This window comes from Alosa sapidissima, chromosome 3 (genome assembly GCF_018492685.1).
Source record: "Alosa sapidissima isolate fAloSap1 chromosome 3, fAloSap1.pri, whole genome shotgun sequence".
NCBI lineage: Eukaryota > Metazoa > Chordata > Actinopteri > Clupeiformes > Clupeidae > Alosa > Alosa sapidissima.
In genome coordinates this window covers 35,985,178-36,056,811 of record NC_055959.1, presented here as the reverse complement: position 1 = coordinate 36,056,811, position 71,634 = coordinate 35,985,178, and the positions used below count along the sequence as shown (strand labels likewise).

The window sequence follows — 71,634 nt, the reverse complement described above, 5'->3', positions numbered from 1 at the left end:
CACTCCCCTCCCTGAAGGACATTTACACCACCCACCTCACCCGCAAGGCGACCAAAATTGTGAGTGATGCAAGTCACCCCGCTCACAATCTGTTTGATCTACTGCCCTCTGGGAAGAGGTACAGAAGCCTGCGCTCCCGCACTACCAGACTCACCAACAGCTTCATACACCAAGCTGTAAGGATGCTGAACTCTCTCCCTCCTCTCCCCCCTCCACCCTCAGCTACATAACATCCTGGACATTGGACCCAAAATGGCCGCCTGCACTACTCCACTTGCACACTTGCACACTTTTACACTTTACAACTTGGTGTTGTTGTCCTGAAAACACAACACTTCTGCTGCTCTTACATAACTTGCACCACTATGCCACTTTCTTTCTTACTTAGGTCAAACAGAACTACCCAAGCCTTTTATTGGCCTGACTTTGCACTAGTATTTTATTGACTGTCTATGCACAATTTCAACCAAATTTTGCTGCTCTTATTTTTTTCATTATTATATGTGCCCTCTTATTTACTTACTTTTTTGTTTACTTGAATGTTATGTTTGTCTGTGGACTTAAATTGGTCAAATATGTCTTGTCTTCACCGTGGGATAGTGAGAAACGTAATTTCGATCTCTTTGTATGTCTGGAACATGTGAAGAAATTGACAATAAAGCTGACTTTGACTTTGACTTTGACTTTAGTTGTCCCACACAGATACACAACTCCTTAACTATGACCGATACTTCACAAACCTATTAAGGAACAAACCTCCTCATCTGCTGTATGAGGTGTGTTGTTGTAGTTGTAGTTGTTGTTGTTGTTGCTGCTTTTGTTTTTCTATGACATTTGTCACCTACCTGCTAACTTGACTGTCCAGCAGTCTGCTGTACTCTGCGATCTCCAGCTCCAGCCTGGTCTTGATGTCCAGGAGCATCTTGTACTCGGAGCTCTGGGTTTCCAGGTCAATACGCAGCTGTGCCAGCTGGGCCTCCAGGCTGCTCACCTGAGACTGGAATCCAGATAGCATGCCTGCGTAGCGGATCTTTGTCTCAGAGAGTGTGTTCTCCAGAGAGGCTTTCTGTAAACACACACACACACACACACACACACACACAGACAAAATATGAGGGAAATGAATACATGCACACACACACACACACACACATTCAGACAAAATATGAGGGAAATGAACATACACACACACACACACACAATTTTGCTTTGTATCACCCCATTTGACTAGACTAAGATGCGTGGACCTACCATATTGGTCAGAGACATGAGTTCAATCTGCAGAGCCTGAATGGTGCTCTTCATGGAGGTCACTTCAGAGCTGCTGACCTGCAGGGTGGCCGTGCTGGTGGTGACCTCTTTCTTCAAGCTCTCCGTCTGCAGCAGGACATTGTGACATCATTGTGACATCAATAATCGGTTAGAAGCAGTCTAATGCCGTAACGTTGCCTGTCAGTTTCATCTTAGGGTCAAAAATACCGCCCTGTTAGAAACAGCATAACTGAGCAATATGGCATGGGTGAGAGTGGTGCTGGTGGCACATATATCCATGGCTGTGATACGGCTGGAGGCCCAGCTCCTCGGAATGACTCATGGAATAGCCCTCGACCAATCAGAAATGAATAAATACTTACTTGTTGTATAGTGTACTGTACATGGTATGTTTGGCACGCTACTACATTCAAGTAGAAATGATTTTATGTACTGTAACCGCCATACCGGCATACTGAGTGAGTTGATGTTTAAAAACACGTCTCAGACCTTGGCCTGGAACCACGCCTCAAGCTCCGTCTTGTTCTTGACGGCCACAGCTTCGAAGTGTTCGCGGACTCCCGTCAGGACAGCAGAGAGGTCTTCTTGGGGTGCAGCGTCCACGTCCACATTGACCTGGTGGCGGACTTGGGTGAGCAGAGCGAGCAGGTCCTTTCAGAGTGGACAAATGAAATTACCATAAGCTGGCACTTAGTCGCAGAGATCAAAGCAACCTAAAGGCTTTATCTTGTAAGATCCATTGGATGCTCTATCCACTACAAAAAGCAACAGCTACTGCTAACATGTACAATTTTACAACTATACTACTATAATTACAGTTATACAATTGTAACTACTGCCATCACTACTGCTGCTGCTGCTGGTTCTACTACTAGGCCTACTATTGATACACTTGAGTTTTCATACTATGGACCCTTTCAAGAGAGTTCCATTATCAGCATCATAGTGGACCCTTTCAAGAGAGTCCCATTATCAGCATCATAGTGGACCCTTTCAAGAGAGTTCCATTACAGCATCATAGTGGACCCTTTCAAGAGAGTTCCATTATCAGCATCATAGTGGACCCTTTCAAGAGAGTTCCATTACAGCATCATAGTGGACCCTTTCAAGAGAGTTCCATTATCAGCATCATAGTTGGCCCCACAAGACTTCCTTTTTAACATTCCATATGTTATCTTAATGCAGAGGAAGTAGATTGGGGCCCAAATAGAACGTTCAAGCATTGTTTTTGTTTACCTTGTTGAAAGGGTCTATACACTGATCATCAGCACTGGAGGTTCCCAGGGTTGTGTTATTTCTTCCCTGTTATTCACATTGTATACAAACGAATGCAGAAATCATCACACAAATAATTACATAATCAAGTTCTCAGATGACACAGCCATCCTTAGTCTGATGATGCAGGATTTTTTACAGTCTATGGTCTATATACACTAAAATCAGCCATTCCAGCAGAGTATGGCAGTAACACTATGGCGGTAGTGACATCATTTCCTTTTCTCTATTATCAAAAAAGCAAAAGTGGATGTGTATTTGCGCATGTTAGATGTCTGCATAGATGAAGTCGAGGCCTATCAAGTATAGTACCTCTGTGTGGTTCTTCTGCAGCACGGACAGGTCTTCCGTCAGGCCAGTCAAGCGGGCAGTGAGGTCTGTCTTGGCGAAAGTGATGTCTGCCAGTACAGTTTTCAAGCCAGCGACATCAGCCTCCATAGTCTGGCGTATGGCGGCCTCACTCTCATACCCGCAATGCAGATAAGCATTCATCACACTCCTATCAGACAGTACTGGACAGTTTGATTCAAATTCAAATTCAAAGTCCACTGATTAACTAGCGTGGCGACTGTTAGTGAAACAAGAGGAATGGGCTCCATAGTGAAACAGGACACGTACTACATCCTCAAATGGGCTCCATAGTGGAACAGGTGGACAGGACAAAGCAGTACACTCACTGCAATTTGCAATGAGTTTCAACCCAGATAGCAAGAGGCTGGCGGACCATTGTCGGTCCATTGGGGTGCGTTGACGGGTTGCAGACAAATTGCCCAATATTTTGCCACTATTGGTCTAAAATCTTTTCATTTGTTCAGTTATACTCCATATATCACTTTATTAACTTTTCTTAATATTCATGACAAGTTAAATTTAAAGAGATGGTGGTCCAGTGGCGGCTATCTGGGAATCAGCTTCAATCTTCAAATGTTTTTGATATGAGGAACAAAAAGACTACTCTGTTTCTCACTGATTCCAGAGCAAACAGAAGTAAATATAACATGGTCTTACATTACTCTTTATACTAATGAGCAGTCAAAAGGCTTGTATTTTCTTTTAAAACCCAATACGTTTTTTAATATAAAAAAGACAACAACTTAGGGGTACATACTGTAACGTCGGCGCACAAGACATTGTATAGCGTTCTCCCACATAGGGCATGCTGGGATACGAGAGCGAACATTTAGGGGGTTTATGTCTGTATTTCTCCTTAGTTTTGAGTGTAATGTTAGCATCTTTATTGTAACATGTTTCCCTTTTAGTTCTCCCTCGTGTGTGATCATTTTTGTGTGGGGGGCTGCGTCCTCCCCTGTATGTGTAGTGTGTGTGTCTACTTGACATGCCCTGTGTGTATTATGATCTGTGTTGGAGTCCCTGCTCTGGTTTCAGCTAATACACGTTTTGATTGGAGAACTATGTGTATCGCTATCAAATCGTTACAATACTGTAAGCATGCTGGCTGGATATTGATATATCCTGCTTTTTACCTATCCTCCACATCACACAGCAGTGAAATGAGCACATAAACATCTCCAGTGGGGGCAAAAAACTTCTGAAGACCCAGCTTTTCAGAGCGCCTCTCCTAGCACTACCAGTACCAACAACTGGACATGGTTTAATGTAGCACTTGCTACATCCTATGCAAATAGTATTTGGTGCTGCACTAACATGTCCTTGCAGCACTGTAGAAACTGACGTTCCCTTTTTGTAAGTGGCTTGGATAAAAGTGTCCGCTAAATGACTAAATGTAACGTAATTGGCAAAACAATGTCTGAAAACTCACTTCAGTTTGTAGTCGTCCAGAGCCAAGTTAGCATTATCAATGCTCAGGTGGATGCTTCCTTTGGCGCTGATAAAGCCGTGGATCTAAATAAACAATAAACAACAACCATCGTAACATGCAGTAGTCACTAAACAGTCAAAAGAACACATTGAGTCTGTTACTATGGCTTGTGGTTCAATCACAAAGGCTGTGTGTGTTCTGTATAATGTAGGCTACCTTTGCCTGCAGGTCGGCAATGACAGGCCCTGTAGTCGTGGGCCTCAGGTCCAGCCCTTCAGCTCCAGCTCAGCGTTGGCCTTCTCCAGGGTCCGCACCTTAGCCATGTAGCCAGCCAGACGATCGTTGAGGTTCTGCATGGTGAATTTCCCATTGCTGCCGACGACCCCTCCCTCCAAAGCTGCCAGGCTGAAGCTTCCCCCAGCTCCTCCGGCGGCAGCAAGGCCGAAGCCGGCACCGAAACCGCCACCACCACCCATGGACAGCACGCGGGACGCACCGGAGATTCACACCCCGGCACCACCGGCGCCGCCATACACGCTACCGGCCATCATGATGCTCATACGGGCACCACCCCCGAGGGAGAGGCGAGAAGATCCCACACTGATGGACACTCCGCTGGTGGATCCAGCAGCTCCGAAGGATGCTTTGGAGAGTGACATGGATAGAGTAGCCATGGTGATGTTAAAGGGAAGTGAGAAGCTTCTGTCAAGGCTGTCCGCGCCAGAGAGCTGTGAGAGGAGACAGTCGGATCCACCAATATTTAAACAGGTTCACAATCAGCCCAGCAGCAATTGTCTCAAAATTTGAATATTTGACGATGCTAATCCTCTAAGATATTTTTGAGAGATAACTGTCAAAAAGTTTACATTTAATGTGATTGCTTTAACAGTCCTGGCTAAAGAGGATGCCCTCAAAAAGCCCTTATGGCTAATCTCTAAATCACTTTATTAGATCACCATCATGACATGCAGATAGGGTAAAAGCAAAAGTTATTTGACATTTCTGATCTATCTGAAAACAAGATGCGTAAGGATGTTGCATGATGTTTTATTACCAGGCAATATAAAATAGCGGTATTTTGGAAATGGAAAGGTTTTATGTAAAATTATGTACAGAGTGTACGTCAGTTTGTAAGCACTACCCTAGTTCAACTTGTACTACCTACTAAGCACTATCCTTCTTGACAGACAGACAGGCAGACAGACCCCGATTGCTTGGTTGCGTTACTGGATTGCTACACATACAGAAGAAATGCCTGTGTGTGTGTCTGTGAGAAGCCATAATTGCCTGAGGGAATTTCATGACTTATCTTGACATTTGCCACTTTCATAATGCTTGGAAAAAAGTTGTCAGAGTTACAGTGCTTATCCAGGTCCAACGTAAAGGGCAGGGTAAAGGGCATTACCATGACAGTTTCCTGAAGCAAAATATATTTGGATGGTGCAGACAAAGGTTTCTTAACAGACCTCACATGGTCTGTTAAGAAAGTGATGCGATCTTAAATGTCTCTCTCTCTCTCTCTCACACACACACACACACACACACACACACACACACACACACACACAAACACTCAAACAGAAAACTGGGTGAGGTTTTTTGGCAAAGTGTCGTATGCTTCCTGTTAATGACTTTAACCAGACATGCCTTTGACCTTTACATGTAATTTCCTGACCTTCATAACTGAGATGAAAGAAAGTCTGAGAAAGAGACACACAACTGCTCAGAGTCAACTTAGGATGGCTTAATATAGTAGCCTATTGACAACCCAGCAGCCGAATGTTATTGTGAAGAGTAGCAAATTGAATGTGTTCTTTAAGGCGTTATTCTAGACAAATGATTCCATCATGATTCAACACTAACTTAATATCCTCACTTTATGCCATGGGCTTTTGGATAGTTATGTAGAGTGTATGTCAGTTTGTAGTAACTACTAAGTACTACCCTATTTAAGTTTGTAGTAGCTACTAAGTACTACCCTAGTTCAGTTTGTAGTACAGTAGCTACTAAGCACTACCCTAGTTCAGTTTGTAGCTATTAAGCTCTACCCTAGTTCAGTTTGTAGTAGCTACTAAGTACTACTAGCCTGGCGGGCCATCCTATATCATTGAAATGTATAGTCTGGAATCGAATCATTCACCTGCTTAATCCAAGGGGCGGGCAGAGAATTGTCTTTCAAACTGCCTAGGCATGCAATAGGCCAGCGCTACGACCATATCCGTATCCGGTCGGCAAAACGGCAAATACATCCTTCTTCGAAAGGAATGACTTAAGTGCATTGTGTTGCTCTACTTTCAAAGAAAAGTCCAAAAAAAAGTCCAACTCCTCCAAAGTTGACGCCAACGCCGAACAACCGCTCTTTGTTCGCCATAGCCACCTTCCTTGTTGTTCACCGTCGCAGGATGTCGTTATCCTGTTAAGCCCGCCTTAAGACTCTCTAACGAAATAGAGCGCTGTGATTGGAGAACATCCACGGTGTTAAGCCAATAGAAATTCCTATGGTTCGATACTAGACGTACAGGCTGAGCAAATTAATTTGCCGCCGCTAGGGTGCGTCTAGATTTCTAGGCTAAAGTACTACCCTAGTTCACTAGTTCAGTTTGTAGCTAGCTACTAGGCACTACCCTATTCAAGTTTGTATTAGCTACTAAGCACTACCCTATTTAAGTTTGTATTAGCTACTAAGCACTACCCTTGTTCAGTTTGTAGTAGCTACTAAGCATTACCCTTGTTCAGTTTGTAGCTACTAAGCACTACCTTTGTTCAGTTGGGAGCAAGCCTATGTTCCCACAGCCCTACAGTATGTTCCCTAACTCTAACCCACCCACACCTCAGGCCTAACCCTAACCCCAACCCTAACCTTAGAAATGTGGGAACATAGGGTTTTGGGAACATAGGGCTGACCCTGTTCAAGTTTGTAGTGCTACAGGAGACGAAGGGTGGAGAGAGATGGCAGTGTGGAATTTCGCACTTCCACTTTTTTTCATTAGGTATTTCATGCTTCTGTGGTATTCTTCACACACAGTACAGTAAGCCATGGTTCAAGAGAGGATTACTGTGCAAGGCAAGCCAGTGTTTTCCTGGCACTTCTCTGTAATCAGGGTTTTCTCTTAACTGAGATCATCTCACCCATGCACTCCCTTATTCATTTGGCATTCCATTTTCCAGTTTGTTATTAGAAGCTTTTTTGTGTAGACACTTAGGTGCATAACTGTAAACTCAGCATTCAGTCCTCGACACTGGGCAACAGGTGAGCCCTTGTCAACAACAGACATTCAAGGCAATAGAACTGGGAGGAAGAGGAGGAAGAAGAGACACTGTCTTGCAAAATGTATTTTATGAAATTGAAAACTGAGTCAAGGTTGATAATTAGTGTGTGGTTTTGCAGATTTGGTGTGGAGTTGTGGTGTTATGTGGGGTTATGGTGTTTGAGTGACATTGTGTGATATGCAAGATTGTGGGCCCTATTATCATGGTTTAAAACGCATAGTCACTAGTCAAAAGCTTATTTAAATTTAGTCCACATTGGGGGTGTTTTCGTTATCAAACGTCAGGCGGATGGCGCAACAACGCATTCCTATAATTCTTAATCAGTCATGGGTGTGTTTTGGCCGTAACATAATTTAAACCAATGAGAATGACATCTGTCATTCCCTTTAACAGCAAACAGTGCATCGGTATTTTGATAGTCAGTGGCGCATTTGAAGGACTCTGCTTGCATGTGAGACTGTATGGAATAGTTATTCTACCAAAACATGCTTTACTAAAACCTATAGTATAGCCTACACACATTTGCACTCTATTATTTGAACTCATTGGCAAAGTGAAACTTCACTGTGGTGTCAGTCAAAGACAAAACAGTTATACACAGTTAATTACTTTATTGACTGACAATGGGTTACCATCGAAAACATAGCCTGGAAAAAGCAACACTTACCCCAATAATGTTCGAATGACTGAATAAAAAACTATAAACCCTGCAGAGGAAATGCTGCTTACATCTCGTGACAGGGCATCTTCAACTGTGCTTCATATTTGCCTCTCGCCTAATTACTTTTATCCGTCATGACCAATGTGCAAATGATGATGAATAACTACTCATTGTGAGATGTTTTTAATCTTTTGTTATATCTTTATTATAGTGGATGGAATCCACCATCTTGAAATCTCCTGGCTTCTTATTATTATAACCTTTTCTTTTTACCTTTTCAAAAATGAATGCAGCTCTAATCGCTTAATGTACAGACATGTTGAAATAACCGTTGTGTAGGTCTGGAGTTGGACAAGAGAGTTATCATTTCAGATATTTTAAAAAGTTTATACTTTTTGAGAAATAGGAGATTAAAAATATAAAAAAAAATATTTTTCTCTATGACATCACAACGGGGGCTCATTTAGAAGGGTCGTAAAGTAATCAGGTGCGGGTCCACCTGCATACAATCAGGCGCTCCCTAAACTAGTCCTACACATCCTGTAATTAATCGCTTTTGAACCACACTGCTCAATTCTCTTCAAGACAGTTTACGTTCTTGGGGCTCTATCTTGCACTCCAGCGCAATTGACTTTGTATACTCAAGCTTTTGTCTTTCCTATTTTGCAGTCAGCGCATATTGGAATTTTCCCTCCACAGGTACATGTGCGCCCACGGGGGCGTTTCAGCGAAAAGAGGGGGCGTGTTCCGGCGCAAACGTTCCCTGTTGATATTTTGCAGTTTCAGAAAACAATTCCGCCACAGACCAGGAACCTCCTGGTCTAAAGTCAGTGGCGCAAATTCAGATGCTATTTTAAGGGCGCATGCATGGCCACAGGCCTGCAGGAATGAATGCTATGCACACCGATCTACAGACACCCTGTGCACAGATGGAAACATTCAAAGCCTTGATAATATTTGTCCGTTTCCCGGTTTTGTTCGTGCATTGGTCAACTAAAAATTTAGTAGCCTATTAGTCCATCTACATGCAATATCTTTACAACAACAACGCCTAATTACGACCTATTAATTTGGACAACTTTATACAGCCCTATAAAGGCTAAAGTTACTTTTAGTTTTGTTCCAATTTAATTGTGTATGGCTTTAAACATTGTGTGCGCTTTAACACCAGCCTATAAGCATTATTCCAGCTGCGCTAAGGTTTTGACAAGCACCACAATTTTGCCTACCTTGTTGTAGCCCATCTGAAATAACTCCAAGCTTTGCTATGTTCCCTCCATCCTTTCGTTGTTTTCAAAAACACGTTTTATATCCGTGATGGCCTTGGAGTCTTGAGTTTGTGAATTAGCTTTAATCCTCTTATTATGTGCTGTTAACCAGCAACCATAGATAGTAAAAGAAAGCAGCAAGTAGCCTTGGCTACAATTTCTGTAGTTGCTTATTCATTGTTATTCTCTCTCCTGCTCAAACAAAAGTTGTGCGTGCATTAAGTTGATGATAACGTGTTTACAAACTCTACTTTACATAAAATATTGTGAATAGCCCACTGTCATGCAGTTAATGGGATACTGTGCAGAGTTGGAAAGATAGGTCAACTTGGAAACTGTTTCTCGTTGTTGAGTTGCCTGATGGTAAGGTACAGCCGTAGCTTACACCTGCAGGAGCGCTTGCTTGGGCGCTTGTGTTGCGCAATGCACTTTGCTCCTCTCATCTATACGACACAATTCCCATTTCTCCAAACCATACATAATTACAAATAAGGACAAATATTGCTACACGAGGGAAATCAGTGTGGTGTCCGATGTGAAAAAATAGGTATAAATCTAGCGTACACATTTCCACGAATCACGGATGTGTTGATGACATAAATTAGGAAATATTAGAGGACTTAATGAGACGTGATGTTGAACTGCATGCTGATGCCATTTAACCCAAATGCCCCAGCAGCAGCACGGAAGAGGAGAGCAAAGTCAATTGCGCTGGAGTGGAAGATAGAGCTTCGTCCAGCAAACTACGACGAAATGGACGTTTTCCTACCACACCCAATGTAAGTTACAAGTCATTTGTATTTTCTATTCGAATGGTGTATGGAATATGTGAAGTCTGTTTTTAACGACTCGGCTAGACAAGTAAGCAAGCAAGCTGGCGTTAGCTGCCATCAATTAGCAACACACTCGTAGCTGCTACGTCTAGAGAGGACGTTACGTTGAACTCTTAACGTTAACGTTTAAGTTAGTTTGATAATATTGGTATTACGTTGAGTAAGTTCATAACTTGATTAAGCAATAACCGAGGATTCAGTAGGTAAGTTATATTATGTTAGCTAGATCTCGGGAATATTTCTAGGTTTGCGGTTGTGTGCAGTGGCGGCGATAGTGCTTAGCCTTCACACTCAAATTGTCAGCCACCTTTCCTAGAGATACAGTAGTTGGCCTGACAAGGGAAATGGCCTTCTATGGCAAACAGTCACTGGCTGAAACTTAGCCTTCGTTTTGAACTACGTTTGTATGAGTGGCAGGTTGTGGCGTAAAATGACTTGATTGTAAGCTTAGCTGGTAGTTTGTTGAACATATTTATCTAACAACTGTCTCTTTTCCCCCCCTTCTATTTCTGTTAGGTGCCGCTTCACTCTGCTACTGGAGGATCAGGCTGACTGCAACTGCTATGGATGGCAGGAAAGCACAGCACACGTGAATTTCTAGATGAAGAGGGAATAAATGCACTTGCTTAACTGATAACAAGTTGTCAATGGTTATTTATGCAAGCTTGTGTAGCCTAAACCAGACAAAGCCTACCTAGGCCTAACCAAATTTATCCTGGCTCTAGATAAAGCAGAATATGAATTTCCCAATATTTTGCCAGATTAGGCTAATAGTGGTTTACTGAGGTTTAATATCAATTGAAATACCACATGAAATCACGTCGATCTTTAGTTTGGTTGTAATTTCAACGTTGTTTCAATATTCATTTTAGTGGAAATACCATTGAAATCCTGTTGATCTGTAGTTAGAATTTCAACGTTGCTTCAATATTAATGAAGGGTGCAAAAGTGATGTAGAATCAATGTTGCAGTGTGACGTTGATTCAATGATTTTAACGTTGACAAAGTAATGTTGATTAACATAGATTCAATGACTAATTGTTATCTGGGTGCAGAATGAGCAGTCATCAACACCAACTGAAAGCCCCGTTTTGCAGGTAGCCTATTGCATTGCATAGGCTACAATTAGGCTTTCTCTGAACTACATTTTCCGAAGGCCAGCTTTCGTGCTTGTGCCACAACTTCAGAACGGCTTGACATAGGCTACTTGCTTCAAATTTGGTGTGAACATTTGTATGGACTCAATGATGAAGTCAAATGTCAAGGTCAAACCCACCTTGAGTTTGATATCTCAAGAATGCCAGACACACAAGGTTTTTTGGTAAGAGGGTTTGTATGAACTCAAAGATTATGAAAGATTATGTGATTCAATGGGTTTTTTTTCAGGAATCTCCCCACCAACCTTAAGCCAGCAGCTTTCCATCCACTATTGTAATTCCTTTGGCATTACATTTCTAGTTCGAATTATGTTTCCCATTGTAATTGTGTAAGTTGTAATGTTTTGCATGGATGTGCGCTGGTGCGCGTTTGTGGATGACAGAAGCAGAGTGCGTTGTGGCCCGCCCATATCACTGTTGATAATGTGCTCTTAGAATAACATAAACAACTCGCCATGGATTTCTCACCAGGTTTCTCTTGGTCAATGGCGTAATGCATTTTAGGTAGTGTACAATAGCAATTTTTAGAAAACGCAGACCCCTCCTTACTGTAGGTCGTTAACCAGTGCTGGTTCAGACCTCCATGGTGCCCTAAGCAAAATCCTGCTAAGGGGCCCTCCAATCTGAACTCTGAGGGCCAAATTCTAACCAATTTTTTAACGGTCGTATCTTACACCTCAGTGCTCCCAATACAATCATCGCGCCCCATTTTGGATTTCTTCGGAAATACCAAATATTGTGTTTTTCCCCTTAAAGAACTAGGAGAAAGAAAAATAATTGTGTGTGAATCACCTTCACAGCTATAAATGCCCAGCTTTAGGGTCTGGGCTGCTTGCTTTTGATGCTTGCTGTACATATCCCATTACAAAAAATAACTGCAGTTTTTTCGAAGTACAGTTCAGTTATACTACAGTAGGCAGTAGCCTAGTATTTTCATGTACACAATACTGCATTTCTGCAGTAAAGTACAGTACTATGCAGTACAATGGCGTTTCGTTGTGTCCAAAATACTGCATTTTCTGCATAAGATCTGCAAATATTTCCTCCATAACAACGGTTTTGACACTTGAAGTAATGCAGTTATTTTTTGTAAGGGTCTGGTTGTGCTTGTAGCCTACTGGCTGAAGCTGACTGTTCTTCACCTGTGTCTGTAGTAGGCTACTTACCAAAGACATAGGCTAGGCTACTGAAATGGCTCCCCCTGATTCCCTTTAATATTTTTTCAAACATAATTTTAAACAATCATTTTAATACTTCATGTAGGCCTAATTTACGTTGTGCATCTATTGTACAGTATGCACAGCAAATTAAAGTTATTATACTTTCCATTTTGCATACATTCAGTTGTTGGCTATATAAACCAAAGCTTGACTGAAATTATTGTAAAACCATTTACTTCTTTTAAAAATATAAAAGTGAATCACCAATTAGTTTCGACGGGTCCTGTGTTTCTGCTGAAAAACTGCTAGTTTCATGCCCAGCAGCACGTTACTATGAACGCATTTAAAGACGCGGTTACATATAAATGTAGCCAGTAGCCCGCATATAAAAAACGGAATATGTGATTATATTTCACAACTTTGCAATGTACTGTACTGTGACTGGGAAAGGCTGGCAAGCAAGCCGCAGACAGATCAGGGGATTCACTGCCATGTTAGGTAGGACTAGGCTAGGACAGCAACACGCGCTGGAGAGATATAGGCTACTGTGTGTTGACATCAAACCATGGAACGAACACAAGTTTACCCGACTGTTGTTACCCGACTGTGTGCGCTTTCACTGAAGGGGAGACGGGGAGGGGGCCTTCATTTACTTGCGGGGCCCTACGCAACTTGTGTAGTGTGCGTATAGGGAGAACTGGCCCTGCCGTTAACTGCCGCACCCCTTGGCGCGTTGCTCAATAAAAGAGATGTGCAAGATAAGAATACATTTTGTGCTGAGATAATAATCTGCTTTCCGCCAGGTTTTGCGTCATGAAAATAGGGCCCTGTGTGTGTAAGCAGTTTAAAAGAAACTGTATTGTATTTCACAATGTGGAGAGAAAAAAGTCCTCAATGGTCTTATGTTTTGTGTTTGGTCAATGTATTTGTGTACTCAAAATTGTCCTTTAATCCTTCTTGAACAAGCATGCACTATATCCTAGGAAAACATGTTTTGTCAAATGTGTTTTGCATTGAGTACATTAGTGTGTAACTAATTCAAACATTATCAGATCATGTGATGAATGTGTTGTGATATGACAAAAAATAGAGTTTCAATAAATAATTGTAAAGTTTTGACTGAAGTGTTTAATTTTGATTCTGCTTCTTGGGTATGGTGTTGTGTTAATAGTGTGTAGTGTTTCAAAAAACGCAGGCCCTGTTTTCAATGTCTTGTTTTCAATGGCATGTCTTGATATAGTTGACACATAAATTGGCATGTTATCACACAATCATTTTTGTAGGTGTAACAGGAGAAACACAACAGTAGACCTTTGTTGGTTTGATGCAACTTTTCACTTTATTGTTTTGTTTGATAGGAAACGATTCGATTGGAGGAGTTTCCGAGGCCCACAGAAGCAGGTTCATTAGTACCTGCGGATTGCGGAGGACGAGGTCGAACTGCTGGACGAGGACATTACCCGTCCGTCCACCACTTCCTCCACCACTGTGATATATTTGGTCCTGGAACTGGAGCTGGAGGATGACGAGCTGTGGGGTGCAAACAAGGGTCAGATTATACTGTGGCATAATGGACAAAGGCTAAAAGAATGAAGGATGGAGGATGGAGAACTCTTTTGTGCCATCTAGTGGTGAACAGAGGGTATGAGAAGCACAGCTGCACACTGAACAGGATGGAGCTGGTTAAGATGGATAATTCTCTTATTTTTTTCTGAGGAGAGAGCTCCAGATAGAAATGTTTACTATGAAATGGACGCAAGAAAAAAATCAGACTTAAAGTTTAATAGAGATAATAAAGTTTTATCTATCTATCTATCTATCTATAGATAAATAAAGCAAGTATTTCATTTCAGAGAAGGAAATTATAGAGGAAAACTGTGATATCACAGTAGGCCCACCTGACTGCTTCTCCGTCCATCAGCCTCTTGTACTCTGCGATCTCCAGCTCCAGCCTGGTCTTGATGTCCAGGAGCATCTTGTACTCGGAGCTCTGGCTCTCCAGGTCTGCACGCAGCTGGGTGAGCTGGGCCTCCAGGCTGCTCACCTGAGACTGGTACCCAGCCATGATGCCACCGTAGCGGTTCTTAGTCTCCGCCAGCGTGCCTTCCATGGACGCTTTCTGTTCAGGAGGGGGAGGAGGGGGGGTGGAGAGGGGGGGCAGAGAGAGATAGAGAAAGAGGAAAAGAGGGAGAGGGACAGAAAGAAAAAATAGAGAGAGAGAAAGAGGGAGAAGAGTGAGTGGCCATTTGAAACTATGAGTTTTAGGAATAACCTGGCCTTAATCTTTCACACAAAGATACAGCATTTGTGGAATAACCTGGCCTTATTCTTTCACACAAACATATGGAATTTGTGGAATAACCTGGCCTTAATCTTTCACACAAACATACAGCATTTGTGGAATAACCTGGCCTTATTCTTTCACACAAACATACGGAATTTGTGGAATAACCTGGCCTTATTCTTTCACACAAACATTTGGGCGTTTGAGGATGTTTTTGGGCGGTAACCAGGCAGTAACTAGGTACGCCTTGCTGTTGGAGGTACAAACAGCCATTAAGATCACATAGTAAGGAGCTGGCTCAAGGGTTATAAGTAGTATAAGTATAAGTATTTTAGTTGTATAATGCACAGTTGTTATAGCCATCCATGTGTGTTCACTTCTGGCTCCTTGGCTATGAATGTGGTGACTATAGCGGACCATTTGACATCTTTAGAACACTATCTCACATATCGGAGGTGCCACATGTTGAGTTACTGGGCAATTCCACGGAAAATTGACTTTTTGTCACATCCATAACGCCAGTGAAATGTCTTGGCATTTGTATGATGTGAATGATGACATTCATTTTTTGTGCATTTTTTCTCATTTACATTCATCAGCCAAAAATAGCAAATGCTCATTTCATGTAATCATTCACATCATACCATACCATCACATTTGATTGGCGTTATGGATGTTACCAAAAATGTAATTTTCCATGGAATTGCCCTACTCCAGTCTAGATTTTTTGGCGTTAATCACTCCTACAGTATGATGTACAGTGTATTGCTATTGTCTATCCAAAATAAAATGGCAGTTTCGATGTTAACTGATGGTCAAATCAACCAAAACTCGGATATTGTTTGCACCTCTAAGTGGTCTGTGATGTATGTTTGTATGAAAGAATTGTACAGGTCATACTCGACACTGAGCTGCTAATTTGTTGCATGTGTCAAATTCAGATTCAACTCGTTTCAACCAGAGACTTTCTAATGTGGAGACACAGCACTCAAAAAATACTCCATAGAAATGCATGGGGCTAGTTTGTCACGCCAATATGGCCGTTGTCTACACATATCCCACCCCTTCCTCGGCAAAACATCAACATGTGAATACATTGAGCCAATCATGTGTTGTGATCTCGCCGCTGGAGCAAGATTGGTGTTGTGAAGCCTTGCACACGCGCATTTCTGCCGAAATGGATGCCCGACGAGTGCCCAAAAAGCGTTGACAAATGGCCGCTGAGTGGAGGGACTTGCCTAAAAGGACTTTGTTTCAACTCAATTCTACAGAAGGAAGACACATTTAAATCTTGGATCCTGAACAAGTGCTTTTGTCAGTGAAAAAGAACACATTTCTTTATGAATGTACAAGGTAATTCATGAAGAGCTGATGGAAAGTTTACTTTTTGAGTAATGTTGCTGGGCAACGTTCCTGGGTATTCTGGAGTACAATCATCAGCAGGCAATTTTTTATGATACTCAATCAGAACACATCCAACCGCTTATAAAGTTAGAGCAATATAGCTCAAAATACTGCTGTCCTGATCCATCATCACATTACCTAAGTAATGACTTATCATCTATCAACAGCTCATTTATCATGATTCAGTATGGAGGGTTACCATGCTCAGTAGGGACTGCAGCTCAATCTGCAGCGCCTGGTATGTGCTTTTGACAGTGCTGATTTCTGTTCTGGATGTCTGCAGGACTTCTGTGCTTGTCTTCACCTCTTTCTGTAGAGATTCTGTCTGTATGAGAAAAAAAAAACCATAATGCTCATAAAATCACAATTCTATTTGATTGGCTATCTCTTTTGTATGTGAAACATATCTACAATCTGATAGCGAATCATATCTGTCAGTAGTTACGACATAATGAGAGGGAATGCTATCTGTCTGTAGTTCACAACACAATAATGGACTCGCCTTGGCCTGGAACCACGTCTCAAGCTCTTTCCTGTTCTTGACGGCAACCGCTTCGTAGTGTTCGCGGATTTCTGTCATGATCTTAGTCAGGTCCTCCTGAGGTGCCGCGTCCACCTCCACATGCACCTGTCCGCTCACCTGACCGCGTATGGTCAGCAGGTCCTGAAACAGCATGGCAAGAACGGCATCAGTTATATGACAACAGACCCTAAGACGCTCCACAATCACAATCTGCAATCTGCAACCTGCAATCACAATCTTCAACCTTGACAATCTTCAAATCTGAATTCAAAGGCATTTCTGTCATCACAGACATATTAGAATGCAATTAAACTTGAGGTGCCTTGATATGCCAATTTTGTCAGATGCATGCAATACAAAACTCAGACATGTCAAGCATAAATGTTCTTTACCCCATATGCATGCATAAATAAACAAAGCGTATAGGCCTCAGACAGTAAGTCATTGTAGATATAGCTGGAGCAGAAAGACTTCATCCCAGAGGTAACTGCTATCATGTTTCCCAGTGATAAGCAGTGATAAACAGTATTCGAATGCAGGATTTGAATCATAGAATAGGTGTGTGATTTGCACAGATTAGCATGTGACTCCAGCTTACCTCCTGGTGGGTCTTTTGCATGTATGCCAGCTCGTCCTGTAGGCCAGAGATTTGCATGTTCAGGTCGGATTTGGACAGGGTGAGGTCATCCAGCACTCTCCTCAGTCCACCGATGTCTGCCTCCACAGACTGACGCATGTTCAGCTCAGCTTCATACCTGAATCAATCAATCAGTCAGTCAGTGAAGAACATGCAGATCACACCCATCATTATTGTAAGGTTAATGTTATAATGCCAAAACAGGTCATTTGATGATTGTTGATTACTGTAGTGTCTGTACATGCTTTACATTGTCATTCAGCATCCGAATAGCAATACTTATTATCGTGCAAAAAATAAAAGAAATGTTTTGGAACCGTCAGGAGATGTATGGGAATGCGCTTACTTGACCCTGAAGTCATCCACTGCCAGAGTTGCGTTGTCGATGTTGAGGTGCACACTGCCCTTAAGCAGAAGAGCTGCCTGAATCTAGAGCCATCAACATGAACACATCAGGTCACTTCAACAGAGTTCCAATCCCTGATCATTCAAGGTCATTCAAACTTTTCAATTATCATAGTATACTGAAGTTCTCTCTCTACAATTATGACACTTTCCTGACATGGCACATAAAAAAAATAAATATTTTGCTTTAATATTAGAATTTTAAATATATAATACAAGTTAATATAGAGTCACTAGACTGACCTTGCCCCTGAGGTCATTGATGACTCCAAAGTGACCCTTGAAATCATGGGCAGCAGGTCCAGTCTTGCTCTCCATGTACTGTCTGATCTTCAGCTCCAGCTCGGCGTTGGCCTTCTCCAGGGTGCGCACCTTGACCAGGTAGGAGGCCAGGCGGTCGTTGAGGTTCTGCATGGTGAACTTCTCGTTGCCGATGACGCCTCCTTCCATGCTGCTGGACATGCTGTAGCCTCCTCCGTACCCTCCGCCGGAGGAGAAGCCGTAGCCACCGCCGCCACCGCCGCCCATGGAGAGGGTCCGGGAGGCGCCAGAGATGCGCACGCCAGCGCCACCTGCCCCTCCGTACACGCTCCCGGCCCTCATGACGCTCATGCGGGCACTACCTCCAGACAGGGAGAGTCCGGAAGAGCCCATGGACATCCCTCCGCCCATGGAGAGCCCTCCGCCCATGGAGGACCCCCCACGCATGGAGCCAGATGAGGACATGGAGACACGGCTGTAAGTGCTGGCCATCGCGAAGGCAAGGTGGTGCAGTAGCTGGCAGAACCTGGGCAGTGCAGAGAGAGAACAGAGTGCAGACGGAGCGTCTGGAGGTTCTTTATATCAGAACGCGTCGCCTGCGTGGAGATTACACGCCCAGTTCCACCAGTTGAATGCAGACGCTGGGTTGACGTCAAAAATGTATCAAAATGCAGACGCCGGGTTGATGTCAAAAATGTAAGTGCTTATAAAGTGATAATTTAGTCACTGCAAAACAAAGCAAAAAGAAAAAAAAAAAAAAACTAGACCAACGAGTCATAACAAGTTCGGGTGTTATTGCAACCAAGCTTTGTTACAGAATTACTCTGACATTTACTTTAATTTCAAAGAGTAATACCATGAAGGTCAACCAAGCAGTGCCATTTTGCTTGCACCTGAATAGTTGAGGTAAACGCTTGGCACACAAACCACTCTCACTCATCTGTCTGCACTTTGCATATAATTAACAATTATTAGTTCGGATGGAAGATAGTTCACTAAATATAGCAAGTATGTGTCTTGTCTGGCTTTGATGTTGTAAAAGATATGTGTCTGAGAGGTGTGCAAATGTTGCATGCATCGCATTCATACGAGTTGCCATTTGCATGTTTGTTTGCTCTTTACATTGAAATTTTTTTTTTTTTCATTTTACTGAATAAATAAATAAAATGTATAAATGAATAATCAATTCATCAATGTAAAACACTCATGCAATGAATCAGACAGCTTGCAGTCCACAACATAGTAATAGTAAAATAGAAATGTGGGGCATTGGTTAGAATACGACTGTTGTATTAAACTGACATTACAGTAAACTGCTTTTGCAGTTAGTGTGTTGGTGTGTTGCTGTGTTGCTGTGTTGGTGTGTTGGTGTGTTGGTTTTTGTGGTTATCTGCACTGTAACACATGGGCTGGTATAACTTCAGTATAGTACAGTAATACTGTAGTGCAATGGTACCCCTCCAACTATGTCAGGCTATTTCAACACTAAAGGCATTCATGTCAATCTGATTTATTATTAACTAGGATAACTAACAATCATCCAATGTATAACCGTGGCGATAAAAAGGCAGCATGGTGTTCTCTGGTAAGCTTATGTACAGCATCTTCAAGCTAATCATTGCAAAAGGCAGAGGTTTGAGTTTTTATAAACAAAAAAACTCATGGTTATGGAAACACTATGGACATTATGGAAACACTGTGAATTGGAAGCCCACAAGTAGGGCTGTTAGTTTTAATGGACAGGCCTCTAATTACATCACTGACCTCATCCATCTTCACCAAGTCCCCAGGTCTCTCAGATTTGCTGGCACAGCTCTCCTCCTCGTGCCCCGGTCAAGGCTCAAACAAAAAGGTGGCAGAGCCTTTGCAGTTGCAGCAAACTGACAACATGGTCTGCATCCTGTCCCCAGCATCTCCTCGTCCTCCTCCACCAGGACCAAGTACGTCACTGTTATGGAAGAGGTGGTTGATGGGAAGGTTGTGTCATCCTCATCGTCCAGTTCCAATTACCTGGCCCGTCTCTCCTAAGTTTTTTAGAAGAAAAAAGATCCGATTTTTGAGTGATCACTAGTTCATGTCTTATCAAACTGAAATAGGGTAGTGCTTAGTGGCTACTATAAACCGAACAAAGGTAGAGCTTAGTAGCTACTACAAACTGAACTAGGATAGTGCTTAGTATACTACAAACTGAACTAGGGTAGTGCTTAGTAGCTACTACAAACTGAACTAGGGTAGTACTTAGTAGCTACTACAAACTGAACTAGGGTAGTGCTTAGTATACTACAAACTGAACTAGGGTAGTGCTTAGTAGCTACTACAAACTGAACTAGGGTAGTACTTAGTAGCTAGTACAAACTGAACATGGGTAGAGCTTAGTAGCTACTACAAACTGAACAAGGGTAGTGCTTATAGCTAGTACAAACTGAACTAGGGTAGAGCTTAGTAGCTACTACAAACTGAACAAGGGTAGTGCTTAGTGGCTACTATAAACCGAACAAAGGTAGAGCTTAGTAGCTACTACAAACTGAACTAGGGTAGTGCTTAGTAGCTAGTACAAACTGAACAAGGGTAGAGCTTAGTAGCTATTACAAACTGAGCAAGGGTAGTGCTTAGTAGCTACTACAAACTGAACTAGGGTAGAGCTTAGTAGCTAATACAAACTGAACTAGGGTAGTACTTAGTAGCTAGTACAAACTGAACAAGGGTAGAGCTTAGTAGCCAGTACAAACTGAACAAGGGTAGTGCTTAGTAGCCAGCACAAACTGAACAAGGGTAGAGCTTAGTAGCTACTACAAACTGAACTAGGGTAGTACTTAGTAGCTACTTGAAACTGAACTAGGGTAGTGCTTAGTAGCTACTACAAACTGAACTAGGGTAGTACTTAGTAGCTAGTACAAACTAAACAAGGGTAGTGCTTAGGGTTGCCACCTGTGTCTGACAAAAATCCTGGACATTTTGACCATCCAATCGACCTTTTTGTTTGTAAGCAACGGCGCCTTTCGCACATCTAACCCAAGATAAAAACCGTCATTCTAAGCGACAATTGTATAGCTAAAATGAGTAAGAACGACAATTTCTAGTTATTTGTTTAGTTAATTGCTTTATTTAATAGCAGACCTTTATTATTTTGTTATATTTTCAACAGTTTTTAGTTGTGGACACCTGGGGGCAGTATTGAGAAAAAAGGGGGAATACATAATTAGGTTTTGCTTTTTTGCTTATGTGGAATAAACTTTCCTTTCTCTGTCTCTCCTTGTCCCACACACTCTCCATCTCCACCTTACCATTTCTAATGAACCTCCACGGTGCGTGCCCCCACCACCACCACCCATGTTATGCTACGTCATTTTTGTAGAGCCAATAAGGCTGTGTATCAAGTAGTACGTGTTGGCAACAATACCTCAAGCAGCATCACACTGAGCACAGGGGCCCCCCAAGGCTGCGTGCTCAGTCCGCTGCTCTTCACCCTGCTGACGCATGACTGCACTGCAACCTACAGCAACAATCACATAGTGAAATTTGCTGACGACACAACTCTGGTGGGTCTCATCACCAAGGGCGACGAGACCCAATACAGGTTGGAGGTCGACCATCTGACCACGTGGTGCAGGGACAACAACCTCCTGCTGAACGTCAGCAAGACCAAAGAGATTGTTGTTGACTTCCGGAGAGGTCACACCCAACACCTGCCACTGACCATCGACGGTGCTGTGGTGGAGAGAGCGAGCAGCACCAAATTCTTGGGGGTGCACATCAGCGAAGACCTCTCCTGGACCACCAACACTGCATCACTGGCGAAGAGAGCTCAGCGCCGCCTGTACTTCCTGCGGAAACTCAGGCGAGCAAGTGCTCCACCAGCCATCATGACCACATTCTACCGAGGCACCATTGAGAGCATCCTCTCCAGCTGTATCGCTGTGTGGGGCGGAAGCTGCACTGAATACAACAGGAAAGCCCTGCAGCGCATAGTGAACACAGCTGGAAGGATTATTGGTGCTTCACTCCCCTCCCTGAAGGACATTTACACCACCCACCTCACCCGCAAGGCGACCAAAATTGTGAGTGATGCAAGTCACCCCGCTCACAATCTGTTCGATCTACTGCCCTCTGGGAAGAGGTACAGAAGCCTGCACTCCCGCACTACCAGACTCACCAACAGCTTCATACACCAAGCTGTAAGGATGCTGAACTCTCTCCCTCCTCTCCCCCCTCCACCCTCAGCTACATAACATCCTGGACATTGGACCCACAATGGCCGCGTGCACTACTCCACTTGCACACTTGCACACTTGTACACTTTACAACTTGTTGTTGTCCTGAAAACACAACACATCTGCTGCTCTTACATAACTTGCACCACTATGTCACTTTCTTTCTTACTTAGGTCAAACAGAACTACACAAGCCTTTTATTGGCCTGACTTTGCACTAGTATTTTATTGACTGTCTATGCACAATTTCAACCAAATTTTGCTGCTCTTATTTTTTTCATTATTATATGTGCCCTCTTATTTACTTACTTTTTTGTTTACTTGAATGTTATGTTTGTCTGTGGACTTAAATTGGTAAAATATGTCTTGTCTTCACCGTGGGATAGTGAGAAACGTAATTTCGATCTCTTTGTATGTCTGGAACATGTGAAGAAATTGACAATAAAGCTGACTTTGACTTTGACTTTGATACGTTTATGGACGTAGGCACGCTTCAATTAAACTGAAATACACATTTTGCGCATCATGTACAAAAATCCAGGACATTCAGTGTCCAGGATTTTTATTTTTATTTTCCTGGACAGACCATGAAAATCCTGGACAATCAGGAAAATCCTGGACAGGTGGCAACCCTAGTAGTGCTTAGTAGCTACTACAAACTGAACTAGGGTAGTAGCTACTGATGTACACTCTGTACACAACTATCCAAAAGCCTATCGCATAAAGTTAGGATTTTAAGTTAGTGCTTAACTACTAGGTTCTACAAGCTGAACTGATGTTGGATTGACACACAAAAACTAGACAAGCAATAATATTAGAGTGCTGAGTATAAGTGAGTTATGAGTTTTAACATGAGAGCATGACATCACAATTACCTTGTTTTTCTTATGTATTTCTTTTTAATATGCATTGAAAAATACTGCAGAGCAGAGGGCATCTATTTTCTCTGTAGTCATTTGCCCGGATGACTCATTAGTCAGGTGACTCTGAGCAATTGTTTGTTTCTTTCTCAGACTTTCTGTCATCCCAGTTATGAAGGTCAGGACAATGCAGGCACATGTCTGGATGCCTTTACCTGTCATTAACAGGAAGGATATAAAATCTGGCCAAAAATCCTCACCCAGTTTTATGTCAGACTATCACATAGAATGTATTGTTATTTAACTTAAGTCATCTGTTGAAAACTATTGTTGTGAATAGAAAAGGTACATTTACATTTAATAATTTAGCAGATGATTTTTATCCAAAGCAACTTACATTATGTCAATTAGGCCTACTGTATATTACAAAGGGCCATTGAGAGCAACTCAGGGTTGCAACAGTGGAAGCCAGGAATTGAGCCCAGAACTTTTCAGCCTACTGCATGCTAGCCCAGCTCCTTAACCTTATGCTACCACCAGGTATCACATTATGCCAAGTAAATGATTTACAATGTCAAGTGAATGAGTTGTCTTGAATGTCTGGAAATCTGCACAATTTGGGAATTCAGATTTCACTATGAATTGATCATTAATGTTTACTGCAGAATAAGTCTTACGTGTATTCATTTGGCAGACATTTTAATCCATGTGACAGGGATAAATGCCAAAGAGGCTTGTGTGGATGGACCAGCTCAGTTCCACACCTAAGGCTTTGTTTGACAGGAATTATCTGAGATTGAGTGTGTAATGGTCCCATGAATTACTTTTTTCTACAGTGTGACCTTCTCAGAAATGTGTGGCAGAATATGACCTTCCAACATTTAATTATCCTGCTCGAGGGTTTTTTGGTGCTATATGCAAATTCTTTTACGGCTTCAAAAGCGTCAGGCCGCTGATATGGTGCACCGCCTTCTCCAGTACAGCCCATCTAGACAGAAGGCTTCTCTTCCCTCTCTCTGCTCTCCTCGTGTCTGCCACAGCATGGTGTCGTACTCTAGTCGCATGCCACTCCCTGGAGCTTCCCTTAGTGGGGGATCCATCAGTGTGGGATCTTCTCGCCTCTCCCTCTCGGGGGCGGTGCCCGTACGAGCATCGTGAGGGCCGGTAGCGTGTATGGCGGCGCCGGGGTGCGCATCTCCGGTTCTTCCCGTATGCTGGCCATGGGTGGTGGTCGTGGATTCGGTGGCGGTGCAGAACAGTGGCGCTGATGTGCTATATGCAGCGCATAGGGACGCAGCACCAAAGGGGCGCCAAAGCGATGGTAAAAAAAAAAAAAAAAAAAAAAAAAAAAAAAAAAAAAAAAATTGTGTGTGTGTGTGTATATATATTTTATTGTATTTTCTCAATGTTATGCTTGAGTAGGCGCCCTCTCTCATAAGATTCCATCATAGCATTTTGACATAGAAGAGGGAGTGGGCGCTGAGCGAGCAGGTAGGCCTACGAGTAGTGATTTGCTGTCTATGGAAAAAGATGGATACAGCAAAAAAAAAGCTGTCGCCGGCTAAAAACAGAAAAAGAGAGGGAAAAGGAGATGGCAGGTCAAGGGATGCGACAGCAGTTAAATAAGTGGATGGTGAAAGGCAACAGATTTAAAGTGTGACGTCTGTGCTTGGAGGCTTGGAAATATCCATGTTAACAGACTAAGTAGCGTTTAAACATAGCCTATTCCATTCAGATAGCTAGGTGGCTACTATGCTCATACTGCACTTTTAATGGAAAACTGCAAACAGAAATGTCACGCTAGCAACAACTCATTACATGTTTCCTTATCCTAACAATGAAGGCTCCTTGTAATAACTTAATATTGTGTTGTCAATGTGGCGCAAACAAACAAGGCTAGAGTTGGATCAGCAATGCACCATTTATCAATACTTCAAGTTAAACATCAAATTGGCAGCATTTTTAAAAAAAAAATATTACACACTATACACTAATAGTGTAAATTCTGTGCAACTGTTACACTAATAGTGTAAACTGCTGTGCAAATGTTAATCATGAATCGAGAAATGCACCAACAAACACACAAACAACATATTATCAATTCATGGTTGTTCCTTGTTATGATGTATAGGTGCAGGGATGGATTACTGCACGGGCCCAGGCCCAGGGGCCCAAGGGGTCAGGGGGCCCTGAAGCCCAAGCTTGGAATCATTGCCTCAATATCAACAAATCAGGATGTAGGCTATGAATCTGACTGAATTTAGTATTGGCCATCCCCAAAATGCACCAGAATACAGGAAATCACATCAAACAAATTAAAAATGTTTTGGGGGAAGACCCACAAACTCCCCCTACCACATATGTGACAATTAGTGGGGGGTCCTTAATACATCTGGGCCCAGGGCCCCGAATGTCCATAATCCGTCCATGTATAGGTGACTCATGATAGTCTCTGACTTTGAGGTGATTTCTGGTTCATGACAATTACTGTAAACAAAAGGTGGTGTAAGTGTTTGTTTTTAATATTGACAGCTCTGTCAGGCAGTCCCATTTTCCAGAGCCATAACAGCTCTGATGGAGACCATTGTGAATATGAAAATGATATCTCCATTTATGCCTCTGGCCTCTACCAGAACCATATGTATCCAGCTCTGGTGTCTACTTGGTTAGTGAGCCACCTAGTGGCAGGTTGTGTATATTACACAGACACAAGTCAGAGTGCAGTTCTTCATCTAGAGGTTCTGGCCTTGCAGTGCACCTAGGCACAGGGACAAACCATTCCAACCAATCATGCCTCAATGTTTATATTTTAAAATCAACACAAAATAGCATATTCTACTTACACCATTACCATCATAAGTTGATGATCAGTTTTATTCACGAGCTTGTCACCTGAGTTAGCTGTATTTTTGTGTCTGTGGAGGGTTGTTTGTGTTGAACAGGAGTGAAGAAAACATGTGATTCAAATACAAACCAGAATCTGTGACACAAACAACTATTGACCTATCACACAAAATAATGGATACAACATTTACTTTTTTAAATGTAGCAATGCAAATATACAGTATAGCTGCTGCCTGCAGACACTTTTGACCCCTATTGACCTTAGCCTGAGGACTTCTCTATTCTACACTGTAAGTGCATACAGACAACTTCCTTCAGTAAATTATGCTTACACGTAAATTGCAGAATCAAAGCACTTTAAAGTAATTAGCAATATGTTGCAATACAACTTTTGCAGTTTATAGGCTTGGAGTACTTGTCTATTTGCAGTCTTATCACTGCTCTATTGCAGAAGATTGACTTGGAATTGCATGAAGAGCACATTATGTTTTTAACACTCTCACCCAATAGATATAGATACAATCTGAACAAAAACTGCATAGCCACTGCCATGGGTTAATATCTAAGGTGCAAAACCATTGGTTATGAAGACAATGGACCATTCTTTTAACAGAATGTTCTTTAAACAAAAAACGTTTGTTTTATCATTGATGGTTCTCAGTATCCACACTCAAATCAGCTTGTATAAACAGTTTGTGCGCCATCTAGTGGTGGTTTATGTCCATTACCACAAGCTAGGAAATTCCTCCACCCAGTGGATCCAGTGTTAAGTGCAGCTAGGAACAAGCACAACTGAATCAAAAGTCTGCCACTGCTGAAACACCCCGGCAGCCGTGGCCTACTGGTTAGCGCTTCAGACTTGTAACCGGAGGGTTGCTGTTTCGAACCCCGACCAGTAGGCACAGCTGAAGTGCCCTTGAGCAAGGCACCTAACCCCTCACTGCTCCCCGAGCGCCGCTGTTGTTGCAGGCAACTCACTGCGCCAAGATTAGTGTGTGCTTCACCTCACTGTGTGCTGAGTGAGTTTTGCAGAGGTTGTCAGAGGTTTTGTGAATGTAGTCTGAGATTTGGGGTTTGTGTTTACAGTTCTCGGAAAAGGGTGGAAGGTTTCAAAAAACGTGTGTTAGCAATTGTTAAATACTGTATAAAATTAGCGTTAGTTAGACTTTTAATAGTGCTGTAGAGTGGATGACATTCATTGTCCAAGATGTTGATCAGTTTGTTCAGGGTCCTTTTATCTGATATTGAAGTGATTCACTCCAGTTCGGTTCCTACGACAGAGCCAGCTTTCTTAACTAGCCTGTCTAGTCGCCCAGCATCCTTCTTCGTTGTGCTTCTTACCCAGCATACCACAGCATAGAAGAGGACGCTGGCAACAACAGACTGGTAAAACATCCTGAGGAGCTTGCTGCACACATTGAAGGACCGCGGCCTCCTCAGGAAGTATAGCCTGCTCTGCCCTTTCTTGTAGAGTGCTTCAGTATTTGCTGACCAGTCCAGTTTATTGTCCAGTTGTAAGCCCAGATACTTGTAGGTATTTACCACCTCCACATTGACCCCATCAATGGAGACTGGTAGCAGAGCGGGCTTAGACCTGCGGAAATCCAGGGACTTGAGGCCAATGCTTCTAGGTCAGTAGGTTTGTCACTAGATACCTCTGCCAAAGGGAGCTCAATGGCAGAAGTTCCTCAAGGACAGTCAAAATAAAGGTGAGCTGTTTCAGTACATCAGTGAGGAACTTCAGAAGACCACAGCTGGCTCAAAGTACCACCTCCTCACAACAAAGACTAACTTGGTCCTGAGCAACAAACCTACTGAACTAGAAGCATTGTCACCATGTCAAGAAGAGGAAGCAGACACACGAATGATGCTACATTTACGTCATACTGCCGAACAGGGTCACACCAAGGCTTACCTAAGGACAGTAGATAGTGATGTGGTTGAGCTGGCCATCAATCTGTTCCAGGAGTTAGGCCTCTCAGAGCTGTGGATTGGATTTGAATCAGGGAAGGCATGAAGATATTTCAATCCACCACATCTCAGAAATGCTGGGACCTCAAAAATGCCAAGCACTGCCCCTCTTCCACGCGTTCACATGATGTGACGTTGTATCAGCAATGTATGGAATTGGCAAAAAAACTGCATGGAATGCTTGGGCAGCTTACCCAGAAGTCACCGGCACCCTCATTCCGATCACCAAGACCCAACCAGCCTCACACTGGAATCAGTGCACATGCAAGTTCTCAAACGCTGGACTGTACTCATGTATAGTAAGAACTGCGGTGTTGAGTTAGTCAATGAAACCCAGAAGCTTCTTTTCACTCATGGCCTCAAGTCCCTGATTTCAATCCCCCCGACCCATCATGCCTTTTTCCAGCATGGAAAGCGTGCCCTGCACACTGCAGCTTTTGTCTGAAAGCAGTCCCTCTCCAAAACTCCAGAGATTCCAGACCCCAGTGAGTGGGGTTGGGAATGGAATGACAGAACCAAAGTCTGGGTGCCATATTGGACAGATCTGGAAGATGCCAGCAAGGGATGCCCACTCCTCCTCAACTGTGGCTATGTGGTTGCCTGTATGGGCAACTGTAAGGGCCACTGAGCTGGACTTTGCTGTACCACATTGTGCAAGTGTGAGGGAGGCTGTAATGATGAAGAGTGAAGCCAAAAATCTTTGAATAAATACATTATGTTTAAGTATGAATTGTTTTGTTTGTGTTATTTGACTGAAATGTAATATTGATCCTTAACATGGTGAAAAGCCTAATATAACTTTTTACTGTGGCATAGTTCTGAAGTTGTGTTTATTTAATGCCTCAACAATGGTCCTTTTGGTCACAACATGTGATTTTTGACACCATAGTGATAGTGACCTGTCCAATCAACAAAGAAAAACATACCTTGGAGGTAAAAATATGGGTCTAGGGACCTGAGTATTGCAATGTGACTTTTTCAGAGATATTGACAGTTTATGAGCTAAATATGACTATGATACTAGATTCAACATGGAAATTGATTCCTTGTATCAAAAGGTGTAGAGAAAATACATTATACAGCAATTTAAGACTAAAGGAAGCTGAGATATAACCTTTTCTCTTTTCGGCGGGGGCCATTTTGGATTTTATGGATAACTGCCACTAGGGGGGCCATCCCAACTTGTATCCATGAATTTTTGAAAACCTTAGGCCTATACCTAAAACCCTGCCAAAAATCAAAAACTTAACAGAAGTGCCCAATTTTCATGAATTGCATCCTAGCTAATCAGCTTGTATACTAGGTTGTGAGCCTCCCAGTGGTGGTTTATGTCTATTACAACAAGTTCCGAAAATCCTCCACCCATTGGATCCAGTGCGAACTGCAGCCACTGTAGGATTAAGCACACACTTGTGTGATAAGTTTGCAGCCACTGTAGGATTAAGCACACACTTGTGTGATAAATTTGCAGCTACTGTAGGATTAAGCACACACTTGTGTGATAATTTTGCAGCTACTGTAGGATTAAGCACACACTTGTGTGATAATTTTGCAGCTACTGTAGGATTAAACACACACTTGTGTGATAAATTTGCCATCTACTTTGACTTTACAGTTTTTTTGTTGATTGCTTAGATGCGGTTAATGAAACTGGTATTCACTTGATCTTGATCTTTACCTTCTTAGCACAGCAGAAGTCATATTTTGACACGTTTCAAAACATTTAACACAGTTCTCATACAAAGACTCCTTGTCATGTCAATGACATTTGACATTTATATCTTGGGAGGAATGAATAAAATAAATTTGTATTCAATATATACCGGTACTTAGTCTTTTCACAGTTTTATGGCACTCCTCATTTTGAGAAATGTTTTGCATTTTGTTGTCCACTGTGTAATGCTTGATTGAAACAGTGATTTGACTACAAGATGATGTTGTTGTTTGAAGGCAAAATGAGCTTTTGGTACATGTTTTAAATGATTGTTAGTTTTTTGCAAGCAAAATGTGGCATTTTGGCCAGAGCGCTTCTGTTTAGACCTGCTCGCCCCAGAACTGGCAGACTAATCAAATCGGGCTTTACGATGATGGACAGGTGAGCAACAGCGTCTCGTCTATCACGTCATCTGAGCACACTTACTGTAGGTTGATTATGTTTGTAACAAAAATGCTGTGGCTAGAAGGAGACCGATGGCTTCTAAAACCCCATATGGAAAATGCATATTATTTCAATGAGGTTTTATCACTGAAAACAATTATTTCTGTGTAGGCAGCCATCTTTATTGAATGAAACATTCCAACAGCATTCTGGGTGTAATACGTAATGCAAGAAGATAACACAAGGTGGCAGGATAGGGTATTACTACTAACACAGACCAGTGATAGGTCTCAGACCATTATCAACTATTACAACATGCCCCTTTTTGAGCGGTGCTTTAGAACACTTCTGAATGAGGTACAAAAATACAAAGTGTTCAAGACCGAATTCGACTCGACTCGGAACAATATCAAAACATACATGAGTGAGGTATTGTCCAACACTTATAACTAATTGACACTTGTAAGACAGAGGTCCCAGGACATGTCTTACTATGAGGCTAGGTCCTCAGCACCTGCCTTTGTACACAGCACTTTTCATTAGGTGTACACAAAGTTGGGGTCTTTTGTAGGCCTGGTCTCCCGTCCGGATCGCCTGGGTGCCAGCGATTGTGGTGGCGGTGATGGCTTTAATGGAGACACAGTTCTCGAAGGGACTGGGACTTTGTCAGGAGGGTCATTAGGTGTGGCTGCCTGAGAAGTTGGCTCGGTGGCAACCGGATTGGTTGCATCACACTTGGTGGTGTCAAGTGGGGCTTCCCCATCACTGTCAGGGAAGCCGAGATCTGCATAATGAGGGGAATGAGCTGCTGATTGTAGCTTGACTGGATATCGAATCTTTATATCATGCTGGTTACGCCTGATTCGACGGTTTGTTTCTGTGATGATCCAGTAAGAATCTGGATGTCTGTCTGCAATGTCTATGTAACCCGCTTTCCACTCTGATGAGCCGTCCTCAGTGTACCAGATATGCTGCTGTGGAGCATAGCGTTCCTGTGGTGCATGCTGAGGTTTTAGATGGGCTGCTCTTCTGTCTGCGAGGTTGAGTTTTTGCTCCTCAGTGAGGTCGGTGGAGTGAAGTGGTTGACCAAGGCGAGTGTTTATGCGCCTGTTGAAAAATAACTCAGCTGGTGATGGTAGGTTTGCACTAATTGGGGTGTCGAGATAGGCCAGGATGGCTAGTGTGATTTCAGCATCAGTCTTGCACTTCTTTAGAATGTTACGCACAGTTTGGATTGCACGTTCAATCCTACCATTACTTTGGTGGTGGTAAGGACTCGAGTTGGTGTGGTGGATCTCAAACAGCTCACAAAACTTCTGGAACTGATCAGAACGCAAGCATGGACCATTGTCAGATATAATCCTCTCAACAAGACCGAATCGCCTAAAGTTGTCATTCAGACGGGCAGTTACAGCACTGGTGATGCTGCTTCGTAGTGAGTCTATGATGACCAGGGTTGGGTCAGATTACTTTGAAATGTAATCCATTACTGACTACAAATTACATGGCAATTTTTGTAATCAGTTGGATTACCAAAAACATGTAACGTAATCTGATTACTTTAGAATTACTTTTAGATTACTTCAATAAATATGTCCCTTAAGTAAGACACCACCACTGAATTGATGAAAGAATTCTCATTTTATTTTTCTCTTTATTATTTAATTACATCTAACAAATCTCTTTGCTCTGAGTAAAGCATTCCTGTGTGAATTAACTGATCTTTTCCTCCAAAAATCTTAATGTAGCCCCTTGTTTTAGTGTTACCATTTACTTTGAGGTCACCAGGTCCCATTGCCTGAAAAACACCCAAAACTAATACATTTCTATAGCTATTCTCCACTTTGGGGGTGGTGTTTTGGTGGTTGAAATTTTCACCCCATCCCAATATTGATCACTTTGTCATCATGATGTGATCATGGATCACTATTCTCCAAACATGCACAACTCAGCTTAACCTTTATAAGGGCACACCTGGACAATGAATTTAGCTTTCGCTGGATTTTTTTGACCCAGGGACATGGCCTGAGATTGAATGACACCATGTCCATTTCAATTGTGGGGGTGAGAAAATTATTCCTTTGGGATGTTTTTCAACCAGGGGGACCTGGTGACTTTCTCAAAGTAAACGGTGACATTTTTGTAACATCCATAACGCCAATAAAATGTGATGGTATGGTATGATGTGAATGATTACATTAATTTTGAGCATTTGCTATTTTTGTCTGAAGAATATACATGAGAAAAAAATGCACAAAAAATGAATGTCATCATTCACGTCAGGGCTGTAGTACTCGAGTCCGGTCTTGGACTCGAGACCGTTTTTCTATGGTCTCGGACTTGTCTCGGACTCGCTAGTATTTGGACTTGGTCTTGTCTCGGTCTCGGCCACTGGTCTTGCCAAATATGGCTTTTGGTCTCGACCGAGTCCAGGTGTCTTTAGGGCCATCAAAATTAACGTGTTAACCGCCGCGATTCATTTTGAAATACATAATGCGTTACAAAATATTAACTCAATAGTGTTTACCTTTGTGGGGGGCTGATGTCACGTAACGGAAGCCGCAAAACCTAAAACCGCAAGCCTGAGAGTTTATTTTACTGTCTGTGGAGTTAGCTGAAGATAAAGAGGAACCAACATTTAGCCAAATAGTAGCTTTACTGCAAACTGCTTGTTAGATAACGTTTACAATGTCAAAATGCACCAACTGCAACAGTTACATAAAGATGATACTTTTCGGCTCCTCTCCATTAAGATCCAACTTGAACGTATGCTACTCCGTTTAATTAAGAGCGCGTTTGAACGCACACGAGAAGGAGAGAAAACGATTGGCAGGCTCCAGCTGGCTTGTCGTTGTTGATGATAATTGATATCTTCTTTTTAATATAAGAAACTTATAAAAGGAAGGCAACAAAGACGAGGTTAGAGGAGATTGCGGATTTATCCGATTTCCACTACTGACCAGTTATAAACATGTATGTAGGCTGCACTCACTGTGATTTGAAAAATGGACAAAAATATGACGAGTTGTCTTTGCCTTTGTGTAATGGAACTGGTGAGTCTTGAGGTCTTCAATAATTTGTTTACATGAAGCACATATTATGCCGATTGAAACACATTCCATTCAGATAGCTAGGTGACTGGCTAAGGCTCATCATTCACTTTTAATTGCAAACAGAAAATGTCTAGCTAGCATCATGTCATTACATGCTTCTATTTCCAAAGGAATGAAAACTGTTTATACCAACTTAATATCATGCTTATCATTGTTAATATTGTACAATACATGTGGTACAAACAATATTAGAGCTTGTGGACTAGCTATAGGCTATATTTCAATGGAGCTGGTAAAAAAAAGATCATTATGAGAACGTGGCCACAATGGGCTTAAAGTAACAGTGCACCATTTACAAATGAGTTAAACAGCATCATATGTGTAGTATTTCTTAAGAAATGAATACTTTAAAACACAATTACTGTGTCAGTATTATCATTTAAATAATATAAAAGTGTTTTACTTTTACCTTTGTGGTTACTCATTAATTTTGTGATTTATGTTGAAGCTTTAGTCTTTAGGAACTTTTTAATTGCGGTTAATCGAGATGAATTCATTTCAAAATATATATTTTGAATCGTTTGACAGCCCTATAATAATATTGGAGAAGGGGAATGGCTACACTTACAAATCCTGGGTGTGTTCACACTGTTTTTGCTTTTAGATAATAATAATAATAATAATAACCCAAAATGATTGTCTTGATACTGTCATGCACAAGACTTTTTTTCCTATCCTGGACTCGGTCTTGACTCGGACTCGAACCTTTTTGGACTCGGTCTTGTCTTGGACTCGAACCTCTTTGGACTCGGTCTTGACTTGGTCTCGACTAGTCCTGGTCTTGGACTTGTCTTGGACTCGACAAAGGTGGTCTTGACTACAGCCCTGATTCACGTCATACAAATGCCAAGGCATTTCACTGGCGTTAAGGATGTGACAAAAAGTACATTTTCCGTGGAATTGCCCAACACTAAAACAAGAGGCTACGTTAAAATTAGGAGGAAAAGATCAGGCAGTGTGCCGAGAGACCTGCCCCAATAATAAATAAGTTAGTAAGTAAGTATAGATACTCTTTGGGAAATTTGGTCTCCCAATCCGTGAATCAGTGAAGCACACAGAGCACACAGTGAACACACAGTGAGATGAAGCACACAATGAGCACACAGTGAGGTGAAGCACACACCAACCCGGAGCAGTGAGCTGTCTGCTACAGCGGCGCTCAGGGATCAGTGAGGGGTTAGGTGCCTTACTCAAGGTCACTTCAGCCGTGGATGTGGGCATGGGAGAGCAGGGCTCAACCACTTCCCCCGCCCACATTTTTTCTACTGGTCAGGGATCGAACCGGCAAGCAATGTGTCTGCTCTCATTGTTGAAGGGACAATTATTCGACTACCTTTCGTTATGAAGCCATCCATGAATGAGAGCTCGTCCCGGAAACACCAGTAGCATTGTAATGTGTCTGGGAGGTCTTGCATACTTTCAGGCCAGCCGTTGCTGCAGTTGGCCTAACAGGGAGAGCACAGGATCACACTTAGTTTCCTCCTGCAGGTTTGCCAGGCGGGTGGGTGTGCCTTATCTTGAGGACCTGAGCAATGCTGACATCTAAGTCTGGAATTGTCGGGTCTGAGCCAGGTTTGACCAGCCTGGATAATGTGCCAGCGAGAGGCACATGTTTTGCACCGACATACTTGACATGGACATCATAAGTGCGGAGTCTCAGAAGCATTCTCTGTAGATGTGGCGGAGCTAGGCTGATCGGCTTGCTGAAAATGGATTCTAGTGGTTTGTGATCAGTGTGGATGTCAACACGTCTTCCGAACACATACACATGCAGCTTCTTAATCAACTTATTAGCTTCAAAACCCAAAGTAGTCAAAGGCGATTCAACGAGTCAGAAAGGTCGAGACAGGACCAATCGTCAAAATTTCGGTGTCCACCACTCTAGTTCATCCAAAACAAACCAGAAAAGGGACTCAAAGTGCTAAAAAACGGAATTTTTTTTTTGGATGCATAGTGGATGCTGCAGAATAGAACACACAAGCTTATTTCATACTTCACACTGGCAATATCAGTGACTCAAGACTCCATCACCCCCTCCTCTCCAACAGCACTTACTCCACCACCACCCCCGCCCCCAACAGCACTGACCCCCCCCCCCCCCCCCCCCCCTCTCCCCCAGCACGGCCTCCACCCCCCCCCCCCCCCCCCCACACACCCTCCAAGAGCTCTGACTCCACCACCCCTGGGCTTAAAGGAACCATGTAAGATTGTAGCCAAAACTGGTACTGCAATCACTTTCAAATTACTATAGAGCGGTGTATCCCCTCCCCCTCCCCTCCCCCCTCACTCGAGGTTGCCAACCCGGATGCCGAAACAGGGGGTGGCGCATCAGGCCAAAACACAACTTGACATGACATGACAAAACACAACATCAACATCAGTTGAGGGCTGCAACTTCACTTTTTAAATGACAATATCCTGGCCTGACTACTGTTGTCAGTGATATAAGTATTTGAAATGAACATGATTTCTTAATGTCTAGTGACTTATCAGGGCCATGTTATGATTCATTGAAATACATTTCTTACATACGGTTCCTTTAAAGCAATAGAAATGTCTGTGCATGAAGTTATCAGACATTTATGAGGACATCATATATTCTGTAGTCTCATTGCCTATTTTCAAATCTTAAGCATTCCAGCTCACGCCTGAATTCAGGCACGGTGCCTGAACACTTTAAGCCCTGCACCACCTCCTGCTCTACAACAGCACTGGAGTCCACCCCCTCCTCTCCAACAGCACTGACCAAATTGGCAGCCAGTCCAGTACTTCTGTTATCATGAGATGCATGAGCAACTGGGTACCTACATTTCTTTCATTGGTCTTTCACCGGTAAAGTTCTATTAAAAGTTTGATAAAGTGGATATCTATCTATCTGTCTATCTATCTACTGTATCTATCTATCTATCTATCTATCTATCTATCTATCTATCTATCTATCTATCTATCTATCTCAACGTTTTAGATAGATGTATGTCGTGTTTTGTGGATTAGTGTTCCGTCAGTTTAGGTTTTGAATGTCACAGTAAGTTAATAGTTTAATGCTCTATAACATTTGCATTAAGTAATAAGTACTGAAGAGCATTTACATTGCCGAAACCTACCAAACCAACAGGTTATAAGCTTACAGGCTTGTGGTGCAGCTTGAGGGGGGGATTAAAATTGCTTTGACATTTTCTAAAGGCCAAGTGATCAGATCTCACGCACACCCAAGATAATCCTTCTATCTGTCTTACATGTCTGTCTGGCTCACCACCACACATACCACACATAACAAATCTGAATTCATCTTGTAATGTATAGCATATAATATGTTTACTATACCATATTTATAACTCTTGTAAGATTGTTACTGTACCATATTTATAACAACTCTCGTAAAATCTATTTCATACCTGGACACACAGATTCTCACTATGTTCCTACCAGTCTTCTATTGGAAATTGATCACTACAATGACCATTTTAATTAAAATTATGTCAAATAAACATCTAAACTGATACTTGTGACGAGAGACTGAACTTAATGTTAATGACAAATAAATGCATTAGGTACACTCAGGACATCCCCGAAAGACAATCCTTGACTGTTGTGTTCTGTCTGACTTTGTTTTTGAGGGCTTGTAGTAGAATTTAAGAATGTAAATGGGACACAAGTAAGTAAAAGTAAGTAGCCTATACCTGGCCTTTTTTGTAGCATTGTACCCTACATTTTCAATCTTGACAACAAAAACAATGGAGTTAAAACAGAAGGCCTATTTTATATAGCCTAAAAAGTGAATAAAGCTAGCCTATTTTAAAGGTGCATTTGCCCTGCTGAACCAACAGTCCTCGTTTTTGTAAGCATGTGAGGATAACGTTTGACTGACTGTAGTCTTACACAAACTTTGATAGATATTTCAAAAGTTACAACTAACAGCAATAACTTAACGGGTACAATACACGTGTAAATTAAATATTGTTATTTAGTGAATGACAATATGTGGCAAAAGCGTAGACCTACATTGTGTTCCAGACTTACACCCACCCACAATAAATCGTTATACAGAATGACAAGATAATAGTTAAACCTGAAGGCCTTCGGCATGCTTCGACATTTCATTCCCAATAGCAGAGACTACTCGTGTGGTTTTTAATTATTATAACCCTGAGTGAACACAGTCACTTATGCGAAGTGAACGTTAAAAAACCGCCCGCGGCAATACTGGAAGACATGAGGCAAAAGCGCTGGGATATTTTCAAGCCATGTGCTCCTGTATAAAAGGCCTGCGTATCTATTCCCTTATCACTCCTGACCTGCTCTGAGAAGCATCAGCAGCCTGCTCTCACAATGGCAACCACCTTCTCCAGCCGCGTCTCCATGTCCTCCGGATCATCCATCGCAGGTGGAATGTCTGGGCTCTCCCTGTCCGGAGGTGGAGCTCGCATGAGCGTAATGCGGGCCGGCAGTGTCTACGGCGGAGCAGGAGGATCTGGAGTTCGCATCTCTAGTGCTGGCGCAGGGTTCGGGTTCGCTGCTGGCGGCGGCGGCGGCTTCAGCATGGCCTCTGGTGGTGGAGCTTTCGAAGCCGTTGTAGGCAACGGGAAATTCACCATGCAGAACCTGAACGACCGCCTGGCATCCTACCTGTCCAAGGTGCGCACCCTTGAGAAGGCCAACGCCGAGCTGGAGCTGAAGATCAGACAGTTCCTGGAGGCTAAGATCGGCCCTGCTGCGCATGACTTCTCTGGCTTCATGGTCACCATCAATGACCTCCAGGCCAAGGTGGGTGTTTGTCATGTCCAATCTCAATGCAGAAACTAAGATTAGGCCTACAGATAAAGGTTTTTTTTTGCTTTAGGCCTAGGCTACATGCGTGTTGTATAACGCATAGATAGATAGATAGATAGATTGCCTACTTTATTGATCCCCAAGGGAAATTCAAGATTGTGAAATCATGTGATTATAGAGTCATGACATGTACACAATTGCATTACCTGTTGCAGAATCTAATCTTCTTTGTTTTTTTGTTTATGTCTGTTTTACTTTAAGATTATGGGCAACATCGGTTTTAAGGGAGGAGTTGTGTTGGGTATTGACAACGCCAAACTGGCTGCTGATGACTTCAGAGTTAAGTAAGTGTCAGCCCTCTTCTACTCTTAGAACAGAGTTTTGTTAAATCCTTTTACATTATCAACGAAAAGATTGGTTGACCTGTTGCTGCAGCATAGTGGCGTAAATCGTTTGTCAGACTGAAATTCGCGGTGCCCTCTGGAATGTGTGAAACACGTGCAGCCCGCGCGCTCTTGTTACATCATCCGAAGACCTGTCCTGTTTAACTTGACTTTTTTATTTAGGCTAAATCAGGGGTGTAGTGGTAAAATAAGAGGTGGTACTATGAATTCTGTGATCACTCTAAGGTGGACTGTCTGCGCCATAGGGCATCGGATAAAAAAAAATAATACAAATAAAATAAAAAAAGGCATTCAGAACATGTTTGATGATGGTGGTTATTGTCCAATGTTTATAACCATACCAGTGATTTTAAATGGTTCCTAGAGTGTTGACGTAGGGGAGACCGGGTATGGTTGTAACACATTTTTCTTCAGCACCTAAAACTACCATTTCTTTTAAAGCTACAGTTCTGGAACTTTTTGGCAAAGTAACCACATTTGTCTACTACAAGTGGCAACCATTTAAATCTGTTCAACTATATTACAGAATTTGTGAGATTATGACAAATACAGTGTGTACCTTTGTTACAACCTACCCCACTACTGGGGTAGATTGTAACACCTATTGGGGTAGATTGTAACAGGTACAAAAAAATGCAGAAAAACAATGGAATTCCATTTGATATACTGATTTATTGCATAAACAGGGTACACAGGGTGTGAAAATAGATTCACCAACATATTGTATACCATACAATCCGTTCTTCACATAGAGAATGAAGATCATATTAACGTTTTAAACTAAATATAAAAACCACAGCGTTTATACTTTTGTGTGTGTATGTATTTGTGTCTCTCATGGAAAGAGAGAGAGGGCTGAACAGTCACACACACAAAGATGAAATTAAACAGACATTAAATGGGTCTACTAGCCCCATTACACAGGTTGTAACATATTCAAAAATTGTGTTACAACCTACCCCACCACTGTCATCCATTGTTTAGCTAGCTGTATTAGCATGGTGCTTTGACATTAGCAAGAGAGAGCTACACCATTCTTTACTAGAGAAACTATAGTTTGACCTGATGTAACTCATACAACTGTATCTACAATGGTAAAAGCACTAGAAAAAAATTATTAAAAAAAAAAAAAGTTACTTTCTTACCTCAGATGTTGAATTTTTCTCCTTACTCCTGGATAAATGGCACTAACAACTTGAAAATGTCCATGTGTGATTGTTAAGGAAGTCTGAGCAGTCAGAAACTGTCACATGGCTCATATCTTATCCCTGATTGGTGGAATTGGTGATGTTACAACTCTCCCCATGTTACAACCATACCCGGTCTCCCCTACATATTGTGAATGTGGATAATACAGTGTTATTTCTGTTAAAAGTTGCAATTGGTGAATTAACTCTTTTGAGAGGTGGATAAACTCCATTTCTGACATTTCAGAGATGGATAAACTGTGTTTACTTGCATTTAGCCTCCACTACATCCCTGGGCTAAATGCTTTTTACATTTTAGATTTGAGGCAGAGCAGGCCATGCGTCTCTCTGTGGAGGCTGACATCGCTGGACTCAGGAAAGTCCTGGATGACCTCACCCTCTCCAAATCCGACCTCACCATGCAGATCACGGCCATTCAGGAGGAGCTCACCTTCCTAAAGAAGAGCCACCAGGAGGTTCTTTGATTTACAAACATTTCCTCGTTCACATGTCCTTGTGGTCATTAGGCCAGACTAGAGTTTTTCCTTCTCACTTGCATGGAATGTGTTGTTTACAGAGTTCAATATAATCCTCTTGGTAGTTATCATCATCTTATCCACCCACCTGATGTCTTCCTCAGGATCTCCTGGTGCTTCGCGCACATGTCGGCAGCACAGTAAACGTGGAGGTGGACGCTGCTCCTCAGGAGGACCTCATGGCAGTGCTGGCCGGCGTCCGTGAACACTACGAGGCTGTGGCCGTCAAGAACAGGAAGGAACTAGAGGGCTGGTTCCAGGCGAAGGTGAGTAGGCCTAGGGCTACACCTGCTCAACATGGATCAAAATGTGATCAGAACAAATCAGAGTTACTAGGCCTAAACAAAGCAAAGGCCACAAATAAAATAGTTATTAACCTAATAACAGTTATCCAAGTCAATTAGCCTAACCGTTTTCATACAAATTCAAATATGGGCCTTCAAGAACAGTTTTAAAACACCAAAACGCAGGCTACGTTGAGGAGGCAACTCCCAGTAACATTGGTGCGTTTTCTTTCCCACGTCCAGACGGAAGCGCTCAGCAAAGAAGTCCTCACAAGCACAGCTGTCCTCCAGACGTCCTCGTCAGAAGTCACGTCCATCAAGAGCACAGTGCAGGCACTTCAGATCGAGCTGCAAGGCCTCATCAGCATGGTGAGTGGACACTTAAACGGTGTCTTACTCATTTGTAGGCCTAGTGCCTAGTATATAGCTAATTATTGCTTTATAAGTTCAAGAACTATTTGTTTTAGGCAGTGGGCCTATAGGCTACCCCCAATGGAAGTGCAATATTAAGATCAGTAATAGCAATGGTATTGATAAAGTGGGATGTAACAACTCTTTTAGCCTAAATGACTTACTGAGGTGTTTTCTTATTTGTTTGTCTTAGAAAGCGTCCATGGAAGGCACCCTGGCAGAGACACAGACCCGCTACGCGAGCATGCTGGGCGGCTTCCAGGTACAGGTGAGCAGCCTGGAGGAACAGCTCGCTGCTCTCCGCGGAGACCTTGAGCGCCAGGGCTACGAATACTCTATCCTGCTGGACATCAAGACCAGACTGGAGTTGGAGATCGCCGAGTACAGAAGACTGCTCGACGGAGACGCATACGCGGCCTCTACGTACTCGTAAGTAGCCAGCCACATTTGAGTTGGATTCGTTGATTCAACTCAGTACCGATACAGTCCTGCTGACTGCTCTCTTCTATCCCCTCTGCCAGAACCATCTCGTCTTCGTCATTATCGGCATCGTCATCCGCAGCGCTAGCAGCATCAGAAGCGACCGCAATGTCCACGTCCACCACACGAACCAGAGTGGTGACAGTGGTGGAAGAGGTGGTTGATGGGAAAGTGGTGTCTTCATCCTCCTCCTCCTCCCTCATCGGCTCCTAATAAGGTGCCTCCACTGAGTTGCAAAGCCCTGATCCACAACTTCCCTGTTTATTGCCCTGAGCACAAGGCAGGTTGTAAACCTGCAGTTTGCTACAGGATATCTGCAATGTCAAGTTTTAAAAAAACACCAATAAAGCAAGAGCAGACTAAAATCTACATTCTGTGTACATCCTTATTTGTGTTTGGTTAGCAAAGCAAAAAAGAAAATCAAAAAGATATCTTACTCTGCACCAAATGATCCTCGGGAAGGCTACGCATTCCATCATAATCTGTCATGATCAAGGTTCTTTAAACAGATGCTGTATAGTGAAAATCCACAGAAAAATACTGAATAGAGACATACAGTTTAAAAATAAAATTGAGGCAGGGCCTTGAGCAAGCCACCTAACCCCTCACGCTGCTCCCCGAGCGCCACGGCTTGCTGCTTCAGGTTAGTGCTTCACCTCACTATGTATTCACTGTGTGCTCTGTGTGTTCACTAATTCCCGGATGGGATAAATGCAGTGACCAAATTCCTTGTATACGCAAGTATATCTGGCTGAGAAACCTGATTTACACTTACATAATTGCAGGGGGTTGTGCTGCGATGTATGTGGGTAAAGGGTCGGACATCCATTTGACAATGGTTCGCATATAGTGCAGAGGACATGTCTGAAAACAGTTATTGACACACACCTGATCTTGACGGGACTATGTGAGGGGAAATAATTAGTCTGAACATTCAGTCTCACATACAAAACATTTAACCAGGGTTCCCACTCCAAGTCAAATGACTTTACCCTCACAAAAAACCTGAATTTCCATGATTTACTATATAATGAATAGTACAATATACCGACGAAAGATTTCAGAGGACCTGCGTAGCGTTCAAGAATCTTTTACTTTTTTAGAGCGGGAGATGAATACATTGAATAAACACAGTTGGGCAATTCAAGCCCATTTTGGGCAATTAGATTTAATAATTGCCCAACTGTGTAATTAAACACAGTTGGGCAACTATTAAATCTAATAACCAGATATACACCATTTCTGCGTGGAAATATATTTGTGTTAATGTATTTTGGCAAGTACATTTTACAAAATTCCCTGATATTCCATGACTATGTCCCAAAAAATATAAAATTCCCTGACTTTCCATGTCTGGAATAGACTTTCTAAAATTCCATGATATTCCAGAAATTCCTTGACCCGTGGGAACCCTGTTTAACAGTTGTTACTGTAACAGGCCTCAATACAGGTGCATAGTCCTAAAACTGTAGTTAATCTGTCCACTCTTAACTCTCTGGCTTATAACTCATGCAGTTACAGTAAGAGTGAATCAAGATATTTTACTACTACACTCACTATTTTTGACCTTGAATGAGATTTAATTCCTGAAAAAGATGTCGTAACACCTGCTGGCATCTGAACCAGCGAAAGACTCTACTGAAAAGTAAGCTCTATGTTCTAAAGTGTAATTTCAAAGTGTACAACAAATTACCATGGTTCTGATAAAGGAACAAGCATCATTGCAGTTTTACATTAGTTTCTTTTTAATAACTCATTCCAGTACAAGGTTTAGGAATTACATGTTATCAATAAATGTGTACATGGTGAGTATTTTACCGGAAGAAAGAAACTGGAATGGCACTCACTACAACACAGATCTGACAAAGTACAAAGCTCTCTACACAGTTCTCTGTGACGCCACTGATTCCCAAAAAACAGACACTTGCATAAGAGCAAATCAGTCACAACATGGACCCCAAACAACATAATGCAAAAAGGACATAAAAAGGTATGAAAAACATAAAGGAAACATATATATTTATATATATACTGTAGTATTTATATATAAAAAAAACAAATAGGAATAATACTCTGAGAAGTTAAAAGGTTTTTAGCTACTATCGTTACTGAGACTGCTGCCACTGCTAAGGTCTGGCCGCTCTCGTTTGTGAATTTGCTCGTGTGCTTTGAGGTGGCCTGACTGGCTGAAGTTCTTGCCACAGTGGGAGCACGTGTAGGGCCGCTCTCCCGTGTGGATCTGCTGGTGTGCTTTAAGATGTCCTAAGCGCCCAAAGCTCTTGCCACACTGGGTGCAGCCGAACGGACGCTCGCCCGAGTGGATCTTCTCGTGCGTTTTGAGGACCCCTGAATTGCTGAAGGTCTTGCCACACTGTGAGCATGTATAGGGCTTCTCGCCCGTGTGGATCTGTTGGTGGTTCCGAAAGCTGGTCTCCTTGACGAAGGTCTTGCCACAGTGCGGGCAGCAGAACGGACGCTCGCCAGTGTGGCTAAGCTGGTGCGTTTTGAGTTCCTTGGACTGGCTAAAGCTTTTGCCGCACGTGAGGCAGCCAAAGGGCTTTTCGCCTGTGTGCAGCCGCTGATGCGAGCGGAGGTCGTCCGCTTTGGTGAAGCCCTTGGGGCAGTGTGCGCATGTGTAGGGCTTCTGCCCGGTGTGGATGAGCTGGTGGCGCTTCAGGTTGCCCGCCTGGCCGAAGCTCTTTCCGCACTGCGGACAGATGTAGGGTCTCTCGCCGGTGTGGATGCGCTGGTGCGTCTTGAGGTTGCCCAGAGTGCTGAAGCTCTTCCCGCACTGCGTGCAGGAGAACGGCTTCTCGCCGTTGAGGTTGCGAGGCTTGCGCGGACCAGCGCTGTGCCCTTTGGTCCCCGTGTGGCTTGTCTCCAACGAACTTTTCGTCTCCTGGCCGGAGCCGAGGTCGAACAGGTCGCTCCCCGAAAAGTCGGACTCCAGTTTCCCCATGCCGTCGATGATGGAGTCCGGCCTCAGCTTATTAAGTTCGGTTCGCAGCTCCGCCATGTGGATGGACTCGAGGCCGTTGATCTCCGACCTGATGTGGCTGGACATGAGGTTGGGTTCGTACTCTGTTTTGATGGAACTCAGCTCGGTGGCGTAGTAGCACTGTAGGTCTGTGTGCTGCTCCGACTTGATGTACTCCAGGCTGTCGGAGACGTGCGTGATATAGTCGAACACCAGGCTGGGCTCGTAGTGACTCTTGTAAGAGTCCAGCTCCGTGCTGTGGAACGAGTGCATGTCGCAGTGGTGACCGCCGTGGTGCTCCGACTTGATGTAGTCCAGTCCGCTAATCTCCATCTTGATCTGGTCCGATCCCAGCTCGGCCGTGCTGAGCGGCTGGATCTCCGACAGGTCCACGGTGCGGATGGGCTCGAGGTCCGGCGGTTCGGTTTTCACGCACGGTAGCATGGCCATGGGCTCAACGATCTCGGACGCCAGCGTATTGAGGTTGGGCGTGGAGCAGTCGGAGGAGAGCAGGTGTAGGGTTGGCGTGCTACACTCCGGCCGCAACGGGTCCAGGGGAGGCGAGCCGCACTCGGACGCCAGCGTGTTTAGCCCTATAGAGATACACTCGCTCTCTAGCTCTGCCATGGTGGCCGAGTCCTGTCCACACGCCGGCTATGGCTTCCGTTATGGGAGCAGAGGTTGTGCTTTAGAAAAAAATGATTATGATATGATATGGTGGCCTTACACCTGAGAAAAATAGAAGAGGCCACGTTCTGTTTTCCTGTGATAGGTGCCAAGGCTTGTTCCCTGGGTTAGGGTAAGTGCTGATCTCCAAGGGCCCTGTATATTTCAACAAAGAGAAGAAAAAGAAAAAAACATTCAGTTATTTAGTTGTAAAAATACTGTAACCGTCTCCATTGTATTTTTTCTTCATTACATGTAAACTGTTTAACAGAATGACAAACATGCTGTTCAGAATCTATCAATTTGCCTCCACCCATTAATCAACTTGATTTCACCAGCATAAGCATCAGTATTAAGGACAAAATATGAATTTAATATTTGATATATTAAATATTAAATATAAGTATATATAAGTATATATACTTTTTTGATCCCGTGAGGGAAATTTGGTCTCTGCATTTAACCCAGTCGGTGAATTAGTGAAACACAAACAGCACACAGTGAACACACAGTGAGGTGAAGCACACACTAATCCCGGCGCAGTGAGCTGCCTGCTTCAACGGCGGCGCTCGGGGAGCAGTGAGGGGTTAGGTGCCTTGCTCAAGGGCACTTCAGCCGCGGCCCACTGGTCGGGGCTCGAACCGGCAACCCTCCGGTTACAAGTCCAGAGTGCTAACCAGTGGGCCACGGCTGCCCAAATATCAGTATTGATATTTTGTATAACACTAGTGAGCTAACTGCCAAAAGGGCATGTCAAACATTTCAAAGACCATGAACAGGACAGTTAACACTGATAAAAGCTTGTTAGCATGCTAACTGGCAAGTACCTAGCAACATTTGCTGACACAGTTGGGAGAGCCCCAGGTTAACCAGCTAAGAAAAGAACTAGGCTACACAGTACATATTCTGGACAGCTAGTGTGTTAATAGGTTCTGTGACGCTGGTGTAAAAGCAATGAAAGGCCATTTGAACACATTAACCCATCAAACTTAATTAAAGGACAAAGTGTGTCACTACAAGTACATCAATATTCACTCTGCTATAATAAACGAATTATATATAACACAGAGTTAACTCTTAACATGACATTTAGCCTACATGCATCTATCACACCTCCAGTGGCTGTGTCGCTGGGCACCTGCCTACTACTGGTATTCGCTCTATGTGGGCACATGCTAACTCTGTGAGTCACGCACATGACTCATGGTGCAGCTGCTAAGACTCCCATCATGGCTGCCAATTACAAAGGGCCTCACTTGAACGAGGAAGCCTCAGGTGGCCATTTATTCACTTATTAAACCATCTATAAGGTTTTTCAATCTGTTATTCTATATCATAACAGACACTTACAGCATCTCATGTACAAGTTTGAGAGCATCATTACATTACATTACATTACATTTACATTTGGCTGACGCTTTTTAGCCAAAGCGACTAACAACATAGTAAACAGTTTAAGTTTTAGAGCAGTTCTCAACAATTAGGACAATTTAAAAACATTAGAGGACAATTTAAAACATACAGAGAACATCAAGCATCAAACATACAGAGAACAAAACAGCTATTCTGATTCTGTCTGATTTCCCAGAGATTTATCCACAGTCTATGCACCAGGCAATGTGATCTGGTACAATCTCAAAATGAATAGTAATTCTGCTACTTCTACAGCTGTAACTACATCTAACTACTATTGCTGGTCCTGTTACAAGTAATAATGATGCTTACACAAATAACCTAATAGCAGTAACAAATGCATTATTATAATTTGATTGTATCAACAATTTAGTTGGTATGTTGTTATAACATTTTTATTGTATTTTATTATTATTATTATTATTATTATTATTATTATTATATGACTTCATCTTCACCACGATTACTGTCGTTAGTGTCAACAGTAACAATGACAAGAATATGATGTTACGTTGTTGTTGTTGCTGCTGCTGTTGTTGTTACTAATGCTTGTTAGTTTTTTGGAGGTATGCCTTTAAATTGAAAAGCAAACATGGACTCATGCTAATACATAACACCTCACTTGTGTTATAATCAGCATAGAGGCTCCACATCATTACCACTACTGATTGGCGCTTTTCTTATGCTAACAGCCCATTTGTGGATAATTAGGGCTTGCTTTGAGCTTTCCAAAGTGGATGATAAGCGAGTTCAGTGTATTCATGATTTTTAAAAGTTAGTAGATTATTCCCTAACTTTCGTATTTAGGTAATTAAGATTTTCACCCATGACCTCATTTTGTATGCAGCCTAGAATAGGCGCATGACATACATCCATAACGTGACAAAATGCTTAAAATCGTCTGTCGTTAAATAAGGGATACATGTGTTGTACGCAAGAAAGCTCAGAATTAAAAAGGTTGACCTAAATTTCAAGGAAATTACATGCACATCCTTGAGCTATTTCAAAAATATGTGTACTTGGCACCCGCACTAACTTCAATAAGAAAATGTCAGGCATGCGTTTTATTTTACTTCAAAGAGTTAAAATCTGTCGGCAACCTGAAAAAGTTGCGCCTGCATTTTACAATATGTTGCATTTTCAGAGTAAATATCCTTGTTCTAAGAACTTACAACCTTTGACAACAATTTTGCATTTTGAAAGGTATTCGGCGAGCATAACTTTGTCTACCTATGTGTCGAACGTTAACTACCTTTTTGCAGCTAGGTAGCTTGCCAGTTCGCCACGCATCATGCACTTTTAGCTGGCAGCACAAATCTGGTGTTTTTCTTCCTCTATATTCGTACTTAAATTACTAAGTGAACATAGTAGGGGAATGTAGAACGAGGGCGTGCCATTTTATTATAAAATTAAAAGTTAATTCTCACATCAATCAAAAGTGTTCTTATGATCTCAGAGGGTACGATAATATACAAAGACGGGGCGAAATGCCATCTAGCCAGCTAGCCAGTGGCCATCTTGTTTATTGCTAACGTCGCTGATACAGCGAACCACACAGCCAACCTACAAGCACAAGAGGAAAGTTGCAGCCTATAAAGAGCAGCATCGCTAGCAACAACTTTTTGCCCCGCACATTTGCTTCTTTGATATGCCGTCCGGTCTGAGGGAGGATTTTCCATAACAAAAGACGACCTATCAAATTACGATAGGCTACCTGCGCTGGGCCATGCACATTTTACATCACCGAGCAGAAAGAGGTGAAAATATGAATTATAGCTCTCCAGCTGCAGCTACCTGCTGTTTCTCCAGCTCATTGTTTTTTTACGTCTTCGGCTCGCCGTCGTGATTGAAAGGGAAAACCTCTGCCGGACCCGCCACGTCCTCTTCGGCCCAAGAGTCCAGCAGCCTCCGTGTCGCGCACTCCTTTTCTTTCCTCTCTCCCTCTCTCCTCTCCTCCCTCTCTCTCTCATTGACTAATTCCGCTTCGTTTTCACTCCCTTGTCGCTTTCCTCGGTGTTTCTGCTGTGCACTTCCGTCGTAAAATGTAAATGCGCGCGCAGCATGCATTCTCTCTGGGCGGCATTTCACTTCCGAATGTATAGAGTATGATTTGTGACAATGTAACCACTGATGATCTACGTTCCCCTTCGATAGCCATTGATGTGGACATATGAAACTAATTTGTATCACACACTGGATACTTGTTTTGTGTCAACAGTGTAGAATCTATGTCAGTGTACCATTCGCTACAACGTTGGCAGATGTTCTCATATTCAGGTCAACGTCCCACCTTTCATATCATACCTGATGACTACATGCATTCCATCACTGTATGCGAAAGCTATCATATTTGGCAGCGCTCTGCAGATCTTGATGACAGACAAATTGGGTTTGACCTCATTATTTTGCGTGCTTGATTTTACTGACCATCACGTAAATGAGTTCCAGCCTCACTGAGACCAATGTGCAATGTGCATTAGCCTACGCTGTCATTTCGTGTGTTGAATTGCCTACTGTGAAAGATCACTCATTTTTCATCAATGACATAGGGAATAATTTGCTGAAAACAACTTGACAATCAGCCTATATTAGACGTAGGCATATCAACATCAGTAAAATCACCCTGTTTTTGTTTCAACCGTGCCCAAATTCTCTCATCCATATACAATCAATAATATAAGATTGTGTTTATTACATAAAGTAATACACATTATTACATGAGTATAAACTGTTACAAATGTATGCTGCCACAGGTAGAAATAGTCAGCAGACTTGGTAACCTGGTCTGTAATATGCCACAGTGATTTAAAAAATCAGCTCAGACTTTACAAGGTTTTTTCAGAGTCCATAATTTTAAACCATACGATCCTTGTTGCTGGGTGATGATGAACAATGAGGTGTAACAGTGGCACCGCATATTGCTCTCTGTTGCCATGACAGATGAGTTGAAGATTGCTGTCAGAGCCCAGATTCCCACACTGCTACAGGCATGCATGTATTGCTTATTATCTGGACCATCGGCATACTGTACATTGTCCGGTATGATTTGAACATATTTTCAATACTTTGAGAGCCACCAATAACTGAAGGTACATTCCTTGTAGCTGCCAGCTTGGCAGCTAAATACTGATTTATTGATGTTTGGATCACTGTACAGGTAGGCTACATTCCTAATAGATCCCAACATTGTAACCCACACTTCTAATCAAAATCAGCGTTTTGCTCCTCATAGTCCTGAGCTGAAGACCGTGAACTGTCTGTTCAGTGTTTGCACTCAGGTGTTAGTGTTAGTGCACAGTACTGGCTCTGTAGTTGGGAAAATAAACAAACATAGTGGCTCAGACCAAGCGACAAACAATCCCAGCCAATCAACACAGTGCTTCAGGAGCACTGAAGTGAGGGTGTATGACTGGCTACTGAGCATAGATATCCACAAGCTTTCACAAACTCACAACTGAAGTGTGTGGGCAGCCCTTTAACCCTTAAAGGTATACGGTCACATTGGTGTGACAGGATTGTTGGAAAATTAACGTTCTAAAGCATATCTGGGTTCATTGAATTCAACATAGAATTTTAGAACCTTGAATTGTTGCAGAACGGAATCTTAGGTTAGAATGTTCAAAAACCCACACCTTTAAGGGTTAAGGCACATCCAGGCAGCAGCTGCATTGCACATCTGTTACAGTCAACTATGCTCTGAGCTGAAAAGCATCTCACATCTCCTTGGAAAAGTGAGACTCGGACTCTATATATGGCAATATCTCCAGCCTCTTTCTGACACGATTGTAACAACAAAATCAGTCACAAGGCTGATGAATGAATCCCATAGACATTCAACCCAGTTGCTCTGACTAGATGGTGCCTTTTGAAAGTTGTTAACACTGATTGTCATCAGTAAATCTAACAGTTACACACCTTCTGCTTAATATCAGCATCAGCATCAGCATCATCAACAGCAGCAGACAATATGTAAGCAGTGTTCCATAGGGTTCTGCATCAGCATCACCAACAGCAGCAGCAGCAGACGATATGTGAGCAGTGTTCCATAGGGTTCTGCATTAGCATCACCAACAGCAGCAGACGATATGTGAGCAGTGTTCCACAGGGTTCTGCATCAGCATCACCAACAGCAGCAGACATATGTGTATAAGTATAAGTATATATACTCTTTTGATTCCGTGATGCATTTATCTCTGCATTTATCCCAATCTGTGAATTAGTGAAACACACTCAGCACACAGTGAACACACAGTGAGGTGAAGCACACACTAATCCCGACGCAGTGAGCTGCCTGCTACAGCGGTGTTCGAGGAGCAGTGAGAGGTTTGGTGCCTTGCTCAAGGGCACTTCAGCCGTTCCTACCGGTCAGGGTTCGAACCGGCAACCCCTTCGGTTACAAGTCCGAAGCTTTAACCAGTAGGCCACGGCTGCCCCTCAGCAGTGAGCAGTGTTTCACAGGGTTCTGCATCAGTATCATCAACAGCAGCAGAAGCAACACAAATGGCTATGACAGACTAAATTTGTTCATGATAACAATTCAGCTCAATTTCACCACTTGTTAACCCCTGGAATAAGTGAATGAAAGGTCCCCAGGCCAATTCCCAATCTCAATTTGAGATTTGAGAATCGGTCTGCAGGACAACTCTCTCCACCGGTGTACAGTCAATGTTGCATCAATGGATTTACGGGTGAGCTAATAGTATGCTTTTCATAAGACATGATATCATTTAGGGTTGCTGTGGATATGTTCAGTGTATAACTAGCAGTTCTGATTTTGTCAGAGAAAGTCATCAGCTTCACAGGTTGCTCAGAGTGTCAGCCTGACTCACCAGAGCTGACGTGCCATCAGAGAGCTCCGACAGTTGGACCGGAGAGAGCGAGCCCGCCCACACCACCTGCTATCCCCACCAGCGCCCGCGTCACTGTAGTCCTCAGTCAGCACGTCATCCTCGGATGTTAGTTTGGGTTGCTCAAAAGGAGAGAATGCTGTTACACTCCGGAGGTGGGGAGGGCAGCGCAGTTGGATAAAAAACACAGGTGATGTGTGGCAGTGAGAGTTTACTGTTCCCCACACTGAACATTTTGTTTGTAGTGTGTAGCAATTGCCTTTTATTATGATTATGTGTCTCTATGTATAGACCTCTGAAGTCCACCTACAAAAAAGTTACCATCTTTGGCCATGTAAGGAGATCCGGTATCTTGCGATTTTTCCTATGGGAAAATAACATGGGGATTTTGAATGACCGCACCTATTAAACTCTAACGGGGACAAAAAATCTGAAGTGCAGACGTTGCTCTACACACTTTTGTCGTCAGCCTTCAAGTGGGTACATTAAGACCGCAAACTTTGATTTTTGTTATCCCGGAGCTAACTTGCAATGTTACTTGCCATAGGTAGTTGGCTTCAATAAAAACCCAGATCTCCTTATATGGGCAAAGATGGCAGCTTTGGTTTCTTTTTGTAGGCGAACTCCAGAGGTCTATGGCTGTCTTCTCGGGTATCCTCTATTTAGCACCTGATGGGTCTTCTCATGGTTTTCCATCAGCCGAACGCACCATCAGAGCACCTCTCTCTACCCTGCAGGATATAAAAAGAGTACAAGCAAGGGCCAGTAATATTTTAAAGGACAATTCATATCCTGACCATAGACTGTTCAAACCATTGAGGTCAGGCAGACATCTATGTGCTCACAGGGCTAAAACAGAGAGACTGAGGAGGAGTTACTTTCCTCAGGACATCCGCACCCTGAATAGGGCAGCCGTGGCCTACTGGTTAGTGCTTCAGACTTGTAACCGGAGGGTTGCCGGTTCGAACCCCGACCAGTAGGCCACGGCTGAAGTGCCCTTGAGCAAGGCACCAAACCCTTCACTGCTCCCCGAGCGCCGTTGTTGTTGCAGGCCGGGATTAGTGTGTGCTTCACCTCACTGTGTGCAGTGTGTTTCACTAATTCACGGTTTAGGATAAATGCAGAGACCAAATTTCCCTCTCGGGATCAAAAGAGTATATATACTTACACTTGAATACATATACAACTCTAAATACAGCACATGGACTAGCCACACTGCACTTTTTATCCCCTTCTCTCTTAAGTTATTAAATTCTTCTAAATCTTTCTTCTTTATACTCTGCACAGGAAAGTTGAGCAGCTAAAATGCCATTTCACTACATGTTTTACAGTATCTCTACGTATGTGACAAATAAAATACTTGTATCCTTGTAAACAGATAGATAACACACTTGTTAACTGCAGGTCTGATTTGTAAAACTGTATCCCTCAATCCCTAGGTATCGTAACCATGCTATTACCTAAGTAAGTTGCCTATTAAGTGTCTCTACAAATACGAAATACTCTCTGCATCTACATAACCTCTCTAATTAGCCCAAGTGTTATGCAATTACAATGCATCAGTGGGTGTTTACCTTTAGTAACTTTAAATGAATACTACAGTTATAGCAGAGTAGTAAACCAAATATCAGTAGAGTGGATCATAGTACCTCTAGCATGGTCCGTACAGTTTGAAATGTGGCCAGCAGAGCTGATGTACTCAACTTAACAACAGTAAGCTTGGAACCAAAGATTCTAGAACAGAGCTCCGCTCTAGAATCTTTGCTTGGAACTATTCCAATAATGCAATATGTATAGCTGAAACAATAACGAATGGCTGTAATATGAGCAGCTCTGTTGCCAAGCAGTATTACAAATTAACTCAGCTGAGGGTTGCACTCTAGCCCTGTATAGAGTGCCATATTTAAATGACCTTAATTCTGTATTCATCATTGTGCCAGTATGCATAATTCAGTTTTTGTTATGTTAAAACTTGAGTCTGTAGTGGTTTAAAAAAAAAAAAAAAAAATAATAATAATATAATATTATATATATATATATATATATATATAGGCGATTGAGATATATATATATCAATCGCCCATGAACATCTGAAACGACACCCAGTCCATTGCTGGATGCTACATGCAAAAGGAGAGAGCAAGGGTAGGTGGAGGTGCTAAGACCGTTTTGAACTACATCCAGGAGTATTACTTTATATTATCAATACTGATTCATTCATTTAAATCTATTTACACCTTACCATTTTAGTGTCCAAATCTATTGTCCAAAATCAATTTAGAATTGAATTCACAAAAATAGCATTTAAAAAAAATCATCTATTAATTAATCATCCACAGCTATATGTTCAGCGCTCTGATTGAAATGTTGAGACAGATCAAAACTGCCCTGAAATAAAGCAATGTATTCATACAATAAGGTTATGTTAACATATTTTGGTTTATTTTGTTTAATTTCCTTACAGTAAGTACCCATTTCCATCATCTAACATGTATAAAATGAAGACATAAGGCCTACATAATTACACTGTTCTGGCAATGTTACTTCCAACACGACTGAGGGAGCATTTAGAATTCTCCAGTACTTCAAATGGGAAACATAAGCTTGGAAGAAGCTCTTGTATTTGGGCATAAAACATTCATCCATGATCAATGATTTGGCAAAATCTAGCAAAGTACCTAATCAAATCTGTGCATAGTCAATTCACCTTTGGGGGCATTCAAATCTAAAAATATTTTAATTGAGAATTCAGTAAAAATTGGCCACATCTTCCTCATGAAACATAAAATAAATTGACAATTTGAAAATCAGGATCAGTCAGACTGACGTTCTCAAAAACGTTGCAGAGGAAATCTCAAAACAACTGACAAGTTGTGAAGTTGTGAAGTAAAAACAAAATACACAAATCCAAAATAATTTCAACTAAACCTACAATATGACTAGGCCTACTGTTAAAATCCCTCATTTTAGGCATTCCCTGATTTGTTATCCAATGTGCAAATTTGGTATAAGGGTTTAATTATTCCAAACAGAAAAAAAAAAAAAAATCATATTTTTATGGTAATATCTTCGATATAATATCAGCCCATTTTCAGCAAATAGCCAAAATTAATAAAAGTCATATGTCTAGAATCGGATAGTTGAGACACTATGTTTACTATCAGCGTGTTTGTCTTTGGCCAAATAAAACCAACCTAATGATATCAGACCCATGCAGTCTTCCCATAATATTTAACAAGCATACTATTAACCTTCTAATAAACAACAAACCTGGTATAGTCAAGTCTGCATGTCATTGCAACTGAAAAGTAACATCTGTTGTGGTAATAACACAAACAAATGCTGCATCAACCAGTCAAAATGTAAACATGTTGATGGGAATCAACACTTGCTGAGGTAATGGCTGTTCAACTATCCAATTCCACATGAATAAATCTTGCTTATACGTCTCATGAGGTACTGTGGTTTGTGATAGAAACTGAGAAGTAGGAAAGTGCAAGTGGTCGACTGTAAAACAAAAAAAAAGCTAAGTGTATAGCATTAATACTTGGCATTTGTTGAAAAGCGGGCAGTTAGGAAAACGCAAAAAGCTGAATGGCTTAAGAAAGGAAAATAAATGCCTAAAACACACACACCCACCCACACACACCCACCCACCCACACACACACGCAAGTAATGTACAAAACACTATTGCTCCCTAGCTATGTTCAGAAAAACTGTAGAGGAAGTTATATGAGCGGAGAGGCATGCTACAGCATTAGACAAAGCATCTATATTATAGAGTAAATAAAAAAAGCAATGTTGCTATTTCACCAAAATTCACAGCCATGAATGCATTTCATCTACAAAAAAAGGCATTAAGAAATCACTGATGTCTGAGGCATACATATTTCTGTACATAACACTGAGGCAACAAATGATATGAACAACAGGCAAGAGCTTCCCTCTAATTGCCACTAAAGGCACCATGGAATAAAGAGAAAAACACTCCACCACTGGATATGAACATTCATCAAAAAGCAACAACACCCAGTGAAGTCTCCAACATCAGCCACGCAGAGGTGGAACACCTTTGCCCACAGAAGACTGTTTAGGTTCTACCTAGAATTTTAAAGGCTGATATGGCTCAACGGTTCTTTACAGAACTTCTCATCAGAAGGTTCTAACTAGAACCTCAACAGGTTCTTCAATGGAGACAAGGCGAAGATTTGTTTTGTTTAAAATCACCAAGTTTCATGTGGAGCAAAGAAGCCTTGCGCAAAGCTAAGAGTTAAAAATGACCTACACAAAAGGCTTCATAAAGATAAGGTTAAAAAAAAAAACTCTTGTGTTCTACCAACTATTTTTTTTTTACCATGAAATGGAGTTTGTTTTGTTGTTTTATCTACTCAGCGTGGTTGGACCACCAAGGGCAACAACAGGTTGAATTTTAAAGGGTTGAAATGTTTTATAGAGAACAGGTTCTATGGAGGCTTCTACAGAGGAACCTTGGATAGTTATACTAGTACTCCTCTAAGGGGAACCATTTATGAACAGGTGCTCACAGATGAAAGGAAATCCTTTCAAGGATGAGTCAATGGTCAGAGAATGCATCCATCAAGCATAGATTCAGTGTGGTTAATATCAGAAACATGACAGGGTGTTCTGCATTTGTGTCTAGTGCCATTATGATGTCACACATACCTTTTAAATGCACATTAATCAAATGAAGGAAAATGTTATTTACAGTGGACTGATGTGGCAATACAATAGTTATCACAGGAATCGTAAAACTGGTCCGTATATTTGCACTGATGCATTCTGGGTAATCTCGTGGGGCCAGACAGATACGGCCATCAGAGTGCACATCTGGAGACAACTCACTGAGATGATGCTGGTATTGAGAGAGAGGTGACAATCTGACTAAAAACACTTAAACACTTTTAAAGATACAGTCCACAAGTCTGATGAAAGGTTGTTGATATTTGAGCGCAACAGCCAATCAAATTACACCCTTCCCTTCCATGCTCCATGAAGCGACATGCTGCTTGGCTGATGTGGCTCAATCCAAACCATTTTTTTAAGCCTACACACAAACTGGACTGTCAAAGAACCATGAGGAGCTTAAGGACCAGTTAAGTGAATCTTTAAAAGCACACTACTGTAACAGCTTCTATGAAGCACCACACACTACAACACAACTTGAACGTTCTGAATTGGTTTAGAACTTTCCCACAAACACTAAGACCTGCTAATCAATGTTGCCCCCACTTAGACCCAAAAACCTGTCCAGAAACATGCATGCTAACATGCTTCTGGCTCCACGAGATTACATGAAGAGAAGTAGATCAGCAATAACGCCTCTGAAAGAGACATGAAGGATGCAGCACACAGCATAGGAAACAAGTGCTAGTCAGCAGCAGCCCTGCTACGCTGATCCAAGGTTTGAAAATCCAGCTGAAGAGACAAGAGAATAGCTTAGTATGCCGGCTTGTTCCTAGCACTAGCGATGCACAACTCAGCTAGTTGCAAGGTTAAGGTTGAAGGTGACCGTTTCGACTGAGTGAAAAGCCTCTGAGCCCTGTCTGTTATTGTCTATTAATGCCAGAACTGACATAAAAGAAGGCCGATAACGATTTCTATCGCTATCGACACATAATCGGCCTATAGAAAAGATAATATTTAAGTTAATGTACATCATACACTAGCATATAGATAGAAAATGAGGTTTTGATCCCATCCACTATAAGGAGTGCCCTTGTAAACTGTGATAGAGGTTAAGAGGATTTTTAACCAAGACCCAACAAATTCGACTTTTCTTGTTATTGCACGTCTCTCTTGACGTCTTATTTTCCCTGAAAATGAGGTATTGAGAGGAATTGACTTCATCCTTCCTGTGTGTCCTGCGCTAGCAAACAAAAGCTCTGTAGATAAAGAAAGTAAGAAGAGGGCACTCGTGACAGTGGCTTAGAATGTAACCCCGTGCAGCTCTTAGCAGATCTATCGAAGGGACACCGGTGGTTAGCCCAGAGTACTGGAGACTGAGTTGGAGAAAAGATCTTCTCTGACAAGGGATCTGGCCTTTTTTCCCCCAAATCACACACTTACAATCTTTTAAGAACACAGTTCACATGCTATCAAGTATGATTCCAAGACAAGTTTAAAAACCTGTTTTGTACAAGAGTATGGGAATCAACACCCATCATGAATACGTTGTTTGAATCCCTTGAAACCAGTGGTCTCTGAGAAGACTGGGCATTATTTGAAGCCCTCGCGTTGTTGAATCAGACTGCGGTCATGTACAGAACAGACACATGTTGACCTTCCTTGTGCAACCGAGTTGAACCGCGGCCTTCACTGTGGGCAGTGGTGCCTCCGTAACCAAGACGCTACACACATCCATAGAGACACCGAGCATACTGAGAGAGAATAGGAAGACGCTACGCAAACCCAAAGAGGCTGCCCAGAGGAGACATTTTGTTTTGTCTTTTTTTTGTTAAAAAAAAAGAAATGAGTGCATGCCACTGGGAAAGACCAGTGGAAAGGCAAACAGAAGTCCTGAAGTGTCAGGATTTCAAAGTAAGCACCCTGCCCCACCCCAATAGAAGATGAAGAAATATATAATAAAACAAAAAAACAAGGAGGATGCAAATATTTAAGCACCCTAAAATAGCAAAAAATAAAAAGGACAATTCTTGACACTACACCAACAAGACTCTCTACAACAGCAACACGTCGTCATCATAACTGCTGAAGATACAGTAGCATTTCCTCGAGCTTCTTGTAGTCATGTTCAACATTTTCTTTTACCCCTCTACTCTCCTTGTGTCTCTTGTACGGGGATTTAACTTCTGTCAAATGTACACAAATGACCATGAATGTTGTGCTGCTTCTGCAGTAGGTGTGGTGTTCTTGAATGTCCAAGTCACAGAGCTACGACAGACCATCTGCCAATCCATGGCCAGTATGCAGTTGTGCTGTGTAGCCAAGCACATTATAAAAAAACAACAAAGAAAGAAAAACAGGTGTTCCCTTTTATCCAAGTAAGTATCTAAAATTCTGTTATGAGGTATTTTGGCTCAATACAAGAAAAAAAAAAGTTGTGTGTCATTGGCGGCTGCAGAAAGTGGATTGTGAAGTGTACGTCAATAATTAGACATCCCTGGTTCATTCAATCTAAAAAAAAAAAATCACATTCAGAGGTGGGCATCAAAAATCAATTTGGCCTTGCCTCTGTCCATTGCTAACAGTAGCTAACCTTCCCTCCACCGGCACTGAGGCCGCTTCAAATGTAAGACACAGCTCTAGTGCTGAAGATGGCAGAAGTGATTCACATTCATTTTCGTTCTGTGCTACTTTACCCATCATCAAAAGCCACTGGGGGTTCTCAATACATCATGAACCAGTGTGGCTTTCTTTTTCTTTTACCAAAGAAAACCTGTTCTACCTGCAGGAATTTCCTCTTTGATTTCAAAAGGCAAACCAACTATTGATTTAATACACTATGCAGGTACATCCTCAGTGCCTCATTTCTTTGAGGGTGGGTGGGGGGAGCTTCAGGGGGGAAGCTCTCTGTTACATTTCTTCCTCTCCTTAAAAAGAAAAATTACTTCACTGCCTATCGTTACATTACGTTAGGCAACATTTTCCCCATGCTTATATGTACATGAATCACACGCCCTCCACTCTCTAGTCCAGCCATTCCAATCTGCCAATCTGTAATGTCAGCACCTAGAAATCAGTGACAGTGATGATATTTCAGCTGGCTTCAATTTCTGAGATCGAAAGAAAAATAAAAAACAACACATTTAAAAACAAAAAATTTGAAAAAAAAAAAAAGAAACAGCAGGTATCAAACTCCTTACACCGCTCTGGTTCGAAATCCAGAGTACCTAAACAGAAGAGAGGAAAAAAATGCTGTGTTCTGAACTCCCGTCGCAAAAAGGTGCAAGAGTCAGTTCCTAGTAATGGGAGTGATGGACTGAAATCTCGCTAATCTCCCTCGCTTGTTCTCCCTCCCTTCATCTCTCTTTTCCTTTTCCTTGTGTGGCGACGCACTCAAGTCAATATATATATAAAAACACTGTAAAGTTCACCTATATGTATTTTTTCCTTTTTTTCGCGTTTTTCTGTTTTCGCCCTCATTCCTGAGGGTCTCGTCGACCTCTGGGGTGCTGCTCCTGGTGAGTGCGCATGTGGGCCTGCAGGCGGGAGGGCTGCGTGAAGCGCCTGCCGCACTCGGAGCAGCGGAGGGCGTCGCCAGCCTCGTGCACCTGCCTGTGAGCCTTGAGGAGGTGCGCCCGGCTGAAACGCCTCCCGCAGAGCTTGCACACGTGCGACTTCCTGCTCGAGCTCCGTGAGCCTCCCCGGGGAGAGAAACAGTGGTCCGTGTCCGAGCTTTTGTCATCTTCTTCCTCCTCCTCCTCCTCTTCCATCTTCTCCTCCTCCTCCACCGCCACCGCCACGTCCTCTTCCACAGTCAGCACCGGTGGGATGATCTGGCCCGAAGGGGTATCTGCTGGCCGGGGCTCAGAAGAGTCGTCGGCAGGAGCCTCCGAGAGGACAGGTAGTCCCTCCATCGACTCCTCATCGCCCTCTAGCAGCTGAGAGGGAAGTGTTAGCAGTCTGTGCAGCATGGAGGGGGACGAGAGATCAGGAACGCCATCTGGAGGAGGGGGGGGGGGGGGGGGGGGAGAAAGAACGAAAGGAGGAGAGAGAGGGGGTAAAGAAAGAACAAAAGAAATAAAGAAAGAATGAAAGAAAGAATGAAAAAAAGAAAGAAAGGAGAGGGGGAAGGAAGGAAAGAAAGAAAGAAAGAAAGAAAGGAGGAGGTGGGGAATGCTGAGTCAACATTTTAAGACAGTAATCACTGACACGTATCAAATGCTGTAGTTACGGAGGTACATGCAGTGACCCATCCAGTCAAACATGTTGTGTCAGTCACAGGCAGTCCCACATTCACAGCCACGTCATGTGGCCAAACGTTTTGCCTAACAGCACACAACTCTGCCAAAAAATAGCTGCTCCAAAACAGCCCGAGGGAAACCATAAACATCAGCTGTCCTTGGTCCTACTCACCTGTGGGACTGACCACCGCAACTCCCTGCGGTTCTGAGCGTGGGGACAGGACCTCGTGGTCCCCCGGCTGCAGCCACTGAGACTGGCCCATGCTGGGCTCCAGTGCCTCGCGGATGAGAGCGTCCATTTGGGACATCTGACCCTGGACCTGGCCGAGGTTGAGCGCGAGCCCTGCACTGCCCTCGGCCTTCACCGCCTCCTTGAGGTGCCACGCATCGCTGCACCACTTCTGGCCAAAGACCTTGTCCAGGATAGGTACCCAGTCCTGCGCCACGGCCAACACCTTCTGCTTGTCCGTGTCCGCTGGACAAACAACACAGAGACGTCACGTCAGTGTTTCCCATACATTGACTTATTTGTGGCAACCCACCACAATTTCAACATTGACCACCACACAACTATTTCCCTGGTTGTACTTACAATTGTGCTTACATCTGGTTAGAATCATAACCACACTACACTAATTTGTTAAAAACTGTTGCATTCAAGTTAATTCTGCAAACCTACAACCACAAATAGAATTCAATTCTTCAATTCTGTGGGAAACACTGCACATAGCTGTGCAGGTGCCATACTAATCATAAAACATTATTTCATTTACCTTAGAGCGTACATTTTTTAGCTCTTTGGCTGCATGCTGTGAATGCTTTATTGTGTCCTAAGCTACAACTGAAACAGCACACTGGTTCAGCCGTCAACGTGGGTCTCAGACAGGTTTAAACACGAGATGTTCAGTTAGTCCTCTGCGTCAGTTCCCTTTTCTACACTTCAGCCTCCTCCTCCACAGAAATGAAATGCTGAGTACAGTTTTTTTTTTTAAAAACATGACCTTCGCACATGAACCCCCCCCCCCCCCCCCCCACACACACACACACACACACACACACACACACACATAAACATAAAGAACATAGGCCAGACAGTATAGTATACACTGTCTGTACGCCACAGACTCCTTGAGTCACACTGGCTTTAGGGAACATATCTATGAGATATGACACCACAAAGGCAAAAGGAGTGCCAAAGCCAGTTCGTTCGTGTTCTTTTTCTGGAACAGGCGCTTCGCAGGAGGGAAAAAAACAAATGAGGCAGGTGGCTTTGGTTCCGCAGTAACCAAACAAAAGACAACGACTACGAGACATTTTGCATGACGACGTACAGGACACAAGACTATTTTTTTTTTTTTAGCAGAACTTCAACTAGGTCAGCTATATGGTGAGACCATAGTAAATCGTTAACTTTAAACTACCTAAACATTTCAGGGCAACAAAGGGCTGTTCCTCACCGAAGCGCTCCTGCCACACATGATCAAGAGCATAAGGGCCAATTCAGCCTACAGGCCGCAATACAACTCATATTGCTTACAGGGTTTCTGCAGGTTTCACAAGATCAATTTTTTGAGACCATTTTTAAGAGTTTTATGAATGAAATTTAAGCAGCATAGATTGAAGTTGTATGACATTGTAGTTCTTTCTCTCTCAATAGTACAGATACAGTACATCACAGTAGCAATAACAAAATAACAACATCTATGTGGAGCTGATAAAAACTTTGTAGCTTGTATAAAAGTTTAGATAACACTTTTTTGTTCTGTAACTTTTTTTTTGCCAGTATGGTCATAACCTAGTGTTTATTATTGTTATGTATTTCAGACTTTTTACTTAAATATTATTACATTTCTGACTTGTAAGACCATGCAGAAACCCTGTGCTTGATTAGATTTTATGATTTCTTCCTCCGCAATGTACAGTGGTATACGGACACACACAGAAACCCATACATCAGCCAGGGAAGTGCATCAGTTCACCTCAGCCCCTCTCTTACGGAAATCCTGTGTTTGTAAGCGCTCACATCATCAAACTTGTGATACAGGCCATGGACTGCTGCTTCTCACAACAATGCAGTACTGTAGGCAAATAAGTATACAAAGCCTTCTGATAGAAAAATGGCCATTCAAACCAGGTAAGCAATCCCAATCATCATGTGCATGTGTACTGAAATGGAAGCAACCAGTAGGATAACAGGTAGCTAGTCTCTACATGCAACTCGCCTACTATCAGTATAGCCCAAAGGTTAACGCCGTCATATCGACTACTATCACATGGCATGCCTGTAGTGCGCTCAAGTAACCAAACAGTGGAAGCTACGGTTGGCGGTCACATGCATGTTCATGTACAGGCAGAGTAATCGGTACAGTGTTGTGTAAATAGCACATAGGCAAATTACACTGGAGTCACACCCAGCACACATGCACATGGATGGTGACATGCGCAGCCCAAACCATACACAGGCCCGGTTCCCACAAGGACCCAGGTTTGGGTCCGCGGTGTGTGTGTGTGTGTGTGTGTGTGTGTGTGTGTGTGTGTGTGTGTGTGTGTGTGTGTGTGCGCGCGTGTGTGCGTGTATGTGTGAAAGAGAGAGGCTAGTTTGTACACACACAGGCATACACACACATATCTAGAAGTCTAAATTCCTAAGTGCTTCAGGCATCAGGAAGTGAGTGGTGCTTCCTGTTCACCAGCGTATCCATTTACCACATGAGCCGGAGCGCCAACGTGCCAGGAGCACATCACCCACCATTTGTGCTTTCGTTCGAAGTCTGTTGTTTTGCCCGGGTGACTTTGGCGGCCCGTTCTCGGCCCCTGGGTGGTTCCAACCGCGTGCCCTCCGAGCTTCCGGGCGAGTCCGAGTCATTGTCCGCCTCCTTCTTCATCGTGGCGACCCCGTGCAGCACGTCTGGCATGGCGTCACTTTTGCCACCGTTGCCACTCTCCTGCCGTTTCTTGCCTGCCCGCAGCCGGTCATTTAAGGCCACGTTCTCGTGGTCCACCTTGGTAAGTTCGAGAAGCAGGTCGTCAAAGCTGTCCTCCACGATCTTCGTCAGCTCCGTCACAGCAAACTCCAACACCTGCTCCATCACGACTTTCAGCTGACCTGCAGGACGGAGGAAAAAATGAGATGCATAACGTTTAAAACTTTCAAGAATCTCACAGTAAACATTCATGCAATGTTCCACAAAAGTTGCACTGGAAGAACGCGGGGCTAATCTTCTTCTTCTTGCTGTCTCAGGGAGCTTGCATCACATGCATAACTTCAACAGTTCAAAATAACCTCAATGCTTCCACCTCATACTAAACTATGCATCTGTACAGCCTCAGGAGGGATACTGGGATACTGACTATGAACGTGTGTAGTATGCAAGGGGCACATGTATGTCAACAAATGGATGTGACCTCATATGGAATATTATCACAGTGGTGATTACATTTCTTTTTGCCTATGAAACAGCTCTAAAGTAGAGAGATAGATCGATACTTTATTGATCCCCAAGGGGAAATTCAAGGTCTCAATAGTATACAGACATCACACACAACATGCACTTACAGCAGAAAAAGTAATATATATATATAAATATAAAAAAACTGCACAATAGAGACAGTATTAAGTATTAAGGATGAAACGATTTGGAAATGTTTAGGGCCTCCAGTTCCAATGGCATGTAGAAATGCAAGGGGCTGTCAACACATTCTTACATGTTACAATTATGAGAGCGATCTTGGGAAGTTGTAAGGGGTCACTAGCCCAAAATTGAGGGCCCTTTGTGTAGCAAAACACTCACATGCAAAGTAGGCCAGAAAACTGAAGTGACCAGATTAACAGTATAGTGCCATACTGTGTTGTTTAAGACGTACAGCCTAGTCTCATTTCAGATCTTCCATGATGTACTAGTGCCACGTGGTATTGTGCAAGATATACTGTCTTGTGCCATACGGTCTAGCGCAGGGGTCTCCAACACGGTGCCCGCAAGCACCAGGTAGCCCGCGGGACAGCCGTGGCCTACTGGTTAGCACTCTGGACTTGTAACCGGAGGGTTGCCGGTTCGAGCCCCGACCGGTGGGCCGTGGCTGAAGTGCCCTTGAGCAAGGCACCTAACCCCTCACTGCTCCCCGAGCGCCGCTGTTGAAGCAGGCAGCTCACTGCGCCGGGATTAGTGTGTGCTTCACCTCACTGTGTGTTCACTGTGTGCTGTTTGTGTTTCACTAATTCACCCCTCGCGGGATCAAAAAAGTATATATACTTATACCTATTAGGTGCCCGCAGCACACTTTCTAAAGTCACCAGCAGATCACGCTCGAAAACATCCTCCATTATGACATTTTTAGTAGATACTTAATTGTAGATCTGTACATCTGTAACATTAACTTGATATTGGCGATACCTTACAAATTGTAGCTGGGTTAAATTTTAGCCTTTGGCTCCGATTCCCTTTCGCCATTCAATCCATCAACAACAAAGGAAGCGGAGCGCCTACACGCTGCTCGCACACAGACAGTAAAAGAAAAAAAAAAAACTTGTCTGGTGTAGCCAATGGAAGCATATCTTTGCAAAAGTTCTGTGGCTATTCTGAGCTCGTCCCATACGGTTCGTGCATGATTGTTCATCGAAATTTCAGATGTGCAATAACTATAAAAGGCGTCTTCATAAGTTAGGGTGGTGTTGGTGATTGCTACTGAAATGTTACAACCGAATTGTCCACTGAAATCAGAACTTAAACAGCCTCTGAATTCTTAATGGTAGGTAATGCTAAAAATTGTAACCTAAATTATTAATTGCACAAAAAGATTGCTTTTTTTGTTTAAAGAAAATAGATTAGAATCCCCATGGAAACTTTAAAATGTTGGTAGTGCCACATATTAATATTGAAGTATTGAAGAATAAAGTTGCTTAATATTTAAAGGCTTATAGGCCTGCATAATATTGATAATTTAAATGTAAAAATCACATAGGCCTATTATTCAGGAGGATTACCCTTGCAAAAAGGGGTGAGGGTCTGTTTGTTTCAAATGAGTAGCCCTCCATATGATTTCAGGTCTTCAGGTAGCCCTCATTCCCAAAAAGGTTGGAGACCCCTGGTCTAGTGGTGTACTGCCTGTTTGTTCAGTCTCTGATGTAACATTATCCATGATGCACCATCTAGTGACACATTGCATCATCCAGGATATAATACTTGGCATGGTATGATATTTGTGTTTGCATTTTCATATCATTCAATCATCATTCATGCAAAACACCATGACACATTGTGATATTGTTTTAAGTCCACATCACCCTCCCTTCACACAAACTCACATTTGATCAGGGTATGTCACGCTCAAGACTCAAACAAGTAGCAGTTCCTCTCAACAACACGCACAGTTAGAACCCCATCGGCTGGCTACGAGTGCATCTGCCACGACATTAAACCAGCAGTTCAGAAATCCTCCTGAGGTCACCATTAACAGGACGCGTGGGTCTTGGCCTTGAGAGATCTCACACAGCAGTACTGGTCAGCTTTATTCCATACTGCAGTGCTTGCGTTGACCACCTACAGTGGAGTGAGACGCACGGCACAGTTGGAGAGGAGAAGGAATCATGGGAAACATCTGTGCATGGACGCACGTCCCAAACCAGTCACTTGAGAGAGACTCACAGGAGGATTCGGTCCTCTAGTCCCCCTCTGGAATGTTAAATGGAACCCTGGGCAAAATTATAGGACATTATCACGGACCTCATTTCAGTGTTCTATCACATTTTCTCTCTCTCTCTCTCTCTCTCTCCGCCTGGACACAGCACGTTGGTGATGTTGTTAAGGGGAAACAAATGGAATATACATTTTAAAACCTGTTAGATGCAACACCTTTTTTTTACCATGTGCAAGCTGACCTCATAAAACAAACAGCACACTGATTGTAGTGTTGCAGGGAGAAATGCACATACGAATTTCAATTAATTTGTTTTTCTTTCGCCACTTGCTTTTTTAAGGATAAAACTTTTTTTTTTCCATCTGATTGTTGTTTGGATGCGTTTCATAGCAAGAGATTCAGCTACTTCCCTCTGAGTTTGCAATGTTCGTGACAGTCAGAGCAGACTGGCACGGATGGGCTCCAGGGCCTGCCAAAGAGAGCCTTCCTCTTCTAGCACTCAAAAACCACGACTCTGATGCAATCGTGCCAAGGTGGCTTAGACTATCTGCATACTTGCCCGATCGGATTATTGACAGATCACTGCCACTCTGAACAAGTCTTTGCATGGGATGTGTGTGCCTACGTACGTGTGTGTGTGTGTCTATCTCTCTCCCCCTCTCTCTCTCTCTCTCTCTCTCTCTCAACTGCCATGCCCCACACTATTCAAACTGCACCAAAAACAACGTTGGCATCGAGTGAAGATTATTTCAAGACTGGCGCAATAATCTGAAAAACAACACATGAAATTATTGTTTGAGGGTATTTAACTCCTTCCTGGTTCTGAGGCTCAAAGGAAATAGGCTGTAATTATGGGGCTGCTGAGGGTTTGTCATGGGGGTGACTGATAATCAAAAACCTCTGGGAACTGGCGAAGCTTTGCTGGGCCATGCACTGTTATTTCCTGAGTTTTTAATGTTGTCTTCCAGATTTACAAAGGGGCAGAATAGAATATTACACAGGATGGACAGCCATGATCAAAAACAGCCACTCCCAGAATGCCGAGCGGAACCCAAAATGGATGCCACTTATCTCCACAATGAGTGTGGGAACCATCTAAGGCTTTAATTAAACCTTTACACCCAGGACCTCTCTTGTCCACGCTCGAGCACGGAGAAACTTTTGTGCGTGGTGCTTTGTTTCTCGGTCGGACAGTGAGGACAATGACGTTTATGGACCCAGAAGGTGCCACCCCCCCCCCCTCGCATCTCTTCCCCACCCCACCCTACCCTTTTTCGGCTGATAATGTCCGCATGGATGGGGTAGGTGTGGCTTGGTCGAGCTAGTCTCATTGGCTGATTATTGGGGGGAAAGCCACCCTTTCCTTGGCTACTGTTACCACAGCGCGAGAGGCAGCGCTTAGGAGACACTCAACAACAATGGCGTCACAGCCCCGACCCACCACTGATAACAGTCACAACATGCCCCATAATCTGCACTGCACTGCAGTGTGTGTGTGTCTGCTTGTGTGCATGCATGATGCCTCAATGTGAGTGTAACCCTCTGTGCGTGTGTGAGGGGGGGAGGGAGGGAGGCAGAGGGAGAGAGAGGGAGAGAGAGAGAGACTACAAAAGAATGTTTAATATAGACCAAAGTGAGGCTGACTCAGATTTTTTCCCCCTGTTCAGAGCACACTTCCGCCACAATAATAAACAGCCTTCTAGCTGAAACACTACTTGCATATTGCACAGTGACCCCTGGTCACATCTCTATTCGACACACCATAACACTGACCGTGGGGAAAGCTGTCTCACAGACAATACAAGGGATAGCTACTTCCATCCTCAAACCATTACACCCTATGGCACTGCGCGAGGCCTTAGTGTTTTGATAAGAGGCATCCTAAGCTACTCCACGGCCCACTTGTGTTTCTAATTTTGTAGTTTACACTGATGTAGTTATTGTTTTGGGATATAATGGAAGACAACAAAATGCATAGTAAATAAATAGTGTTGAGTTAAAAGGGGGTGTGTTGCCATGTGTAATAAACACTTAGCACCGTTATTTACCATGAACTCATAAAATGATCTGCGTGGCACAGAAAATCCATGCGTCATTCATTCCTCAACCGTGTTTAATATGGCGTTTAAAAAAGCACTAATGATTGAACAAGGGAGCAATTATCTAAGCATACTTATGTTAACTTCCCCCTCCTTCCGTCTGCTGTGGTGTTCTGTCCTGTTTTGGGCTTAATCATTAGGCTACGCGAAAGAAAATGATGAGGTTGTTTTTAAAGGAAGCACTTGGCCAAAGACATAGCCTACACATATTTACTCTGTGTCCATGGTGGCTGACACATTTGGATTTCGTGCTAGAAAGCAGTTTTAGAGCTGAACGCGAAAGGAAGGCTCTCGGACAAAGTGTGTGCAAATAACCTTACCCACAGCTCGCCCTTTCTGCTCAATCCTGAGTGTGTCTCCCTGTATGTTGCGCTCTCGATTCTGGCTGGGGGTGTGTTGCTCCGGCTTTGTTTCTTCGCTGGCCGCATTCGTTTCTCTCCCGCCTTTGCAAGTGGCCGTTTTGCCATGTCCTCTATTATATTCAAACTCTGAAGTCTGGAGCTTCAACCTCAGTCGTTGGTTTTCTTGGTCCTTGGCAGTTGTTTCCAGCAACATAGAATTCAAGGTGGCACCAACAGTCTTGGTTATTTCCTGAACAGCGAGTTGCACTACCTGCTCAAGCGCCGATTCGAGCTGGCCTTGAAAAAACGAAATATACAGTGCGCCGTTCATGATGTCCGCTTTGTTGGAAGACCACTTTCATTCTTCCCCCCTCTCCCCGAAAAAAAAATGAAAAATAGACAGAACTCAACACACAACTGATTGAAATGAAGAACTACCTCCTCTTTCAACGCATCATATGTACACCCCTTGGATGCTACCGTAATCCCCCTTGTGAAGACGCAACGTTATTCCTGCCATCGCCTACCAATTTCAAGGTTTCTGCAGCATGGGCCACTAGTAGTTGTACGCCATTTTGCTCTAACAGAGAACTTTCCCTAACCATGAATAGTTTTTATTCAGATTTGGGAGTAGGCTAAAATATTTGAGTGCGAGAACCAATTAATTCGACCAGGTAGGCCTATTTCTAAATCAAAATGAAATGCCATGGTGTAAAACCTATGTTGTGTAATGCATAGTCAATGCCTAATCATAATATTATCTATTATTACATAATAATAATAATAGCCTTTTTTCATTATTGCTAGTTTGTGCGTCAAGTTCAATAGGCCTATGTTACCCTAAACCAACTATTCCATCATTAATTTAATTAATATTTGTTTTGTTTTCCTACGTCACCGTCAATGTCAATTTTAAAACCTATAAAACACAGCCTAATCTGAATCGTAATAAGATACCACACAGGCTGTTCATAACATTTCAGAAAATCTTTGCATTTTGGAGAAACTTAAAATAAACATCATGCTTCTACTCTTTCCTCGGGTCCCAGTGCGTAACGGCCAAATAATGCCTGATCTCTGGTACAAATCGCAATTAATAAAGTAACCAGACTAAAACACAGTGTAAAACAAGCGTGTGCTGCTGCTGTCACGTGGATTGTGTAATTCGACGTAACTATTTTCCGATCAACAGTAAGCGCGTGTTATGTAATTGTTGAGTAACTAAAGTAATGTTAAGTAGCCTAATGTAGGTGAGCGTGTGTGTAGCTCATGGAGGCGAGGGGTGGTAAAATTAGACTGCAACGCGTTACCGACTGAAGACTGCCAGACTGTACATTTTCCCGACTCTTCACAGCAACGGCTTCTAGTATTTGATCACGGATATAGCAGAAGCATAGGATTGTTTACAATATTAACTTAAATAATTTCCCAAAAGAAATACGCTTGTTCTCACACGGCTTGATCATGGCTGAAGGGACACTCCCCCTCCCAAATCACCAATATTTTGTGCGCGCTTGAAACTCGTGTACGGTAAAAGCAGTGTTCTCAACACTAACTAACCGGAAAGCGGGGTTGAGATCATGGCACCCAACTGTCTTTGTTCTGTGGCACTATGATTATGAGCTCGCTGCGAGATTATCTGTGACTATGTTCCCAAAAAGATGTCTGCACTGCAGTGCATGTGGTTTTGCATGGAATGCGCACTGGCTCTGTCATAATTCATTTCTGTTATATAAGAGGGGGATGCTTGCACGGTTACAGTTGCATCAGTTGTTGCCACGACACGCGTGCTCGAATCACTGCCACATAATACGAAGTGACAAGCTTTTGTTTCCTCAATTAATTTGCGCTGAAAGAGGCGGTCTTAGAAAATTGCTTTGAGGGATTAAGTGAAGAGAACGAAACTGACCTAAAATCTGGCAGCTCTAGCTCGAGCGAAAGTTATGGTGGTAAGCAGCAGCACGACTGGCACAAGAGCAGGGTTTGCAAACCGCAGCTGCCTGCCACACAAATTTGAACTTGTTTACGAACGTGTAGCATATTTCTCCGGTGAGCCTAAGATGTTTTTCGAGAGCACAAACATGATATATTTATAATTAATCTTCAAAGTTTAATTGTTTTTAGGAGTCATAGGCTTCTTGCCTACTCTCATCGGCTCCTCCTTACAACGTGGCCATACATACATCTTTAAGCTACATTAAAAAGGGGATGTCATTTTACTCCTCGTAATTATAATGATTTATCTGTTGATGTTATGATGGCAAAAATTGAAAATTTGCCAGTGAATCAGTTATTGGCCTGTGACCTACAACACTTCTGATCCAAACCTCAAACTGAATTTTGCATCTCAGTGGAAAGGCCAATAAGAAAAAGGCGTTGCTGTGAAATACTTTTCATTGGATCAGATTACCTGTGGTTTTGCCCATTTTACAGCATGCCTGCCCGTTCCATACCCAGACACCAGCAGGCCAGGGTGGATTCAGCAGCTCTAGCCTTCATCAAGGCCAGATGCCCTAGTCTGCTGCCTTCCAGGAAGGGGTCTTACACACCAGGCCACTGTACAACAACTTGAAATTCTGTTTACAAATATTTTTTGGATGGTGCTATTTTAATAAATATTTGTTTACAAGAGAAAAACAAATGTCAAAACCTATACATATAGGTTATATGTAACCTAATGTGTAACCTAAACATATCATTCTGAAAGTACTGTGAATAAAGTTCCTGTGCACTCCGTAGGCTACATCTAGATTCTTTGTTCCAGATTTTGTGAAAAAATGCATTGAAATTCTTGAAACAGAACAATGAGGCTCATAAAAATGCAGTCGGAGAAAGAGAAATGCTGTGGGTTTCACCCAGCTCCTCATCAGTGTAGTTAGCTCCAGGCCACTTGTATCAAACTTCACACTGCTAGCTACAATTACTGCAACACACAGTGAAACACGCCTTTAATTTTATAGGCAATGTCTTAAAGTGCCAGTAAGTAGACCTTTGTCCATGGATTCCATGATAATTAAGGGGTTGACTCCCAAATAATCACTAAGGAGGCATGTTTCCAAAATTAGAGACCTTTAATACAGATTGCACGGCTGTTCCATGGTTTTGGGAAAAGTTAGAGTGAATTTAAGTACGTTGTGACAAATTTTAATGCTTCCTGTTGTAAAAGAAAGCTGTGTCTATTATTTGGGCAAATTGTACTCGACCTGATGAAATGGCGCAAACGAGAGTAAAGGTGTAAAATGAGACAAAGGGCTGACAAGCTGACTGTTCATCATGAATCTGTTCAAAGGTTTTGTCTGATCGGATCGAGTGCAATGCTAGCGTCTACCCAACACCTCTTTTCAAACTCAGTCAAGCTTGCATCAAATGCCCCCATCCCCCCCTGCCCCCCTACCCCCCCTCAGTTCATGATG

The 71,634-nt window shown here is 42.8% G+C and overlaps 4 protein-coding genes and 1 pseudogene across 5 annotated transcripts; 1 reads left to right on the top strand and 4 right to left on the bottom strand.

The window, feature by feature from the left end:
- The window catches only part of LOC121705061, a 6,307-nt pseudogene extending 1,306 nt beyond the window's left edge, over positions 1-5,001 (bottom strand).
- A 9,046-nt stretch (positions 5,002-14,047) lies between these two features.
- LOC121705063 (keratin, type I cytoskeletal 13-like) lies at positions 14,048-18,839 on the bottom strand. The gene is made up of 7 exons (XM_042085784.1): positions 18,173-18,839; positions 17,871-17,953; positions 17,486-17,642; positions 16,867-17,028; positions 16,564-16,689; positions 14,575-14,795; positions 14,048-14,206 (listed from the first exon to the last, which is right to left on the bottom strand). The coding sequence occupies exons 1-7, from the start codon at positions 18,680-18,682 to the stop codon at positions 14,083-14,085; spliced, it is 1,383 nt and encodes a 460-aa protein (XP_041941718.1). The 5' UTR covers positions 18,683-18,839; the 3' UTR covers positions 14,048-14,082.
- An 18,700-nt stretch (positions 18,840-37,539) lies between these two features.
- LOC121705064 (keratin, type I cytoskeletal 13-like) lies at positions 37,540-41,727 on the top strand. Its single transcript, XM_042085785.1, has 7 exons — positions 37,540-38,050; positions 38,318-38,400; positions 39,967-40,123; positions 40,288-40,449; positions 40,711-40,836; positions 41,072-41,307; positions 41,400-41,727. The coding sequence occupies exons 1-7, from the start codon at positions 37,616-37,618 to the stop codon at positions 41,569-41,571; spliced, it is 1,371 nt and encodes a 456-aa protein (XP_041941719.1). The 5' UTR covers positions 37,540-37,615; the 3' UTR covers positions 41,572-41,727.
- Positions 41,728-43,079: 1,352 nt separating this feature from the next.
- si:dkeyp-113d7.1 (uncharacterized protein LOC407709 homolog) lies at positions 43,080-48,477 on the bottom strand. Its single transcript, XM_042087085.1, has 2 exons — positions 48,209-48,477; positions 43,080-45,157 (listed from the first exon to the last, which is right to left on the bottom strand). Exon 2 carries the CDS (start codon positions 44,960-44,962, stop codon positions 43,451-43,453), a length of 1,512 nt encoding a protein of 503 aa, XP_041943019.1. The 5' UTR covers positions 44,963-45,157; positions 48,209-48,477; the 3' UTR covers positions 43,080-43,450.
- Positions 48,478-53,681: 5,204 nt separating this feature from the next.
- Positions 53,682-69,748, bottom strand: si:dkeyp-113d7.10. Of its 2 annotated transcripts, XR_006030898.1 has the most exons (5): positions 68,201-69,748; positions 62,897-63,253; positions 60,320-60,622; positions 55,786-59,906; positions 53,682-55,749 (listed from the first exon to the last, which is right to left on the bottom strand). XR_006030898.1 is itself a non-coding variant. In XM_042087084.1 (4 exons), exons 1-4 carry the CDS (start codon positions 68,550-68,552, stop codon positions 59,383-59,385), a joined length of 1,536 nt encoding a protein of 511 aa, XP_041943018.1. In that variant the 5' UTR covers positions 68,553-69,748; the 3' UTR covers positions 53,682-59,382. The 2 variants fall into 2 exon arrangements, 1 of the variants encoding a protein (XP_041943018.1); XM_042087084.1 differs by having other exon boundaries at positions 53,682-59,906.
- Between the last annotated feature and the right edge of the window lie 1,886 nt (positions 69,749-71,634).

Bases quoted from the DNA above. Each gene is read 5' to 3' on its own strand.
- LOC121705063 (XM_042085784.1), bottom strand. From the start codon at position 18,682: ATGGCCAGCACTTACAGCCGTGTCTCCATGTCCTCATCTGGCTCCATG. The intron at 17,643-17,870 runs GTAAGCGCATTC...TGATTGATTCAG, and splicing joins GTGGATGACTTCAGGGTCAA to GTATGAAGCTGAGCTGAACA. The intron at 14,796-16,563 runs GTAACCCTCCAT...CCTCCTGAACAG, and splicing joins TGCAGTCCCTACTGAGCATG to AAAGCGTCCATGGAAGGCAC.
- LOC121705064 (XM_042085785.1), top strand. From the start codon at position 37,616: ATGGCAACCACCTTCTCCAGCCGCGTCTCCATGTCCTCCGGATCATCC. The intron at 40,124-40,287 runs GTTCTTTGATTT...TGTCTTCCTCAG, and splicing joins TAAAGAAGAGCCACCAGGAG to GATCTCCTGGTGCTTCGCGC. The intron at 40,450-40,710 runs GTGAGTAGGCCT...TCCCACGTCCAG, and splicing joins AGGGCTGGTTCCAGGCGAAG to ACGGAAGCGCTCAGCAAAGA.
- si:dkeyp-113d7.1 (XM_042087085.1), bottom strand. From the start codon at position 44,962: ATGGCAGAGCTAGAGAGCGAGTGTATCTCTATAGGGCTAAACACGCTG.
- si:dkeyp-113d7.10 (XM_042087084.1), bottom strand. From the start codon at position 68,552: ATGAACGGCGCACTGTATATTTCGTTTTTTCAAGGCCAGCTCGAATCG. The intron at 63,254-68,200 runs GTAAGGTTATTT...TCCGTCCTGCAG, and splicing joins GCAGAAAGGGCGAGCTGTGG to GTCAGCTGAAAGTCGTGATG. The intron at 59,907-60,319 runs GTGAGTAGGACC...CCCCTCCTCCAG, and splicing joins TGCGGTGGTCAGTCCCACAG to ATGGCGTTCCTGATCTCTCG.